The sequence below is a fragment of the Aythya ferina genome (genome assembly GCF_964211825.1).
Source record: "Aythya ferina genome assembly, chromosome: 5".
Classification (NCBI taxonomy): Eukaryota; Metazoa; Chordata; class Aves; order Anseriformes; family Anatidae; genus Aythya; species Aythya ferina.
The window spans coordinates 20,207,032-20,279,120 of record NC_140301.1 but is presented as its reverse complement, the minus strand read 5'-3'; the positions used below and the strand labels follow the sequence as shown (position 1 = coordinate 20,279,120).

General features: G+C 42.2%; 2 protein-coding genes across 12 annotated transcripts in view; one reads left to right on the top strand and one right to left on the bottom strand.

The window, feature by feature from the left end:
* NPAS3 (neuronal PAS domain protein 3) overlaps positions 1 to 8,667 on the top strand; it is a 615,258-nt gene extending 606,591 nt beyond the window's left edge. For all 11 annotated transcript variants that reach the window (XM_084521176.1, XM_084521173.1, XM_084521175.1 and 8 more), the window contains 2 exons: positions 1,485 to 1,600; positions 4,385 to 8,667. In XM_084521176.1, coding sequence (XP_084377302.1) covers positions 1,485 to 1,600; positions 4,385 to 5,694 — 1,426 coding nt within the window. In that variant the 3' untranslated portion in view covers positions 5,695 to 8,667. The remainder of the gene's footprint in view (positions 1 to 1,484; positions 1,601 to 4,384) is intronic.
* A 25,888-nt stretch (positions 8,668 to 34,555) lies between these two features.
* On the bottom strand, positions 34,556 to 59,783 carry EGLN3 (egl-9 family hypoxia inducible factor 3). The gene is made up of 5 exons (XM_084520484.1): positions 59,085 to 59,783; positions 39,110 to 39,229; positions 37,078 to 37,214; positions 36,325 to 36,398; positions 34,556 to 35,020 (listed from the first exon to the last, which is right to left on the bottom strand). Exons 1-5 carry the CDS (start codon positions 59,439 to 59,441, stop codon positions 34,983 to 34,985), a joined length of 726 nt encoding a protein of 241 aa, XP_084376610.1. The 5' UTR covers positions 59,442 to 59,783; the 3' UTR covers positions 34,556 to 34,982.
* Positions 59,784 to 72,089: the final 12,306 nt, after the last annotated feature.

Genomic DNA, 72,089 nt, shown 5'->3' with positions numbered 1-72,089 from the left:
CATGCATTAGAAAGTATGATTCAGCTGTCTGTAAAAGGATAGACTAATTATAGTGACAAGGAGGATTAATGCTGTTCTTGTTCTAGCAACTTGTTATTCACAGTGTGAAAGCCCTCAAACATCTTTTGCTTGGAGGGGGCAAATTTGGGGACTGCCCTGGGATGCAACAGAATAAAGTCACTTTGTCAGGACAAAACCATAAAGATGGTAATCGTAAGAATGGCATTTCAATGTGAACTGTGTGAACTCTGAATTTTCACAGTACACTGTAATAGGCTGAATATGGGCACAATGTCATTGTGATAGTGTGTCAGTCACCGCTAGTGCTGCCTCACATTGTTCTACACAGGACTGCAGATTTTCTGCTCTATCACAGGGCTGGAATTTGAGCTGCTTAGAAATGCTCACCTATTCAAAAATGGTTAAAGACTTTGTTTATTTTCAACATTCCTATGCCACTTATGTATAGCTGTCTGTGTTCCCCTATCTTTGCACTGGTTTGTGAAAGGAACATTTTAGAATGTGAAAACCAAGAAAAAGCTTAGGATTTTTTTCAGTTTGTCTGGTAATGTAGCTTTTTTACATTGCAGTCATGTTCATTGCTAACAAGTCACAGGTGAGCACCACATGAGCAGATGAAGATATGATTATAATGGGTGTGTTGACAGTTCTTTATCCCTAACATATGCATCTTAACATGCACATGTGCATCTGTCATACAGTCAGAGTGGTTGCTTTTGGTTTGTTGGTGATGTGGATGCGTGTGTGCAGTGTTTTAAAAATATATATCATTTTTACTTATTTCTTGGCCAAACTCTTCAGAGCAGTAGTCATTTCCTTTAGCTCTAACTGATCACTTTCTTACTAACTTTATGTATGGTCTGTTTGATTAAACTGTTGGGAGACAGGACATTTAGAAAAACAGGTATTGAAAGGGCTCTGGCAAGGTTGATAAAGAACATTGTTACAGAGATAACTCTAATAGGCATTGGTGGTGGAAGAGAAACAGATTGAAAAAGTTAAAACACACTCCCTGTCCTTCCAGGCACAGTAATGGGATTGAAATCGAGATATTCTCTTCTTGGATGATGACAGAGTGTAGTTCTACTAGATATCACACAAGCCATGGTGTCCCACTGTGGTGTTTAGCTGCCCAGCATGGTAAAACCACCACAGTCCTTTTTGAGTAAGAAATCTTTGTTAGCTCTAAAACTTCACTAGAATGAAACAGTTTTTAAACCTGGTCAATATAAATATTTGACAAGACTATTAAAATAAACCATCATAAAATCATTGCTGTAAAGCTCTGAGGAAACAAAAGTGTGTGTGGTGTTTTTTGTTTGTTTTTTGTTGGTTTGTTTGTTTGCTTGCTCTGCTATTCTTCCTATTTATGTTCTTTGTTCCTGAACTTTGATATGACAAGAGGATAAAAACATGAAACTGCAAATCATTCAACTTGTATATATTTGCTGTCTCTTCTTCAGTAACCCAGAATACAAGGACACTCCTATGGATATTGCACAACTTCCTCATCTGCCAGAGAAAACCTCAGAATCCTCAGAGACCTCTGACTCTGAATCGGACTCAAAGGACAACTCAGGTAACACACATGGTGCATCTTTACACCCACAAAAGATCCGTATCAAGAATGCCACATGGTTGCCTTTACAATTGCTTATACTTCTCAAAAGTATATAATCTTTTAATAGCTTCAGCATTTCCACAGTATCTCCATTTCTGCAGTTTTTCTATTCGTACAGTGGATACATTCTTGCTTACATTGCACTGAACTAAATAATTGGTTCCCCAGCTAAGCTTCTTGAACAGGTGTTGTGCCTTATGCAAGGGCCCAGAATTGTAACAGTTGAATATAATTCAAGTTCTTATCTTTCAAAAGTAGTCATACTTTCTGAATATAAATCTCTACTGTCAGTCTTTATGACACTTTTTGCTGTATAAATGCTTTTTTTTTTTTTTATTAGCCTCACTAGGGGGCAGTGAAGATTGCAAAATCTGTGGGTTTTCTTGGGTTAAAAGAATTAGATTTTATTAGAAGGTATGGGTTCAAGTACTTGTTTCTGAGCTCTTTAAGTGTGGGACTTCAGCTGTTTTTTAAAAGCTAAATGTAATTGTCAGGCTCAATGTATAAATTAGTCATACAGGTGGTCCAGTGCACAGATGGTTCACACATTCTCCATTAGTTTTAAAAATGATTACCTAGGCACAAACTGGCTTTTAAAGCTGGTTTTTAAAGAGTATGGTTGCCTGTGGCCCAAGAACTGAGGATGTTTCTTCACTTTGACATAGCATGCGTTATGTATCTGATTCATCTCTCATGTCTATGATAACACTCAAAAAATATTGGAGAAAATGGATTGCATTGACATAAATCAAGCAAAAGCAAGAGGAATGCATCATAGTGTTACATTATATGATATGGCTGTCCCCTTTTCATCTTTTGCATTTATTTGTTCTCCTTTGACAGCTTGGTTTGATGGTTTAAGTCAACCTTAGGCACCTATACAGGCTTGACACCTACCACAACTGAGAATCTCTTCACCCATTCTGAGTGCTTCTTTATACTGCCTTGTTCCTACATAGCCACATAACGCAGATATGGTTACAAGTTTGCATTTCCCATGTGCACTGTAAGTTTCTCCAGGTGAGAAGTGCACATACAGTCATGACTCCTAAGGCTGACAGTACAAGAGAGCATTCTTCAAAGGTGCACAGCTTCAAAGGTATACAGCTCAGAAGATGTCTGGAAGTTTGGTAGGCAGCAGGAGCAGAGGGTTTCTCCTTACAAAAAAATAAAAACAAAAAATAAACAGAAATAGCAAGGGACCTGAAATCAGAGCAGCGTCTTGGATGCAACCAAGTTCAGATCAAGCTCTGATAAAATCCCAGGCAAATTGTTTGCAGTTTTAGACTAATTCACCCTAAGCCCACACTTAACCAATCAGAAACCGTAGTTTTAAAAATCAGTATATTCCAAAAAACAATAAATAAATAAATAGAAATTGTAAGAGAAACTCGGCCCTAAATAGAACAAAAAGCTGGCTCCAATTTAGGGTTTTGTGGCTGTTAATTTGCTTCTGTGTGTTTTGTTTTTCAATATGAAAGGTCTTAGGTCTTTCTGTTGCTAAGGACTCAAGCAAAAGTCTCTTTAAGTAACTTAAATGAAATAAATGTAAAATCCATTGCTCTGAATCCTCAGGCAGCTTCCCTGTCAAGCCTACCTGCTCCACCATTTCTGGCAAACTGTTTTGTATTGACGTGGTTCCAAGGGGTAACCAATCTTTAAAGGAAAACTGGCCCTTCCCTTCTCCTCCTAAAACAAGTATACTGAAAAGGGTAGTACTTGGCCCTGATGAGTGAAAAAAAAAATCTTTTATTTCCCAACAAAAGATTTCTGGCTGTTCTGTAAAAGACAGGGTCTCCTGAAGCCTTTCATGACCCTTTCAAACACAGTATGATAATGGAGAGTATTCTTTCTCAGAGCTGCTTTGGCTGTCTGAGTCCAGTGGACTAGAGTGTTTATCTCATCTGTATTTGAATTAGGTAGAAATCTAAAACAACTAAAAGAATTCAGGCAAGAAGAGTGACAGTTTCTCAGTGCTGTAGCTGGGCAGTTTTCAATGGCCCTTAGATGATTTGGATCAATCAAAAACTTAATTCAGTGCCTGAATCTTTTTTCTTTTTTTTTTTTTTTTCTTGCCCTTCAAGGGAAAATGAAAAGACAGTCTAGCAACGTAACAAAATTGTTTTAACTGGTTTATTCATTAAGATTTAGGCATATATGACCTGCTTCTCCTCTCACACTGGAGGAGATCGGCAGTAATTCCACTGAAGTCAGAGACACTCTGCCGCTTCAGAAGTGGCAAAGGTGAAGGAAAATGAGATGAGAGGACTAAGAATCCTCATTAGTTAATAGTGCTACATCTTGTTGCCTTCCCACTTTAGGAGAACACAGAAGTGAAAGAACAATCATCAGAGCATAATGGTCATAATGGGATTGTTCACTGACTCCTCTTTGGATGAGGCAGCTCCAGGGCTGTTGTGCTCACAGTGGTCAAAATAGTTCCTGCTGAGACAGCAGATGGAAAAGCTCCCTCTGTCAAGGTGCCTGAGATCATATTCAAAGAAATTTCAGGCCATGTAGCATCAGCTTTTAGCGTGTTTGACGGTCCTGAGTCAGAGAGATTCCTGGTGATCAAAACTCTCCCAACACAATGTAGTACGCAAATGTGGATCTACAGAAGAGAACACCTGTTGCAGAAACGTTTACAGCAATCAGATCTCATTGGTAGGTCGAAACCTGGACTTGTGCTGTAATATTACGTTCTTGTTGCTAACGGTTTGTTTCACTTTCCTTTTGCTTCAGAGGACAATGAGAACTCAAAGTCAGATGAGAAAGGAAACCAGTCAGAAAACAGTGAAGACCCTGAATCCGACAGGAAAAAGTCAGGAAATCAGTCGGATAATGAAATGAACTGCAACGATGATGGGAACAGCTCCAGCAACCAGGACAGCAGGGACAGTGATGACAGCTTTGAAAACTCTGACTTTGAGAATCAAAAGGCCCCTGAGGACAGTTTTGGCACTCTTGGCTCTATGCAGATCAAGGTGGAGCGTTATGTTGAGAGTGAGTCAGACCTGCGGTTGCAGAACTGTGAATCACTGACTTCGGACAGTGCCAAGGACTCAGACAGTGCAGGGGAAGTAAATGCCCAGTCTTCCAGCAAACATCAAAAAAGGAAGAAGAGGAGAAAAAAGCAAAAGGGAGGCAGCATGACCCGGAGAAGGCTGTCAAGCACCTCAAGCCCAAATGGACTTGACTCAGCTTTGGTGGACCAGCCCCAGCTGCTCTCGTCGCCAAACAGTGCCTCAGTGCTCAAAATTAAAACAGAAATCTCAGAACCTATCAATTTTGATAATGATAGCAGTATTTGGAATTACCCACCCAACAGGGAAATCTCAAGGAATGAATCACCCTACAGTATGACCAAGCCCCCCAGCTCTGAGCACTTCCCTTCCCCTCAAGCCAGCAGTAGTTTACATGTCTCCATTCCAGACTCTGTTCTCACCCCACCAGGGACTGAAAATACTGCCAGCCGTAAAACTCAGTTCAGCACCTCATCCAACTCAGCCTTGGCTCCTGTGTCCTCTGACCCTTTGTCACCCCCGCTTTCAGCATCTCCACGGGACAAACATCCAGGAGGTCCCACAACTTCCAACTCTTTGTTGTACACTGGGGATCTGGAAGCCCTTCAGAGGTTACAAGCAGGCAATGTGGTGCTTCCTTTGGTTCACAGGGTAACAGGAACCCTTGCCGCGACCGGCACTGCTGCTCAGAGGGTCTACACCACTGGCACTATCCGGTATGCTCCAGCTGAAGTTACTTTAGCCATGCAGGGCAACCTCCTTCCCAACACCCATGCTGTTAACTTTGTTGATGTTAACAGCCCCAGCTTTGGGCTGGATCCTAAAACACCGATGGAAATGCTCTACCACCACGTTCACCGACTCAATATGTCGGGACCGTTTGGAAGTGCTGTGAGCGGGGCCAGTCTGACCCAAATGCCTGCAGGGAATGTGTTCACGACTGCCGAAGGACTTTTTTCCACTCTTCCATTTCCTGTGTACAGCAATGGCATTCATACTACACAGACTCTGGAACGGAAAGAGGATTGAAATATGACCACATACTGTGTTCAGTGTTATACTCTGAGGCATAGACTGTGTTTTAATTTAGACCTTTAATTCTAGCACTTTGAATTTGAGCAGGTCAGCTTATTCTCTCAATATGATGGTCCGCATTTCATTCCCTTTCTCTTTAACTTGACTTATTCTTTAATGTAAAGATATTTTTTTATTTTTGCCTTCAGAGAGTCAAAGTACCAGTTGCCTGCCATTTTGTCTTCTTCTAAGATGTGTGTTTTTTCCTTTGCATCTTTATTAAGATGCCTTTAATATGTGTATGCCTCTGCCATAGAATACTCAGTGTTGTGGTAAAGAGATTTTAAAGTGACAACCATTGGTTTTACTTCAAAATGATCTTGATATGATCAAGATTAAAAGAGACAAGCATAAACAATGTGCCCTGTTTGACTAAGTCAAATGAAAAGGGGTTTTTGTTCCTAATTCCTTTAAAATAGGGGATAGTATTTTAGAATTTTATGCAGAGTTTAATTCTCTTTTTATGGTTAAGATTTTCTTACTTGCACATAAAATAATTTGGGTTCTTAAAAAGTTAATTTCTGGCCTGTGACTAGAATGTTGAAAAGTTGGACTAAATGTTAATTACTGAAACTTTAACTTAATTTCTAAAACCATGGTGCTATCATTTATTAATCTGTAATGTCTTCATACAATATGCAGCTTGTGGGCTGGGTTTTTTGAAAAGAATGTGTTCCGTACTGGTCTATAGTCGGGTGCTGCAGTCTCCTTGGTTAGTTAAGACAAAAGCCCTCATTAACATTTGCTGCAGGACTTAAAATTTTTTACCTCCAAACTAACAAGCATAGCCTCATATCAAATTTAAATGGGTCAGGAAGCCTTTTTCAAAAAGTGCTTAAAAACAAAAAACTCAATTTAATTGACGCAAGGAGCAGTTTCTTAGGTGCATATTGTTTTGCTTTATTTTTTTTTCTCAGTGTAACTGAGGCTAATTTTGCAACGTCAAATAACACTTCGGATTAAAAAAAAAATGAAGAACTATTTAACATGTTTTGTTTTGTTTTTCATTTAATATTATAGAGGGAAGGTTGTAAATTTCTTTTTGTTCTTTGATTTGGGTATTTTTTGTTGTTTTTTCCTTATTTCTAGTGTTGAAACCAATATGTTTTAAAACTAAAGAATGGGTTAATAAGCTTGAAATAGATAACTACAACTGAAAACTGCACATTAAGTAAAAGAAAAGAAATCTCCTATTTTGTCTTTGTTGCCAGAAATCACAGTGTAGTGTCAAACACTCCAAATGACTGTCAAATATAAATTCTTCTTCCACTCCATCTTTGGCAGCTGTTTGTTAAGGCATCTAATAACAGATGTGAGAACTGTAATGTGTACAATGTGTAAGTGTCCTTGGCTGTCAGTCCCATTGCAGTTTCAATGTGTGTTACTATATGCAGTATATACTAAGCTAATGTAGTTGTTTTGTCCTTTGTCTTCTCTGTGCTTTATCTCTAGTCCGGAGTGGTAAAGTCCCATTCCTGCAGTCCTAGTGAACCAGTGATTCTTGGGGGTTAGTGGTTTTTGTGTGGTGGCCTTCCTCTGTAATGTCACCTTATGCTGCTTCCACTGTCTGTATACCTTTTAATTTCTGCTGTTGCTTTGCTGTTGTGTATTCTCCAATCTCTCTCTCCCCTCTTCTCTCTCCCTGTCCACACTTCCCGTCTCTTTCTCTTCCTCTCTCTCTCTTCTTCACCTCTCAGAGATAAAAGACTCTTAACTAGCTCAAGGTTAATGGAGCCATTTTTTCCCACAGAGGAATTCTGGGTGTGACTTACTCTTCCAGTGTACCACACAATGCACTACGGAGTAATGCTCAGATATATTAAACAAATTGATGCCATATAGCCTCAGTTGTTAACATTCCCAGAGTCCCTTGTGCTCTAACCATAAGCAGAGGGTGCATTTCTTTGGTTTTCTCCCAGGTAGGCTGAGGGAGCAATACACAGAGCAATCACCAGTGAGATAGGAAATGCTTTCAAAGGTCAACCAATGTCATTTAAAAAGGAAACTGAGCTTAGAATTGTCATATATATTTGCTTATGTGTGCAATGCTAATATATTAACTCAGCTGTCCTTTGAATTTTTGATCACTCACTGTGTTGAGTCAATTCCTCCAGTAGCTTTGAATTTGAGAAGTAGATCCAAGCCAGTGGAATAATAGCAAAAGGGAATTGGATGCCACAAATTTAATTAATGAGATTTTAAAGGTTACATTCGAAGGATTTATAGGACTAAAAGAGGTGAGAAAGTTGATTGGGAAATTCAAAGTTTAATTTTGGAAGCTCTACTCTAGCTATTGAACAATCAAAGGAGTGCACCTATCAGCTACAAAGAACAGCTAGACAGCTGTTGTTGTTTTGTTTTGTTTTGTTTTTTTTTTATAAATGTTTCTGTGTTGTGTCAAAATGATTTCTGGTGATTTAAACTAACAGATAATCACAGCTGCTGTCTAAATCCATAGTGTTTAAAATTACAAAATGAAAAAAAAACTTCATTACCTGTGAAGACTGTGTCTGTGTTTTTAACTATTTCTTGTACAAATATATGAAATCTTTTATGAGGAGACTGGTGCCAAGTAGCTGAATAATGGGGAAAGGGATTCTGTTCGTATAAATCTTAGCAGTGTTACCAACTCTACAATATAAAAAAAAAAAAATTAAAATGTTAAAAAGTGACAGCTATGGTACATTTATTTTGTGTTAAGCTAACCGAATCTAACTTCTCGAGTGCCTGGCTTATTTGAAACATTTTTTTCATTGATCATTGATAATGCTGCAAATCAGAAATGTACATACTTCATTTACAACAGGGTTCTTTTTATACTTTTGTAGATTCTCATACATGTCATACATGGTTGTCTTTATGTAACTTAATTTTTTTTCATCCCGCAGGTGCCATTTTCATAATAAACTTCTCTTGGATTTGTTACTATCTGGCATCATTTCTTTCACATATAACCATCCTGACTAATGAATGCTGGTAGTATTTGTTTGAGCAGGTACTTTTTAATTGTTTTGTTTAAATAAAATTTATAAAAGAAAAAAAAATAAAAATCAAACAGGATACAGCTAGATTTTATTAACTTTTGCAAAATGAAGAAAAGAAGCTGTCAAGATGTAGGCTAAGAATGCTAATCCAAATACTACAACAAACTTGCCACCATCCTAAATTCTCAGCTACCCCAACTCATTTTCATATTGAGCATTTTTATGCACATTATCAAAGCTAAATAATGGACCTGCAACATTAACCACTATAGACAGTGTGCATTTTTTCTTGATTAATGCACACTGGAAGAGGTCAGCTTTTGTACATTAATCATTTAAAATGCACTTTATATTTTCATTTTTGTACTCTACAATGTCACAGTGAAACTATTCAGTCACATTAAACCCTACCTATCTAGGCTGCTGATTCTTTTAAATATGTTCTTTCTTTCCCCAGACTGGCAACGTGTAAGTTGTTGGTGACACATGGCTAGGCTTCCTGCCTTACAAACTGAAACGTTACCAATGTAGGAAGGACAAGGCAAAAAGCCTTCACCTCACACCAGAAAAAAAAAAAAAAAAAAAAAAAAAAAAAAAGAGAGAGAGAGAGAAAAAAAAAAGAAGGAAAAAAAGAAAAGATTAAATACAGTTTTGATCACAACCATTAACACACTGGTTGAACCTCAGAAGTGATCAGTCATCAGCGATTACTCCTGTGTAAGCTCTGAAGGACAGAAATGCAGGGGGAAGATGCTGGGGCCTGAGGTGCTGGACGGAGGGGCCCCTGGCTGTGTGCTGTCAGTGGCTGCTGTGTGCGCAGTGCAGGGGCTGTGCTGTGGCTGGGGAGGGCAGCGCGATGCCCCGTTACCATGTCGAGCATTCTCGCCCACCACCCGCACAGTCTCTGCAGTACGCTGTCATTCATCAATTTTCTTTGTGGTGCCTGCTCCACCCGTGACAAAGAAAAACTTTCCATATTCCGTATTTTCTTTTGTTATCACTGAGTATGCACTATCTCCTCCTAAGAACACAAATCTGGGGTATGTAAAATCAAGGCGGTGCTGCACATAGCCAAAACCTGTATGCATCTTTGGGTGCCCAAAGCTTTTCTCCTCCATGTCTCTGCTTTGAAAGTAAACCATTGGGCTAGCCATTCTGAACAGGATTTTGGTTGCCTTATCAGTACTGAGTAAAACTCTACAATCAGTTGCACTGTTTTCAGCACACCTTTTCACAGCACAAGATAAATCCTCAGCCAAAGTAGGAGCATGTCCTTGCTGGAGTAATAATAATAATAATAGATGTATGCACAGCTATAGTTCAGTGAGTCAGACCAAGCGATTAATAGCCTGAAGTCTGGATCTTTGCGTTCCTGAGCAGTTCAGGACTCCCACTTCCCAGGCTCCAAACACTGAGTTTGATACATCTCCAGCTTGCAGGGGGTGGAAAGGAACAGAGGTTAGCAGTGCTGCTTTCAGTGCTGCTCTCAAGTTCCAGCTGGCAACGCATCTTGTTTATGAGGTAGCTATGGGTACAGATGCCAGCAGAGAGAGGAAAACAGAATTTAAATGGAGATTGGAAGAATGAGCAGGATAAAGCTTAATGGAAGAATAACATGCCTGTTCCAAATAAGTGTTAACCAATATTAACTAAAGCCACTAATCCCAAAAGGGGGCTTGAGGGGCTTTTCTGAGCTGTTACAAAGCCTTTTTAAACCTCAGCAGTGTTGTCTGTACATTGTATCAGAGCACAGAGTTGATGGTCAACAGGAATACACTGCTCTGAGATTCCAAGTTGAACGAGAAATATTTATTTTTATGTGGTTCTATTTTTATAGTGATGCAGTTGCCTTGATATACTTCTGGAGAATGGATTTGGTAAATTACTGTTTGCAGCAAGTTTAAGAAACATGTACTACTTGAACCCTTTGAAAAGGATTCTTTGAGGTTTGTTAAGTTATTTTTATTATAATATTCAGAAACAAAACATGCAGTAAGTTGGACAAATTTCATCAAGTCATTCCATCAAAGAACATTTCCTAAAGCAACGGATCCCACTAACAGCCATCTCTAGAAAGTTTGTTTCTGAACTGCTTGCTTTGCAAGGTAATATGTGCCTAAGAGCCTCTTAAGAATTGCAAGCAAAAAAGGGCTCTTTTGAAGCATCATGACTCTGAAAAGTTACAGTGATTGGAAAAAAAATAATTCAGGACTACTTAGATAACCAGCTCTGACAGCCTGCACTGGTGCTGTTGCAAGGTGGTCATGTCACTATGAGTAACTGTGATGGCCCTGACAGCACGTTTATTGTTATGATGCTATGAACTGCATTAGTTTAAATGTGTCAGTGCTTTCAGAGCTATTTGCATAGTATTTTTCCTTCTTGCCATTGCAATTTCTTTATTTCCATTTTAGGGCTGGGGGAGGAGGGTGGAAAGGCTGGATGTGCATTGTCAACTAATTTAATGAACTGTCATCTATCCAGTGAGTTCACTGAGGAGCCTACAGAAGTGTGAACAAATAGGATGTCACCAGAGCCACAGATACTCAGGTAAGATCAAACCATTTATAAAACATGCACATGCATGCACATAGACACATGATATGCTGCCTCTGAAAGCCAGTTGGATTTTCAGACTGGGCAGAGTAATACCTATACACATATGCATAAGAAAGGTCCTTTCTTCTTCTCTTCCACATATTTTCCTTCATCTTTTTTATCAGAAGGGGTGAACAGTAGAAGCTGTTATCCTCCCTCTTAGCCTGAATAGTGTTTACATAGCATATGAATAGCTATATATTAGTGGCTGAAGTAACACCCCAGTGATTACTCTAACAGCTTTGAAATTACCAAATAGCACTCAAGGCCCAATTTTCGTGAAACGTATCTATTCACATACAACACTTTGCTTCACCAGATTCAATGGCATCTTCCTGAAAGCAACAGGAGTCAAGATAAATATAGGCTGCAGAGTTCTGCTTTTAATTGGCCAAGATTAGGATGGGTATTCTGCACCACCATTTTGTTCAGAACGCTAAATTCAGCAGGGAGAGAGTGGGTAAATAATAATAATAATTACTACTAATAATAAAGCTTTAACTTCTGTAATCACAGTGATGTGTGTCTTTCAGCAAAACAAAAACTCTGAGTAGTTCAGAATTATTTCATACAAATTATCAAATTTCTGGAAGTATCCCACTCTAGAAGTAAAACCAGAAGTTAGCAACCCAGGTAAAATGCCATGCAAATGAAATCTATAATTATGAGTTTGACTACATCAGTAGGAAGTTGAAATCTTTTGTATCATGTAGGGATTGTGCAGTCTAGTTGCAATACGGAAAATAAGGGATTTTTTAATAGATATCAGTGTTACAATGAGCAATTACTGAATGCCAAGGCAAAAAAAAAGATCATCAGCACTCAACAAATGCTTGTGGGAGAAGGTTTACGTTGCTTTGCACATAGGAGACTTTATTGCCCAGTACTTTCTCTCTAATTACCTTTCACTGACTCTACAGACACGGAAAGTATTGATATTACCTTTCCCATTACAAGTTTTCCTGAGGAAAAGGACCCCTTTCTTGGTTGTAATAAAAGGGAACATAATATTTTCTTGAAAAAGGAAGGGAATCGGGTTTTCCTCTTGTTTTAAAAGCATTCACAGATTTATAGCGGAAATGACAGGAACAGGATGTATTAACCATCTGACCTCAGCAGAATGAGTCTACACCCTTGATTGATTTAAAAGTTTATCGGTGTCCTCTGAATAGTCACAAAGGGTCAAGTCTTGGTCCTGTTCAAATCAATGAGAGTTTGACTAATGACTTTAATGGCTTCAGGAATAGGACCAAACTTTTGAGCCAATACTCATAAGCAAATAACAAAGCACAGCCTATAGAATGAACCACAGACTGGTTAATTGGTACAATGCGTCAGATTTCCTCTTTAATCCTGTATCACACCACTCACATGCTAACAGGGCAGTTCTCTTTTGTTTAATTAAAAAGTATTTCCAAGTCTTCCTGAACTGCACGATCTGATCCTTCCAGAGGTTCCTGTCTTTAAAACAGGTGGGAAGTGAAGCAGAAGCATAGGTAGGTCTGAAAGATGCTGCTTTCTCATGCCTGTTCTGTGGAAGTGGGGATTGGTTGCCTGGGTCTTTAACAAGAAACCAAAGGAGTCTGAAGTGGAAACTCTGCTGGACATTGAAGCTTGTATTTTCTTGAACTACCAGCAGTGCGAACTCTGATGGCAACACCCATATCACCAGTATGGCCATCCCTGACTCTCTTGGAGTATCGTCCAAGCTGTGGGAAAGTTCAGCAGCTTGTAAGAAGGTGAGTATTTGCTGAAACTAATTTCCAATTTCCATTCAATACCATGAATCTCTGAGGTGTCTTAGCACCTTTTGCTGTCTCTTCTGTACTTCAGATAAAATTTCATTTCTTTCTTCTAGCCAGTTCTCTGCTTTATTGCAGCATGTAAGGTAGCATCTGGCAAGGTAGTGGCAAAAGCTAATTTCAATTCAGGAAGTTGAGCCTCCTTAGATGATAGTAAATGGAAAGAAGTAGGATTCTCCAAAGATTTACTTTGAGATGAAAAACACACATTAAATGCTGTGATACATTCCCACACCAAGGGCCAAGGGATCTTAGAATTTCCAAGGCAAGATTAGAATATGTTCCCCACTTACTGCATGCTGGCACTGTGAGCAAACTCTGCTTTTTTTTCCTCTTTCCTATTTACAGGGAAAGATCCTTGCTCTCTCTATACTTTTGCATCCACTGCAAGACCTGCGGCTGATGGGCCTGGCTTGGCCCCCATCAGTTCCTAAATAGTTTTCTTCACTTAGTGTTACCTGAAATTTCCAATTGCACATTTGTCCTGGTTTCAGTTGGGACAGAGTTAATTTTCCTCCTAGTAGCTGGTAGGGTGCTATGTTTTGGATTAGGATGAGAAGAGTGCTGATAACACGCCGATGTTTTAATTGTTGCAGAGCACTGCTTATATCAAGCCAAGGACTTTTCAGCTTTTCACTCTGTCCCGCCAGCGGGCAGGGTGGGGTTGCAGCAAGAGCTAGGAGGGGACAGACCCAGGACAGGTGATCCAAACTGGCCAAAGGGGTATTCCATCCCATCTGACGTCATGCTGAACAATATATAGGGGTGGCTAGCTGGGGTGGGGGTGCCAGCTGCTCGCAGTTAGGCTGGGCATTGGTCAGAGGGTGGTGAGCAGTTGTATTGTGCATCACTTGTTTTGTACACATTATTAGTAGTAGTACTATTATCATCATTATTGTTATTATTATTGTTGTTATTATTATTTTCCTGTCTTAATAAACTGTCTTTATCACAACTCACAGGCTTCACTTTCCCATTTCTCTCCCCCATCCCAGAGAGGGAGGGGGGAGGGTAAGCCAACGGCTGTGTGGTGTTTAGCTGCCAGCCGGGTTAAACCACAACATGCAATCATTTGTTTCCCATAAAGATGTAGCTCCATGCTTTCATGTTACCTGTATGGCATCATTTTTCTCTTCTTCCTACCACCTTTGATTTTGGCTTTGCCCATCCTTTTTAGCTTTGCAGTGCCTTCAAAACATCCTCCCTCCGGTGCATAACATTTCCAGTGTGATCTATTACCATTACTGCCACTTCCTGGCCCTTGTTACCAAGCCAATTTTATATCCAATCGAGTATTGTACCATCAGTCCCATACTTGCTAACCTATAAATTAATCTGTTATGTGGCACTGTATTGAGAGCCTTTTCAAGTCCAAGTAAATTATGTCTCCTTCTTCACCCCTGTCCACTCTCATTGTCACTTCCTCAGAGAAATGAATCAAGATTGTTAAGCATGACCTCCCTTTTGTAAATCCATGCTGACTATCTCTAACCAATCTATATTAGATTGGTATTAAATCAGGACACAGACTCAAAGGGGGCCTGCTATATAAATGCAACCTTAGGTTGCTTTTTGTGGAGATGAGACTTGGGAATCACTGATACACCAAAGGTAGCAGGTCCAATGGTTTGCCAATAACTTACTATTGATCAGGACCCTGCATGGAGTGGCAACCACAACTCATTTGAAAGAAAAAAAAAAAAAAAAAAAAAAAAAAAAAAAGCTTTTTACCTGCAATTATCTAGCACGTTTCTTTTGCAGAAGTGAATGCAATCACTGAGGATGTGGAGAGAACTGGGTTCTGCTTTTATTCATCTATGATGGAATCAAAATCACAAAGACATGGGAAAAAAAAATAATTTTCCCTTGAATACTTGGTCTCCCTTCCTGATTCTTGGCAGATAACCAAGTATGGGCTCTTCTACCTGAGCAAAAAGAAGGATCTGAAGTAGACTAATTCCTTCATGAAACAATCAGTATCAGTGTCTTTTCAACTGTGTATTGAACACTTTCCATTCCACTGAATAACAGCAACAAGTCTAATACAATAATACAATAAAAAAATGAGAGAGGTATGGGTCCTTTCAAGACACTTCGAATTTAAGGCCTTTGGCAAACAAGAGTGGCTGCACATCACAATTTTCACAGGGGAACAGAATATTGTCCCCCAGTTTCCAAAATCAGAAGTATATGCAGTATCTAAGGCCTATGTCAAAAGGCTGCATGGACATTTGTTTCTCGTACAAAAGTAAAGGACACCAAGACATGCAAGCCTCAGCCAAGGTGCTGGAGAACCCTAGTGCTGCATCAAATGCAAGTTTTCTCACTATTCTTTACAGAAGAATGAAAGAATTGTGTAAGGGAAGGTACAGAGGGAGAAAGAAAGGGATGAATAGCTGTTTAGTCCTGGTTCCTTGGGGAATAATCAGACTGCCATTAAGACAATTGGGATCTTGCTTCTCCTAAAGAGTGTGCTCGCTCTTATTACTTGGCCCTACTGACTGATGCCAGGGAAGCAACATTTTCCATGGAGATTTACAATACAAGTGGTGGGCTCAGGGTCTGCAAGGTGTTGAGTAAATCACACACCCTTGCTTGCTGACTGGGGTATGAAGACAACAGCCTACAGAAGCAGCATGAAGAAAGGCTCTCAGCAGTGAATCCTGGAAGCATTTTAGGTGTAAGCTAGATATAATTTATTAGCCTTTCTACCTCTGTGACTAGAAACATCTCCCTCAATGCTGTAAGCATAATTGCTGTCTCTTTGGTTTGTGTGGGGAAAAAAATTGATCCCAACAATCACTCTTGAGCTTGTTTGACAATATATACATCAAGCATGATGAGATCCAGATGGGTCAAAGACAAACCGTTAGGAAACTAACCTTCAGCCTCCTGCCTCATAGCACACCCTGCACAGGGGGAGCCATCTAATCTACATCCTGTGGAGGATTACTGCTATTATATACATGTGTTTTGTTCCCTTGTACCTTCAAATCAGAAATGCAGTAGTCAATGTATGTTGGAGAGATGCTGTTCTGGGAGAGTTCAGCCCACTCAGTGCTGCTGCAGGACATAGAGTTTCTGGCAAACATCCACTGAAACAAAGGAAAGAGGCCCCGAAATCAGTTTGGCTTGCTTCCAGGGCCTTGACCCTGTAACAGCCAGTACAGACATGCTCAGAAAAATAATGTGCAAAAACTGTAGGTCAATGTAGAGAGGCATAACTAAAAGATAAGGGTTATAAGGGTATAAAGAAATAGTTGGAGCATGTCTTCCCTGTTCAGAAGAAAAGATTGCTTACACACTTTATGATGATGGGAAGTTTTGAAGCGGAGGATAACCTATCATGTATTTATGTATTTCTTAAGGAAAAAAAAAAAAAAAAAAAAAAAAGTAGTTAAGTTAATAGACTTATCATATGTAATTTATTCAATGGCATAAAGATACATTACTTCTATATAGAATCCCACAGTCAAAGAAATATGGTTTAATAACAAGTGCATAATACTAACTTACACATAAAATCCAAGACACCAAATGTCTTTAAGAGATCAGCTATTGTCTAGGCATATGCCCTAGAAAGTTCCATCAGCCAGCAAGTGATATGCCATACTCTACAAGTAGAAATTGTACAGTTATTTTTCTGAACAAATCTGATCATGGGTGACAGATTAGATGATGTTAACAGCTCTTCTGGCCATAAGACCCCATGAAGCAGTGACCTTGCTGACACTAGTAAGGAATCTGCTCCATAAGTGTGCGTTTTATTTGATTTATTTGTGGAGCTAAGGACTAGACAAATTAGGAATCACAAGAAGTGAACAAAATATGTGGAACAAAAGCAGAAACAAATTTATCTATCGTGTCTATAAATTTCTGCCTATGCTTGCCATAATAATTTTGTGAGCAACAGTGAAGTTTTGTAAAGAATAGAAAGTATCTTTTCATTATTATATTAACTCCATGTTCTCATGCAGCACATAAGTTGTACTTGCAGGAATCTGCAGTCCACTGCAGAAAAGGTGTCAGTGGGAGTAGAGCAGGGGAACTGACATGTAAGACAGGCAGCACAGTACACACGACTCCAGCACAGACCTGCCTCACTGTCAACTGTCGTGCTCTGCACTCTGTCCCTCCAAGAAATCATTTCTGGCTGGTTGTGTTATGGGTACACTGATTCTGGTGTGTGTGGGCACAACACAGAATTACTAAAGATGTTTGTGGCCACCTAAATTGAAATTGAGATGCTTAGGATACTTAAATTCATATAACCAGAAAGTATCCCATGAAAACAATTTGCCCAATCCCCACAAACTCTAACTTGACTAATGTCACAATAATAGGCTCAAGAAAAAGAGTGCAGAGCTCAAAAATTCTTCCACTGCTTTAACAGTGTGGTGCTGAGGTGTGCATTGTCTCACACATACACCATTCTGTCTTTGCGGTGGTACAATGAGGCATAGACTTAGTCACCAAGCTATACGTTTAGTACATTTAGTTAAATTCATTTTAAAATACAGGCAAGAGATTTTTTTTCAAATTAAATGAAGTAACTATAACACCCTAGACCCTCAGTTAGATTATGCACACAAGCCTTCCTTCCTCACTGAGGATGTGTTACTGAGCCACTAATGCAAATGGAAAAGTAACTTCCTGGAGTCCATAGGTGCCACGGAAAAGTGCGAAATCCCATATTCCTTCTTTGAGAGATTCATGCTTCATCTTAAGACCTCCCATGTTGTTTTGGCCAGGTTCAAAAGAAAGAAAATGGTGGAGAGAGTGATATGTAAATGTAAGAAAACAGTTGCTTCTAATTAGGTAAAACTGTGTAGCGACGCTACTTAGTAATGAGACTGCTACTGTTAGCTGTAGAAGTTGTGTTAGAATCATTAGTATTGATGGCATACTGTAGGAGGAGGAGCAGTAGTATCACTCTGATTATCCCATAGCAGTAGTGGAGATTAACTATTTGAAATATTATCAAGATTAGCTCAAAGTACTTCTGGATTTCCTTGTGCTCATAAGATTTTGCTTAACTAGGAACATTTACTTTCAACTTCTTTTTCCCTATGCTTGCTTCTACCCTTTCTGGTCATTGATAGACTCTTTTTTTTTTTTTTTTTTTTTTTTTTTTTTTTTTCACTTTACACAAGATTATACACTGTCAGAGGTCAGAAAAGTGGGCAACTTGGAAGCTTCATTTTGAAATATTATTTGTCTGTTGACCTTGTAATACTGTCATTTTATAACTGTATATGATAGCAGCATTTAATACTCTGTCTGAACTGACAGATAAAATTCAAGGCACAAATCAGTAAATATCCAAGGACTTGATCACCATGAAGACAGCCTGCCTCTTCAAGAAGTGCCCAAACTAATACTTCCAAAAGAAATCTGCATGGGCAATTAGGAGGGTTTCATCATGGTAGGTCACCAGCTCTCAGACCGATTCCATTTATAATTTGCCACTGTGGGAACTTGGGAACCTTGAAAGGAGCTTTTCTTTGTCTAAAATGCCTGGTAAATTGTATAATGTTATACATCAGAAATAAAATTTTATTTGATGATATGGGTTGCTTTGGGGGCCTGCAAGGCAATTTCTGCTCCATACTATAAGAATCTGTTACAGACAAGAACTCCACAAATATCAAAATGCTGATTATTGTCTCAAAACAGGTTAATAATAATAGTAATAATAAACAGGCTTATTCACAAATATTAGTTAGAAGTGAAATCTGATTACATCTTCATGCACATCCCATCTATATACTGTACAGCTCTTTGCTGAAAAATAAAGGTGAGTGGCATGTGCTCAGTGAAGCTGACCCATACAATGAAATGGTTTATGAGAAATGACGATATATGATGAGAATACAAAACTTGATAATAGGTTTATTTATTGATTGAAAATAAAATTCATGAACTGTGAAGCTGAAAACTGCACCAGAGGGAATTGTTCCAAGAGGACATTAGGAACAGAGAGAGATGGAGTGTGTGTGTGCGCGCACGCGTGTATTACACATAAACTAAGTTAAAGGTTGCCTAAAGGCTTCTGATTCCACAAGCAGAGCCTCTGAGGATAGGATCTGAAAGCCTTTAATGCTACTAAGGCTTTGTCAGTAAGATATTTGCATATTTTGCCTACAAACCCAAAATGCTATATTAATACGTTTTTATTTACCTTTCTGCTGCTTCCAAAAGAAACCTCGCAGGAAGCCATTAATGACACAGCTTCATAAGAGATAATTTTCAGAGAGGCTTTGCAGGTAGTGACCGAGGGGGAAAAAAATGTGTGTCAAATTTAGGTTATTAACAACATAATCCTTAAACAGACAGTATCTCAAAGACTAATTCATCTTCAAATTTGACAGTAAAAACTGCATGATCCTTTGCTCTGTGTGCATGTGAATTTATATGGTATGTCTTTTTTTTTTTTTTCTTCATGTTTACTAGGGGAATGTGCTTAGAAAGTGAAGCAGGAGAGTTTTGAAGCACTGGGCTGGAGGTTAGAAAACACAATTTCATCTTCATGCTACCCATTCAAATTTGGGTCCTGTTCTTAGGCTTGCAGACCACCAGCAAAACTGCTGGGCACAGTGCTTTATCTCACAGTACATGTGCAAAGCCATGTGTCCTGCTCAAAGCAGCATCTGCCTGCAGAGAACTATCTGGGCAGGCAAGACTGCTGGGGAGCTCTCTGCAGGGATCTCCAGCAAGTCACAGCCCAAAGACTTTGCTCGCTCAGGGTGCATGGAGGGGAGTATTTGCCTTCCCTGGTATCACATGTAGGAAAGCTGGATTTCCATAACAACTCTCTGTAAACAAAATCATGCTGGAGTCTATTTCATCTGGGTTTCTTCACATAGAATTGGACCCGGAGTCCCTACTTTGTCCATGTTTCACAGCAGTAGGTATTTGGAACAAGGCTGCTGTATTAACTTAAATAATAGTTTTCATTTAGTTTAGTGCCTGGGTCTCAGTGGACAAGCCTTTGGACAAGCTGAATGAGAAGCAATTGCTCTGAAAACTGTGGCAGCAAGAAGGCAGGAGTCCCATTTAATACAATTTTAACAGCATGATTTGTTAATCACAATACAGCAAAAGCAGTCATGGACTATTCTCAGTCTCAACCTTTTCCCCACATAAGCATGATGTACCAAAACCTTTGTGTCCTTCCACACTGAGAGAAAGGAAAAAAAAAAAAAAAAAAAAAAAAAAAAAAAAAAAAAAAAAAGTAATTTTTCTCATGTGGATTTATAATATTCAGTATAAATTTCTTTTAAATTTTCCTGTTGTTTGCAATATTTTTTTTCCTCCCTCTACTTGGATCCTTTTAAGATCTATAATTTATTAGAGGTTTCCTCTTCCTTTCTGTACTTTTCTGCTTTGGATGCTCTATTTATAGTTTTTGTAATGTCAAAATTAGACATTCAATCTCTACTGAATTGCAGTTTTAGTTTTCTTATCAACTGTTGTGTTGTTCTGGTTCTTTTCTTCATAAATGGAGCAAATGTTGCATCTGAAAAATCCCAAAGTCAGTGGTGTTGAATCCAATACCCCCAAAGTGTCCTGCCTCCAGGGACTGTCAGGAGCAGGAAGTTTATTTGGATACAAAGATCTTGGCATGCAATACACCTAGGCACCTGCTGCTTGAGAAATAACCAAGTCTTTGATGCTAGTGAGTTGCCTATTGCTCATAGGCATTTTAATCATAGAATGAATCACAGAATGGTTTGCGTTGAAAGGGACTTTTAAAGGCATTCTAGTGCAACCCCCTTGCCCTGGGCAGGACTCCTTCCACCAGACCAGGTTGCTCAAAGCCCCATCCAATGTGAACACTTTCAGGGATAAGGTTTCTTAATTTGGGTCAATTGCCTCCAGATTTGTTCTCATGCCAAAACAGCCCTATAAAGTTTGGTCCACCATTTTTCCATTTCACTCAACAGAATACACATGCTCTGCTTAACCAAGATTACTTAGGTTTTTGTTTGTTTGTTTGTTTGTTTGTATTTTCTGTGTTCGGTATTGCTTGCTTTTTTCTTTTTGTTTTTCTTTTTTTTTTTTTTTTTTTTCTTTTTTTTTTTTTTTAATCAGAGATATAGCACAGTATTCACTTCACTGATTTAACACCTTCACTGAAGGCATTTGCCCATAAGCAAATATGGGTAACAACTAGAAAGCTTCCTGGCCCTTGTAAAGTCTGAATAAAAACAAGGTGGTTCTAAGCAGTTGCCAAGATTTTATTGTTTCCTTTAAACTGTTCTTTGTCAATGGATACAGTTTTAGTTGAAGTCACAGAAAGTTCTCCAGTGACTCCTTGTAGTTCTGTAGTTCTCTAAATTTGTGTTTCATTTTAACATGGATTTATGGTATTTTCTATTTATGTTTAAATCTCTTCAGCATGAGAAATAATTTAATAGAGAAGGAAAAAAAAAAGTGCATATTCTGCTTACAAATGCAGGTACCACAGATATACAGATACACAACAGATATAGTTGTATAGTTGTGTACAAACAGACAGCTGTCATAAAAATTTGGCCTCTTCCACATGCAAAACCCCACTGGTAAAATAAAGAGAACCTCAATTTGCTATAATAATGTCCAAAATAATTACTTCTTCTGCTTGTGAATTCATTGTAATAAATTGTTCATTTGATTTATCTGTGTTAATTATTCTTTAAAGGGCCACTAGTAATAATAATAATAAAAAAGAATGGATGAGTCATATGCAAATGCAATGTCTAAAAAGTAGTCATCATATTAGGAAAGTATTAGCTATTCATAAATGGTCAAGTTAAATATACTCTGTATAATAGACTGAAACATAAGCCATTTCAGGCAAGTTGCTCTGCTCCTAATAAGACATATTTTAAGTAGATCTGATATCCTAATTGCAATATTTTCCTTCAGGGTGACAATGTGTTGTTTAGGTTAACATCCCCCTTTATACTTATTTTCTTTCTCATTATAATGTGGAAAAAAATAAAATTGAAATGTATTCACAGTTGCACTTGTAAAAGCTTTGGAAGTTATGCAGAAAGATTTTGGAGACCTTCTCTCCCATCAGGTTTCACTAACACACACATTTACCATTTGTCTTCTAGTGGTTCCTTTCAGATGATCAGCTGCATTAATTTAACTCCTCTGCTGTGATTTGTACTTAACTAAACCTGGGATAAAAGGAGCTTGGTGACTGCTTCTGCCTTCTGATATCATTTTCTTGGTCTGAAGATAATGGTGGCAACACTGACAACATTAAAAAAAATAAAATAAAATAAATAAAATGAGAGTACTTCAAGCTTTCACTCTAAGAAACAAAAGGCAATTATCCAAAGATAGAGAGAAAAGGAGAGGTTGTTGAAAGAAAGCTGAGAAGTGTAGTCTGCTGAGAAAATATGTCAATTATAGAAAGCATCTTTTTAACCTATTTTTTTTTTATTGGGTTCGTATTGCCATTCAGTTTATTGATGTGGCTGAGACAGCACCATGCCGTGCCCAGTGTACAAGGGTCACCATGATTTTCAGTTCTCCAAGCATGCTGGACCACCAGAACCAGCACCTTTCTGGTGACCAAAGGGAAAACCTGGAGACCTCCTGCACTGCTCCAGGTGTGGATGATTTCAATGTGCAAGCCCAGAGGTGGGACTTCATGTGCTTATGCATGCACGTGTGAGAGAGTGCACAAGAAAGGTTTTGCCTGCTTACAGTTGACTACTATAAAAATGAAATATGTCATTAAATTCATGACAGTTACACCCACACAAACCCTGGCTAGGTCAGAAGTACCTCAGACCCTGGCAATCCCTCTGCATTGCCCTCAGGTCCTTTTACCTGAGCAGCTCTTGGGAGCCCAGTCCTCATGGGAGAGGCTCCTCTCAAGGGTCTCATCTCCACAAAATGCTTCCTTTGTTGTTTTTTGTTTTGTTTTGTTTTGTTTGTTTGTTTGTTTGTTTTACATCTGAGTTTTCTAAACAGCAGGCAAAAGGCATTATTCAGTTCCTGCACACCAAAGAAAAACGTGGCTAAAGTACAGTGTACTTCATAAATTGGCTTAAAAACAAAACACCTTAGTGCGTACATAAGTGCCATTAAAAAAAAAAACACATAAACACGGAAATTATTTCAGAGGTGTCAAAGTCACTCAGGAGGGACTGTGTTGGAAATGACAGGGGCAGACTGGGGCATTGCCTGGCCAGTCTCCAGAGCCTGGGGGCACAGTCCCCTCTGGGACTGCTCACACTTGAGGTTAAGAGGGAGGGATACACCGCATCCCGATGAGACAGAGGACTGTATCGGGGCAGCCTGAACTGTCGTGGACACCCTGGGGACCTTTCATATTTGCCTCCCCAGTGCCTGAAGCGCCACAAGAAGCAGGAAGAGGCACTCTCCACATGACTATGTGGAGATGGGTGCTGGTATGACTGTTTAACATTGTGGGAAATAAAAGGCATCACAAAAGGAAAAGATAACTTTTATAGTCTTTTTATAAATACATCAGAGCATCTCAGATTCATCACTGTGATCTATAAATTAAGAGGCACTGCCTAACACAGCTTGTACCACTTGGTGGCAACACTTCCATGTTTGATTTATTGAACCTTCTTATAATCATTCCTCTGATACTTGAAAGAACAAGGGTAGGCACTGATTTGTGCAATTAGTTACTCTTGAGAACAAAAATAAAAGTTTTGAATGACTTTCCTACTATTGTCTGTCCAGGAGTCATACTAAATAAATTACAAGAGCATGTTGCTTTAGGTCCTACACATTTCTAATAGGAAACTTTTGCATGCCATGGAAACATCTCTGCACAGCCTTATACAGCAAGGTCATCTTAATACCAGCAGAAAATAATTTCTTCCAATGTGCAACCAGAGTCATGAAAAAAATAAATGACTAGTAGCTTGCAGAGCATCAGGTGTTCTGGAATGACAGTGTAGCTGGCTATGACTGCACAAAGTTCTCCATTTCAACAGTGTTTTAAGATTGCAGGTACTATGCAAATGTCATTCAAGCTGTTGGTCCTGAAAGCTGCAATCTTGCATGTTGCCCACACAACAGCTATGCCACAGCCCTTTCTTGCAATCTAAGTTCGGTCTGCAAGACTCATTTTTCAAGCAAAGGTCATTCAGTGTCCCTGCCCATGCATCTCTGGGCCCCTCTTGCTAAACCTGATGTAATGTCAATAACATCAATAATTGCCAGAATTGCTGGATGTGCAAGAGAAAACTTCTGATTGCTATAAGGGAAGAGTCAGCAAACTTGCGTTGCTGACCAATATACAGCATTAGACCCATACATGCAGTTTGAGGTGACCACTTCTGCTTCTTAGAACTGGCATGTGCTGCCCCAAGGCTATCAAGGGGCAGGCAGGGTAGTTTGGGGAAAAGCAGCCCAAAACCGCACAGCGGCCCCGTGTGATACCAGATGGAAAGACGATGGGTTTCCATCCCATCCAAAGAGATAACCCAGCCTGGAGAGAATATACCCTCTCCTGATGCTGGAGAAGCCCCCCACTTCCTCCAAAATGGCCCCATCTACATCTTCTGGCCATGATTTGCTGACAAGGGGAATGAAAGGAAGCTGAGACGCCAGCAATTTTCGTGTGTTCCCTGAGTACATTCACAAAGACTAAGCAAAGGAAATACAGTAACAATAAAGGGGGAAATGTTTGCCTTATGATATTAAAATATTTATAGCAGCAAGAAAACTATAGGTCTGAACCTTATATAAAATTTTGATGGACTGCCAGTTCTAAACGTCAAAGAAAAGTTTGCAGGAATGATCCATGGTATTTAATATTAATTATGAACACATCCAGGCTCAACACTGGTATTCCGACTGCTTGAATTTACGATCACCTTAGTCAATGCATGGTCATTCAGATGTGTTGAAAGAATTAATGACTCAAGTGAGAATTTACTTGCAATATACTTGGAAATTAACATAGCATTGCAATGGGGAGTAAAATGTTTAACAGAGGTAGCAAATGCTGACTTTCATATGGCTACAGGCATTTTCTCTTTAATCATGACACTAACTTGGGCAGAGAGTGAAGTTTCCCACCTTCAAAACCTCACATGTTCTCAAAGGATAAAGTTTGATAATCCACTGTATATATTTTCACACACGCACACACACCAGGATTATTTCCATTCATAAAGAATGATTGAAGATGACCTAAAATTCAACAGTTCCTGGAAAACAGAGAGCCCACCCAGCTGCACAGCTGCTCTGGGAAGGAAAACGGGATGTTTTCAAAAATCTGCTCTCAGCTCGACCTCGAGGCTAGATCAGAAAGGGGTGATTGGGAAGCTCTAAATGTAGGTGTTTAGCATGCGGTGTGACCCTTGGACACCCAGAGCCATGTGTATGCTGGTTAGCTTAACAAGGAGTGTGCATTAGCTGGGCTGTGTGACCGATGGTGGCTATGTTGCCATCCCCCATCCCAGGGGGATTCACACCCCAGGCTTGGCCAGGATGTGCTCCCAGAGGAGCCCCATTCATAGGACTGCACCCTAGCTCACAGTTCTGTCTTGGATTCAGCCCTACCACATCCATGCAATGGGATTGCAGAGCAGGGGACTAAAAATAAAGCAATCAGCTTTTCCCAAATCAAGGAAAGAGACTGCAGGTGAGGGCCAACAGTGGGAGCCAAGTACAAGGGGAAATAAAACATTTAAAGAAAGAGAAATCAAAATAACTTTCTGTATTGATATTTGTTTTTAAACTAACGACATAATTATCCTGTTGCAAGCCTTGGCTGCAGAGAAAAACATGTTGTTGGGAGCTAATTAAAGAATTAGCCAGTGTTTAGCTTCTCATAGATAAAGGAGCATAAGCTTTGAAACAGAAGTGTTTGCAGTGAGCTTTTGAAAACTCTCTGAAGACAGCTGAGCTTAAGTCTGTTAAGCCTGTTCCCTCTCCTATTAAATGTCTGTTCAGACATCTTATTTTTTTTCTTCCTTTCTTTTTTTCTTTCATATGAGAGAAGCCACTGGTATGTCTTAAGAACAGACATTTCCTCCCTCATTTAGAGCACTGCTATGCATGGAGTGATGCTATACCTCACAGGGATGAACACAGAGCACCCAGTGAACCATTAGAAAGGTGGGACAAGTGTCAGCTTGCGTGATGTACAGTGTTTAGTAAATAAAAAGCAATCCACAGTCACTGCTTGCCGCAACACTAAGCTGAGGTTACAGTCTGACCAGACCTGGTGGCCTTTTGCAGACGCAGTCACCCCACGTGTCCTGCCTGGTTTGGCACTATGTCCCTGGCTGAGACAAACTCTGGCTGCTATCAAGGATGCCCATGCCCTTTTAAGATGATGACCAACCTCTTGGTCATGTGTAGGTTGATCGTTAATCCAGGTTTCCCTGCCTGTGAACTCCTTTTCCTTGCTGGGATATCTTATATCTGTGAAAATGAAAACTGTGCTTATTATGTGAGTGGACAATCTGAATGGTTTCCAGCTGCTGGTGCTTTTCTGACAAGGCTGCTGGACAGCTGGTGAGCTTGGCTGCATCCCCAGCACGTGTACATCAGGTGCAATGCTGCATGCAGTGCACCCATGTTTAATAATAATAAGGGAAATAAAAATAAAAAGTGGTCCTCCCACAGATGCCCTCAGTGCAGCCCCAGCTCTACACACAAGGGTCCTACAAAATGCCGTGACAGCCCACCACACTGGATTTTAAACACAGAAGGGCAAACAGCAAGGATGTTGCCACTTCATCCCCTCGGTATACTGCATATAATTATCTTGTATAAAAACAGTCTGCTCTGCACGTGGACTACCCACCTAGGCAGTGTGCTTAAATGCAGCGTGGGAGCTCCAATTCTTGCCATGCTTCAAGGAGCCAGTTTTTCTCCTTGCCGGAAAAATGTCTCTAATTCCTTTTTTCTTTTTACTTTTCTGGAAATGCCCTTGATTCAAGTTCAAGGAGGAAACCAAACCTTGATTGCTTTCTCTTTAGCTCCCATGAATGCAACGTGTATTGAGATAACATAAAATGTGAATAATATTCTCTCCTTTGGAGTAAAAAACAACACCTTTGGTGATTTGCACATCATTAGAAATAGCACAATTATCAGTCCAATATGATGCCTTTTTTTTTTCCTTTCAGCCTAAATATGGAACCATTATGCAGTTTTCCTGGATCTCAAAAGTTTTTAAGCTTCTTTGCAGCTTTGCACTCTGATGGTCCTTTCTCATCAGTGCCACGAGGTCAGGTCAGACACCTTGCTGACAGTTTTCCTGAGCAGGACAGGGGAAGCATGCCATCCCACTGCCACATTCTTCTGAAGCGAACAGCCCTGAGATGCCAGGTATGAGCACTAAAATCTTTGGAAAGAGGACTTCAGAGGTGTATTTTCCAGAGCTGTAGGGTCCAGCACAGGCAGCCTCCTGTAAAAGAGACCAGGGCTGTGCTTTGCACCAGAGACATTTGGTGAGCAATGAGCGGCAGCTGAGTTAAATCCACAGACTGCAACCAAGTGGACATAGCACCCATTTTATTTCCCAGTTTGCTCCTAGGCGACAGGCAGTAATGCCATGCTGTAAAACAGCTGGCAGAGAACTGGGCAGGAGGGTGAAACACAGCTGGGAAGGCCTAGAAGCACTACTGTGTCTTATTGCAGCACTGCACACCAGCTCACCCCTGGTCCCTCGTGAGAACAGCTCTAGTAAGTTTTAGTTACATCCTGAGCAGATGCTATGCTTCTGTATTTTTCTAACTGCCTCGCCTTTGGTTTACCTAAGGAAAAGAAAAAAAAAAAAAAAAAAAGACTACAAAGATGTGCCTTTCTGGAGCAGTAAATGCTTTTAGCTATAGATCAGTTCCTATGTCAGCCCTGGCAGAGGGAATTAATCCCTTCTGTGCACTGAAAATGTAGCATATTTTTCTTCTAGTAGCAGTAGCAAGGCAAAGAACCAGGAAGGTTATGTGAGCCATAACAAAGGCTTGATGGAAAAATTACTACTGTCTAAATTATTCTTCTTTCAAAAAATGTGCTCTGTGGTTTTATTTTGCAGTCCTTTTAGGAAAAAGAACTGCTTATTATTATCAACATTAGTTGCTAGCAGAGGAGCGACTTTCAGTTTTCTCAAATTAATTCCCCCTGGAAATCACGCTTCCCTCTGGCTGCACAGAGAAACAAACACTCGCTCACACACGCACATGCACACACAGCCCTCTGAGACTGGCGGAGCCTTGGATGCTTTCATCTTCCCACTTCCCCCAAGCAGTGGCTGCTGAGTCTCTGTTACAGCACCATGGAGATGTGGCTGGCTCCTTGTGCTGATATTAGAGCAAGCAAGAGGGAACAATGACAGCAATGTCATCTTTCATAAACTTTAAGAGCTCAGCATCCTCTGCCAGGGAAGGATCCACAAGCTCTCCGCCAGGAGGACAGCTCGACATACTTGGGGCTTGGCTTCAGTAGCAGCTTTTCTCCACTGCAAAAGCCAGTTCATGGCTACAGCAGGCAGCTGGCTGCAGGGACAGCATCACTCTGCTGCAAAGGGAGGAAGGAAGTGAAAATAAAATTGAAAAAAAAAACAGATTTTTGTCATAAGAAGATAGGACATGAATCCCAGAGGGATGTTGGCCTCTTCTGTGAGAGGTGTGAAGTGTCTGCCTACACAGACTGGTACACAAGGAGAATTTTCCTCACCCAATAAGGCACTCATGGGAACCAGCGATGCTGCTGCCGCCCCACACAGTGCATGCAGGGTGCAGGATGTGTCTGTGCTCACAGGCAGAAATTTGGGGGGGGCTGCTAGACATGTGAGTGACTGACCTGCACCCAGAAGTGAGATCCCACTCCTCTGACTGCAAGGAATGCAGTAAAAGAGAAAACAAACTGGCCTCTGCCAGTTTCCATGGCCAGCAGCATGGGTGAACTTTCCCCAGCTGCCCCAGGCTCTCCCACAACCCTAGGATGACTTTCCCAGCCAGGGCACATTGGTAGAGGGTGGCTCAGTGCTGGTAGCTGCTGTTCCCAGGGTGCTGGGCAATCTTCTCCATCATGCTAGGGAGCCCATGTTATTAATTCTTGCATGTTAGTTAATTCTTGCATCTGCCCTCACCTATTGCTGTCATATGTCCCATTAACGGACAAGCACAACCAAACCAGCCTGTCACAGCACTACCACTAGCACTATAGGGCAAAGGCAGGGGGCTCAAGCGGTTCCTCCAAGTGCTTTTGAAGAGTGCTGTCCCCTCAACTGCTTATTTGCTAGTTGAGGAGCTGCAGGTTTCTGAGCTGAGATTCCTCAGGGGTGCAGGCAGCATCACAGACTTTGACAGATCATGCAGCAGCAATGTTTCATAGCTCATGGGGCATAAGAGACCAGTCCACTATTCTGGAAGTAAGTTATTAAATAGTAAGAGTAACATCAGAGGGGCAAGGCTTGTAAGGTGGGATAGTGATTTTTATTTATCAAAGTGACACAGTTGGGAAAAAAGGGGACATGTTCAGGTCCAAAAGCCTGTTTAAATACATTGGCTCTGTTGTTTGGAGATCTTTCTCCCCCAAGTGCTCTAGTTTAGAGCTCAGTTCTGGTTTTGCTGCTCTGATGTGTTACAGCACAAGACTCTCAACAGGTACGAGCTGAGAAACTGTTAAAATTAAAGGAACTAAGAATGGCTGTGTGCAATCACAAGTGATATTCAGAGCTCTGTTAGCTCAGACTAATCCGTTCTGCCTGGTCTTTCTCAACCATCTTCTCACGAGCCACCCATACAGCAAGCCAGCCAGATCACCCCTTGCCCCAAACCCAGGGACGGGGTAGCTACGCTCTCACCTGCCTTCCTTCCTGGTAAATCAGTCTCTGAGCTGTTGGCCAAGACTGGAGAACCACAATATGCCTCCTCCTGCAGGAGAAGATTTACCCCGTAGGACATCCAATGAGCAGAAGAGCATGCTGGCACTGGATGGGTTTGTCACCCAGCTTGCTGTTGGGACACCCCTTCACCCCTTCTAGCATCTCCAGCATTGCTTAAAATAAGCAGACACATAAGCAGACTCTTTTCTGATAGACAGGAAAAAAGTTTCTATTTGTGCTTTGTGATGGGAGTTTTTCTAACTCCCTGAAGAGGAAATATTCCACAGAGATAAAAGTACATGGGAAAGCAGAAACCATTTTATTAATTCCTCTTCCACTATCATACTGCTTTGTAATTTTCACTGCAGCCTCCCATGCAAGATGCATTCTCAGGAGGCATGGGAATTCTCCGTGCAAGTATATTTAGCCATATCCCTTTGGGTAGGTGGGGGAGGAAAGAGACCCCTAAATAGCTGTAAGATAACAATTTACTATAAACATATTCGTTTGGTCCAAGTTCAGAGAAAAGACAACGAAGTCCTTGGCAGCTGGATGGCCAAGGGCCAGCTTCATCAAGTAAAGAGCAAGCTCAGAAGAGAAACCCCTCTGCTTTACCCAGGTCATCTCCATATGCTTTAAGTACTCCTCAGTGGAAGTGAAACATTTAAAGGAAGTGACAAGTTTTCTTCAATTCTCTCCCCTCTTTAGCAAAATAAATAAATAAGTCAAAACCAAGCTCTCCACCAAAGAAAGCCTGCTTTTACTTGGGGTGTGTGAAGTCCCACCTTCCACGATATTGCAAAGGCACCAGAAAAGTCCACCACACTTGAACAGTTGAGTGAAGATGTCTTGGCTTTCACTCAACTGCAACACCAGTGGAAGTGGTGAAAAGGCTCCCCCATGGCTGCAGGAGAAAACTGTGGGATTCCACCTGAAGAAGTAGTAGGGAGAATAAAACCTATCAGCTGACAGGAGAATAAAACCTATCATACGACAAATGAACCATGAGAATGTTGTCTTGTTCAACAGGACTGTGAAAACAAATAGGCATTTCAAGAATAGGGTCACTAGAGCAAGGTAAATAACTTCAGAATAGCAGGCAGTGACCAAGGGAATGTACCAAACTGATTGTAGCAAATGGAGCTCTGCCTTATCAGCTGGGGACAGTGGCAGCTCTGTGCAGTGTCACCATGCTTCACCCAGCTACATGCCACCACCTGTGCCCACCACAACCCTGGCCACAGTAAGACAAGACCAAAAAGATTTACACAGGACCACATTTAACACAACCCAGTGTTTATTGACTCCTGCCACCTTTTTTTTTTTTTTTTTTTTTTTAAAAGAGTAACAGGAACACAAAATGTGATGCATGATAAAATACTACTACAGGTTTCCATATCAATCCAATGCAAAGTGCCAGCATTGTTGACCAGCATACAACCTGACAAGAGAAGATGTAGTTATAACTCACTCTCAGATATCTGCTGGGAGTACATCACAGTCAAAATAAAACTAGTTATTTGCCTGCAAATAGATACATTTTCTTCTAGATGCAAGTGGTGTTAGAGCCAGCTATTTTGCAACAACAAATATATATATTATATATAATATTCCAACAATTTTAAAAAAACTCAATAGTAAAGGACTAGAACTGTTTAAAGAGAGATAGGGCAGAAAACAGAGTGAATCTTTTTAAAAACTACTTTGTTGAGGCCATTCATCACAGAACCATAAGTAATCTAGAGAAAATGAGATTAGAGACTACCGTGCCCAAAAGGCCAGCAAGTTTGGTTATAGGTTTAATACAAATAGTCTCTTGATTTTTAAGTACTGTCTCCTGGCCTTTTTCCTCACTGCACAACAAACCCCACCTGTTGGAAATTGTGGCTTGGTGGCTTCGTGTATTTTCCACAGCTCCTTAGTTTGAATGCATTTGGAAAGGCAACCATAGTTCTTAAAGAGCCACGAGAAATTCAAATGTCATGGACATGACATGTAACATCTTACAAGATAGGAATGTTGAAGGCACATTACCAAAAGGACTAGAAATTAAATGCCTTAGAGGAAAATACTCTTTCACAACTGGATGACAAGTGCTGTTTAACCACAGATGTTTCAGCCACCTCACCATGAAGACAAAACCCAAAGGAAAGAGCCTCCTTGAAATACCCTCTGTACCACAGCACGCTGCTGCTGGCCCCACAATTCTCCAGGCAATTACATTCTTGCAGAGCAGTTTGCAACAATTTCAGAGACAGGTAAGAGAAATCTACCTAAAAAACATCACAACTGGATTCCTACATGACCAACTCCCTACCACCACCACCACCCAGTTAAGCATCTTCAAGGACATCGTGCTACTGATCTGGAAATGGGGCAGAGGTCTGGAATGGAGGACAGGAACTGGTTTCAGAGCTCTGTGCCTTCAACTTTTTCCGTGTCATTATACATGTTAAATATAAAGGCAATGCTCTCTGCCATGGGATAATTATTTTCTCTCCTCTATCTAGGCCAGGAAGACATAGGCTAATAATGAAAACATGTAATTTATTTACAATAAATGCACCTATACTGTTCCATCCTCCATCCACTACACACACTGCTGCCCACTGCTGAAGACAGATGGTAGCTACAGTGGTAACCAAAGTACCTTTCTTTCTCAAACTTCATACAAGTCCCCTCCCCTTCTGACCCATCATTTTTCCATTGTTCTAGGCTCCAATGAAATTTTTGTTAACATCTCTTTATAGTGCACTGTTTTAAAGTTTCTAAATACAAAGCAAGACTTGCTTTGCTCTGTTTTAGCTGTCTTTGCCCCCTTTAAAATCATACAGGTGCTTAAAACTTATGTGCCATTATTAATTTTGCATAGTAATACAACAGGCAGGGATTTTTTTTTCTCCTGCCTTTTGAATAGTAACTCCCTGACTGCCCCTGTCAGAGAATTTGACTCCTACCATCTTTCAGAGGGCTACCTCTCACTTTTGGGGAAGAGACCTAACTTTCTCCACAACACAAACATTGCAGAATGAGAGTTTCAAGTTATGGTCAAATTTCCTTCAAGTCTATGATGTGTTATTTAGTTGCAAGCATAGCAGAATACCTTTTCAACATTAAAGAACATTTATTAAACTATGTCTTTTTCTAGTCTTGAGTTATAAGAGTGTTTGTCACAAGTTCCCTCATATTCCTCTCTTAAGGTGCACAGTGGTCAGGCTGAATGAAGTCCAGTCCATACAACTACAGCTGGATCTCTGGGAGAAGCCAGAGAGGATGAGGAGTTTCTTAGCACTACTGTATTTACATTCAAAATTCAAGAACAGGTTGAAGGATGTCCAGCTTCTTCTAAGACAGAACTGCTTAAGAAATACTCCATTTCTATTACTTTTTTTTTTTTTTTTTTAATGTCCAGGAATTTATTTCTTTTCTGTCCTATGTAGCTGTTACCCTTCTGTCAGTACAGGTTAATAGCAGCCATTGCATGCTTACTGCTCATTCCCTAGCTGAGGTGCAACAGACTCAGGCCCATTACCAGCACGGTGTGGTGGACTGGTTCAGGGACTGGCAGCTTGGGCAGACCACCTCTGCCACCGTGGGCAGTTGGCACAAAAATAGAGGACACCAAAGAAGGGATCTGGAATAGTAGGGCCTGATGTACACTGACAACCTGAGACAAATAAATGCAAGTGCATGTGTATCAGTGAGCATATTAGGCTGAGAACAATTAGTGTGAGTGATAAATACATCCACAGCTAGCTCTCAGCTTCATTAAGAGCTGTTCTGAACTGCATAGTAAGTGCTGGTTGTAGAAGCTTAGGCAGATAGGAGATGGACTCGATGAGTAACTGCTAAGTTAATAAGTTCTGAAAAATAATGGAGGAAACAAAGTGCTCTGCCAATTGAATAACTCTAGTCTGTTGTATCTCTCATGGCTTGAGCATAACAGAAATAGTTACCTGGCATAAAAGACCAATTGAAACTGAATCACTGTTTCATTGCAATTACATACACATGCAAAGACAAACAAATGTGTTAACTAAGGATAAGCAGCATAGAAATCAAGTCTAAGTCAACCATTATTCATGTTTGTCAGACTGCCAGACACATCTTTTCATTTCAGATTCACATCTGTGTCATACTAGATATAGTAGATGGAGAAATCATTAAAATGACAAACTCCGCATACTGTTGGCCTTTAGTGCCAACACATTGTGTGCCATCAGCCTTCCAAGTTCAGACTTTTGGGAGGTAATAGCTGCTTTACAAAACAGTGAAAATAGACAACATAAAACCAAGCCAGCTCAGAACAGAAAGGAAATGGTTTTGCAAAGCTGTGGACAGATGCATAGGCACTTCATCTTCCAGCCTGGGACAGAAAGGGCAGTGCAACTGCACAGCTCTAACACGACTTTTGAAAAGTGATCAAACTCCAGGAAGTGCAATGACTGAATACAAAAGTCTGTTTGTAAAGTCATGCTACAGGAGAGCTGAGCCAATGTTCTGCACAGCAAAGCAATGAGCAGTCCATCGATAGGTTCAGCTAGGACATACCATAAATGACACTCCACAAAAATCCACTTTAGTATCACATTTCCAATATCTCTCCTTGCCATCAGCAGTCTGCCACAGATTTTAAACTTGTAAAGCTCCTTCCCATTGAGCTAGATTTTTTTTTTTCCTATAAAGTGCAAATAAGACTCAGGTTTTTCCCACTAGTTCCAATGATTGTTGTCTTGCTTACAAAGTGATCAAAAGACAGTTGGCTGAGCCACTACCTTTTTTTTTTTTTTTTTTAAATTAATACCCTGGTTATTTTTTCCAGCAAAAGGTAAACAGAAAACAAGGGTTCCTTCTGCCAGACGCAGGGCATGACAGGAGGCTGCCTTAAGTACCGTCAATGTAAGATGCACAGACTAGACAGAGACACAACCAGTGCATTCTTGTGCTTAACAAGAACATGCCATGGTCCACTGGAAACGGAAGTCATCTTTGGGGTCTTATTTCTTCACAAAGTTCAGAAACAGTTGATTAATCTTCATTAAGAGCCGCTTCTCTTTTCCTTGCATCTACATCAAAAAGATAAAAAAAAAAAAAAAAGGTTAAGTCAGAGTTCTGGTAGGGTTCATCCAAAAATGAAACATAATAAAGTTGGTTTATTGTCAATGGATAGCACTTCCCATTTCAGACTCTTGAAATAAGTTCATTACATGGACTGAATTGTTGTATGAATCAACATGTTAACAAGTTAGTCACACTGAGGTTTTGTACATTTACCCCGCTGAAGCTGAATACAAATCATACAGTATGCAAGTAGCCAATAAACTTTCAGATTCTGGATTTGCAATAATTTCCCTCACCTGCCCTCAGCCCCTTGCTCATGATGGGTGAAGCCTCTATTTGCTCTGCCTGCCAGCTAGAGAAATGACAGCAGTCTACTCTGAAAAGCATTTGACTAATTATGATTTTGCCAGCTGTGTAGTACACATTTGAAAGGGGAGCAACACTGCGTTTTGAGGAACTGCCTGCAGCAGTCCCTGAAGACTTAGCCAGCATACCTTTGAGTGTGAACATAGGGTGTCAGAGCACATCTAGACACTCGTCCATTACTTGCATGTGAGTAGTGCAGTACCAGGCACTGCAGCTTGGAAAGCTGGGATCACCTTGTCCTGGGCTTCTGCACAAATGTCTCTGGGCTGTGAAACACAGCTGAAAGTAGGCAGTTCGTATCACGATCACAGTTATGCTAGCAACTGCCTGCCAAAAGGTGCACCTATATGTATGTCTGAACTTAGTTTCTTTCCAACTCATAATCTATACGTTCCAGGGTTGTTATGAATGTGCCCACACAGAAATTACTTGTAAGTAAAAGACAAAACCCTTTTTGCATTACTGCAGTCCACAGATGCCCTTCATTAATACAGAAGACAGGCCCTATTCAGCTCGAACATTTAGAGAACATGATTATGAAATTGTTTATGCAAGTTTCATGACTGTGCTAAGCAATGTTTGGAGGAGATTAAATATGCTTCCAAATAACCAAAGAGCTTGGAGATTCCCAGTGATTGGAGCAGCTACCTAAGGTAAGACAATCTCAGCTGCACGTTTGGGAGAAAAAAAAAATCAAGAGCCACCTCTCCCACATTCCTCACCATGGATGCTGAGGCCAGGCCTTAATTTTCTTCTTTCACAACTTTCCCACTTCACATAAAATCACTGACTGTTGATTAGAGACGAAAAAGCTTTCTGAAAAATGAATGCCATACCCATCTAGCTACAGAGTTATTCCCAGTCTGTCTCTGCCTTCGGGGGGAAATGAAAAAAAAATTCAATGCAATTTGATATTTCAGGTGAACATTTTTAAGAGTCATACCAGTTAAGTTCCTGAACTTTTTTTTGGCTTCTGCTCTTTCTTCAGCATCAAAATACCACACAGTCATGGCATACCTGTAAAAGAAAAATCGTACGTTTGTTTCAACTTTCGCTAATAAAATAGAGCACCATTCTAAAGTTTAATTTTCAAAGAGAAATCTAACAATAAAACAACTGGATTAGTAAATAAAAAGTATGATACACATGTCACATATTTGAAGACAAATATAGACAGCATTTTAAATGTCTACTTTATCAAGCACAGAAATATAGGTGAGAATTTCTGCTTGGAAGCACATAAGAGTGCACAGCCCCTGGTAACAGAGGGCAAAAGTAGCTTACAGACCTCTGCATGTTTTTCTGTTCTGGGATGCCTTTAGGCAGCTTGGGGGCTGCCCTACGTCACATCAGCTTTTCATAGCCTGCTGACAGATGGTAGCCCCAAGAATCCCTGTAGTGTTACAAGGGCAAAAGTGTAACCCAGCATCTCCCAGCTAAATAGCTATGCCTGGCTTGCAAGACTTCTCCTGTCACTGGCAGAGGGCTTCCCCCCCGCCCATCACATAAGGAACCTTATCATTCATGCCTGCTATTCCTCAACTGATATTTCCAGTGACTGAAATACAAAATCTAACAATCTTTTTATGCACATGTGTGTTTAAACATGATAGCACAATTTTAGGTACAAACAACATAATATTGGTCAAAGAAATGCTTTGCTTTTTCCTGGCCAAGTCTCAAATATACTACTTACCTGGTTGCATAAGAAGGCTGGACTTCATGTGGGTTCCTTCGATCTGACCAAAAAAAAAGCAACCTGTCAAAAATTGGCTCAACATCTGCTACATAGGACTTCCCCTCTGGGAATATCCGAAGAATTCCACCATGCAGCTGAAAGAGAAGGAAAAGGTTACTTTATACACATATAAACACCCACATATTCATGTGAACAATGACTTATTTTTCCCTCCTCAGCACCCAACAAACACAGAACAAACATTTAATGATAACCAAGACAGTTACATGACAACACTGGAACTGTACACTACATCTCCTGGCCACCTCAACAGTTTGTAATGTTTCAGCATAAACATCTGGCTAAAGTAAATGATTCAAGATAAAGAAAACACTGGCCCTGTCACAAATGCCCATAAACTTCTGAGTTCCCAGTCACATCTCTAGAAGCAGTGGATACCACAGGGGAGGTAAGGATGTTCCATTTCACCACTGTGAGATCAGACTGTCACCCCCAACAAGTGCAAGATGCTGCTCATGGTATTTCAGAGTCCATATCCAATCATATGAGTTAACTTTTACACCCTAGGAAGAATGAAGTCTTTATTGTTGTATTTGTAATTCACTGTAATATGTTCCCTGAATCTTCCAGCCATTCTTTCCCCTGCTTATGAAATAGCCTGGTTTCCCTACCACATTTCTCACCTTCCATTTGCCACCGGTTTCATGGAAAAAGTCTAGAGATCTGTACTCACTGTAGAAATTGTAGATGAGCCCTGCTGCTGTTAGAGGACTCTTTGGAGGCTTTTATGCTGCACCACAAAGTGCAGGGAAGATGCTGTCAACCCAGCACTGACCTGACTTAATACCTCCACACGGCATGCAAACCTCAGTAAGAAACTATTAGGTTGGGTTTAAAGCCACACAGCTGCTTTCACATGCCAACATAGTTATAGAGCATCTTATAGCGCATCTCCTCCAGCACACATTTGCACAGTATTCAGGTCACAACCGTGACCTACTCTCCACCTGCATCGTGGGTTTCAGAGAGGTTTCTTATTGTCCACTCAGGTGCTTCCTCACTATTGCAGTAAGCATGCAATGCAAAAAATCAGATATTTGCATTTTCTTCCACATCTCCTTTCTTCATTTCATTGTATTGGGATGTTTCCTAATCACACTCCCTGTAAAAGAATGTGTTTTCATCCAGCTCAGAGTTTTTAGTGGCACTGTCTCTAAATCTGAGCTCACTTTTGGGAGTTCATAATATTTATGTTTCTTTAAAGAGAAGCCACCTAATACTGGGCAAAACAGGTCAGAGAGAAAACAGGGCAATTCGCAAAAAGAACAATGAAAATGATTCTTTTTGGTAGTGGTAAATGGTTGCACAGCATTGCAACAACAGAAATGTAAAAAGACATCTTGCAGTTCTACAAACCCTTATTTTGTTTCTAACTTCAAGGTACAGTAAATTCCAGTCTGACTTCATTGTTTTATAATACAAGCAGAAACAAGCACACTGCTCTGCCAGGAGACCCACTGGTGGAGTCAAAGATGCAGAGAACAAACCAAGCCACGTGCTTTTTCCCATCACATCATAAGGATGAAAACCACAAGTGCAGCTGACTGAAGATCCTCTGTAGGTCAGCTTAAAGGAACAGCATGAAGAATACTTCAGTCACAAATTCAGGCTGTCATCTTATTCTGCTCCCAGAATCCACTTACTCCTTAGTGGATTATGGTTCTTTCTAGTGCTTCGTTACTCTCTTCTCTAAACAAAGTATAAGTGCCAGCAGCCCAGTGCTTAGGTCGTTATTCTATTACAACAAAACAGTATGTGTGTGGGATGGGAGAGAGAATGATAAGGAAACAGTTCAGATTCTTACTTCCAAGGGGTTGCTATAAACACCACGAAAATAAATGTAAAGCGATGAAGAATGGACCAGCTGTTCAAGTTCACCACAGTTCACAGAAACAGCCAACAGTTCCAAAGCTCTGTTTCTGAAGTAATCATCCTTTCATGGTCTGGCTCAGCCCTGTGGCTCACTCACCTTGGAGTCCCAGTTCTTATTCAGGTAATAAATACAGGTGATGCAGCGCCCGTCACCATTTGGGTTGTCCACGTGACGAACGTACCCGGTTCCATTTCCAGGATAACAAGCGACCATGGCCTGAAAGATAAAGGTTGTAGGAAATACATTTTCAGAGATTTGTTTTTTTTTTCCTTTTCTGATCATCCCACCACCAATTTAGCTCAGCATTTTTCAGATGGTCAATCCAAACGCTGCAGCAGACCCTACCAGAAGGGATTCTCACACAAGTTTCTCTTGCTGGGTGGATCAGCCAGCGCGAAATTCCAAGCAGGAAATACATACCTTTCGTATTTCACGGTATAAAAAAATGAATGAAACTAAAATACTGTTATGCATGGTGCAAGCTTTTTGATCTTTACAAGCTACGTGACTTTGAAACAGTTTGAGCTGAAGCTTGCTTAGGTTTCTAAAACCAAGCAGTCATTGCAAAACTGATTTGCCAGTCAAAATGAAAACAGAAAGTGATCCCAGGACATCACATCTTATACCTCCATCCTTTATTAATAATCTTCCAATTTCTGTCATATATGTCCCCATGGTCCAACACAAAGTGAGGTTCCCCAGGAGGTGTGGGTAAAAGTCCACCGAACAAAGTCTGTAAAAACCTGCAACTCTTGTGCTGTTTGCACAGGGCAGCACATGTTTGCTTTCACAGACTGAGCCACAGAACTAACCAAACAGCTTTCAGAAGAATAGTCCTCTTTGATCATCTCCAGAGCTGCTGATATAATCGCGTAATTCACTGTTTAAATTTCACCTTGAATGGTGAGATAAGCTTAATATGAATTATTCCAAACCACATGACCAAATTAAAAACAACAGGTCTTAAAAGGGTTTTTACAGCGAAAACATTAAACTTGAGTTGACTCCATTATTACCTTAAGCAGGCTGTGGGATAAGAGCAGGAGAAACTGCTGGTTAGATACCAGATCTTTGACTCAGCATTGCTCCTTCATAACAGGCACTACTTGGTAGTGACACCAGTCGCCTTCCTTGGCGTTTGCTCCACTAAAAATGTGGCAGTAGAAGTCTTGTTCCCACCCCTCCAACATCTCCATCCAGTACTAACAGAAAGAATGATGGGAGACAAGAGGCTAACTCTGGTTAGAAAACTGGGCACAGCATTCAGATGTGGTCTCTCAGGGCTGAGTAGGGGGAGGATGATCACTCCCCTTCGTCTACTGGCTGGGCTCTGAGAATATTGCCCTGGATGCTGCTGTGCAGGGGCATGCTCTGGACTCCCTTTCAGCCTGCTGCCTACCAAGACCCCCAAGGTCCCCAGGGAGCAGAACTGCCTGGAAACCCCCAGCCTGCACTCTTGCAAGGTGCTCCTTCCTTCTCAAGGGCATGACTTTGCATATGTCCATGTTGAATTTCATAAAGTTCCTGTTGGCCTGTTCCTCCAGAACATCTAGGTCCCTGTGAGTAGCAGCCCTGCCCTCGAGCACATTAACTGATCCACCCAGCTAGATGTTATCTCACATTTGATAAGATTGCACTCTCCCATCTGCTTCAGGTCATTGATAAGGAGGTTAACAGGACTGGTCCCATGACAGACCCCTGCAGTGCTGCATTTGTTACCAGTCTCTGGATACACTATGACTGACTAACCACTATCCTCCATCCCCAACCACATCTTTTACCCATTGTTTTCCAGCCATCCAGACCATAATATCCTAACTTTAGATACTGAAGTATTGTACGTGCCTGTCCCATGGAAGAAGATGTGATTGTGCACCACTTGCACAACCTTCCCTAATAATCCACCAAGCACAGTTAATAACAGCATTGAAGATGTGGCAATATAGGCTTTACCAAGAACAATTTAGATTTACATCTAAGAATCCTAGGGTTTTGGCTTTTTGCTTCCTAGCACATGCTAAAGCCATGATGGGACAGGGACAGAAGTCACCGTCAGCCAGCACAGTGGATCCATGGACTCTGCTATAGGAGCAAAAGGAGCTGGCCAATTAGGATGTGTGCACACCTACAAGTGCAAAAATATGGCTTTGCATTTCAAGTGATGTAGGAATTGGCTTTGCTTCTTCCCCACAGCCACCAGCAGAGCGGTATCTGCAGGTAACCATAAGACAGAGCTCGCTCCTCACCCAGGCACCTCAGGCCACAGCTGCTTTGGTGCTGGTGCCCTGCAGGGGCGGGAGATCATGTTGAACAACAGCAAAGGCATCTAATTCTCAGTAATAAACCCTCTTCCATCACGCCTGGCTGTTGGCAAGGTGCCTTGCCATAGGCCCCGTCTGCTCTATCGTCCTTCTGTTGCTATAAACGGCTCCGTAGCTGAGCTTACACTTCACTGTCAGCCTGAGAACAGCTGTAAGGGCCAGTCTACAGCCTAGCACTAGAAACAAGTTTGTTATAGGGACAAGCCTGGTGGAAGCCATAAGCCAGCTGTACCTGCAACGAAGAAGGGGTCTGAGGGGGCTATACCCTCAGAGAGCGGCACAACCCCCCTCATACATCCCCCCGTCCCAGCTGCCAGCACAGCAGCTCACGCAGGCCCACACCTCACCAATCTCATGCCAAGCAAGCTGGATTATATTGAATAATTAAGCCAGTAACCCTTTGCTGGATCGGGTCCCTGCACACCAGGGAACGTGACCCTGGCAGCTGAGAGGGCAGGGAGAGAGGCAGTGGTTTTGGGCAGCTGGAGAGTGGGGTGCCAGCCTCCACCTGCAGCCAGCACAGCCACCCACTGTGAGAACGTGCACCCATGCCACCAGTGCACAGGCTGGCTCCACAGAGCTGCACTGATCCCACCAGAGAGGTGATGCACAGGGGGAATAAAACCCCATTGTTGACTGATGCACATTAAACAAGGTGTTAACACAAAGTTAGAGAGACCTTAAGGAAGCCTTTGTTTGGAGAGCAAACATCACTGCAAGATTACTGAACTGCTCCCCAAACTATCCAATATTGCTACTATTTCTTAAACACCATAATCAAAAAGATGCTGAAAAATAATAGACTTCAGGCTAGATCCTTAAAGTGATTTAGGTGCTTGGCTTGCCACTGAAATCTGGCCAGAGTTTTCCCTGGCCTCCCCTACGCATGTTCTGTTAGCAGAACTTGTGCTTTGACTCTGAGACATTGATGCATTATTTATTTATTTACCACATGCACCTTTTGCAACCACAACATGCAGAGCCCCCGGGGATGAACCAGTAGAGCAATTCCCACAGAAATCAAACGCTCTGGCCACACTTTAACTTAACTTTAAGAAGAGAAAAAGTTTTTAGTATTAGCAGCAGCAAACGGAGAAAAGCAGAGTTGAAATATCCTTCTTCCTGGCATGACGAATATTTAAACGAAACCTTAAACAATGAGGGGAAATCATTCTGGTCCTCCTAGAGCCTGTTGAAACGATATCAAGCTTTATCAGAGTATTGTCTGGAGCAGCTCCAGAGCAGATCAAGCTGGCCTCAGCAGGGACTCCAGCTGTTAGCACTACTTTTGGATTCATTCAAAGCAAACAAGAAACAGGAGATGAGATGCGTGACCCAGACTTAATTTAGGTAATTGGTGAACATCAGCATCTGCCAGTTTAGTGCATGGGCTAGCTGCAAAAGCTGGAGGCTGGATCATGCTAATCAAATATCCACCTCTCTCAGGTGAGGGAGTGTCAATGAAAACCTCTCCCTATCCTTTTTCACTGTCATACCCAGACAAGCACACTCCTTTTTGGGGAGTACCTCTTTTCATCAACCATCTCCAATCCTAAACTAACTACAGCAAACACCAGTGAGAAATGTGCCCAGCGTCTTTTACTTGGCAATACAATCCGCAGCAATTTCTGTTAGTCGGGTTAACATCCCATTGTACACACTCAGAGGAAGTTCCAGCAATCCACCTTATTTTGAGTTGAAACAGATGAGTGTCTTACACAACAGCTGAACAGTTAAAAACTTTGATATGCAGATGTCCGTGTTTGCAGTCACACACACCACAGTTTGAAGACCAATGCTCTAGTGGTTTAGCTGACAGTCAGAAATTAAAGCCTACAAAACCTGGAAAATTAAAAGCAAATCATCAACACTGCAGTTTCTGCATTGTCATTATCAGAGATGTTAGCTTTCCCAAGAGGGTGCAAATCAACCACCAGTTAAACAAGCAGCAATTACCAGCTTTAGTAAGGAGCCAGAAATCATCAGTAAACTCCATGCTGCACAGAAGCTTTCAAAAATAAGTTATTCATCATTCAGTTTTAAGTATTACGCTCAAGTCAGCCAGAGAAATCTGCAAGTCAAACAGCAAGACACCAACGAAGTTTGGAGATGGATAAAAAACAACAGTTCCATAGAGAAGCTTTTTTCCCCCCTGCCTTCCAATGCTTTTAGGAAGGCGAAAACAAGTTCTCTTAGCCGATAGCCAGGACCATGCTGTGAGGCATCATTCTGCTACATTTCATAAAACAAGCAGCGCTGGAGTGGACTGATACTTGGAACAAAATGCTTCAGAGAATATCCCAGCTAGAAGATGCTCATAAGACGAAACAACCACACACTGCTGAACAGGAAGCCATGATGGCAGCAGGTATACCTGCCTCCTTGCCTGCCTGCACTAAGCCAGCGCCCTGACACGCTCACAGGGCAGGCTGTGCAGGTGGTGGTGTAACCCCACACCGATCCCAGCCTCTCCTCTCCAAACTACATCTTGTACAACCAGAGAAAGCTGACCTGTGCAACTCTACCTGGGCAACACAAGCCACCTCTACCCATTAACTGAGCACTCTAAAATATGCTTCTTCCATTATCTGCACCAGACTCTTCCTGGACATTGCTGAATAGCTGCCATTGTTGATCCCTAGCATAGATGACACCTGCATACAGCTTGTACATCGAACAGTTAAGTTCAGAATCACTTGTAAATTCTGTTAGTTGAAAGACACTCTATAGACACAAAGCAACTTTGACTCACAATATCACTTATTGTGGCTGTCTGGAAAACCAAGATATTAGTAAGAATTAATGGTGCTACAACCACTGCAGCTTTCAGATATGTTTATTTGGCTGCATACTTCCAAGTTTACCAAATTCCAGTCCAGTAAGTGGTATTCAATCCTGAACTCAAGAGCAAACAAAAATCACATGAGCAGATTTTAGGAAATGAGGACTACTGGAGTTCACTTGATTGACTTAGGTCTGAGTGCATATTGTACTCAAGCCGGTTTTAGTTTGCAGACTCGCACAGCATACAGCCAGAAAGCGAAAGGCACACAGCATGCTCTACATTAAAAGAACATGAGTAGTCTGACATTTCAAGATCAAAGACAAGAGATTCTCAGTTGAGGCTTGCCTGACACACAGGCACAACGGGGTGTTTCTTAAGTACTTGCTTGTTGCACCCAATTGCGCCCAAGTGTTTTCTACTGTGTAGCATATAATGGTTAAGTATAAAATATTCATGAACATTATTAAATATTAGTTTGCTTGAATTTATGAAAGTTAAAACACTCAGCTGCTATGCTGAAACAATAACTAGGAAAATTGGTCTAATTTGATAGTCTGTAGAGATGGGAGTGAACAAAGGGAAGAAAATTATGTTAAAACAGAGTCAGAGACAGCCTCATGCCTATTGCAGAGGGAATCACCAGTTCCAAGAGGAGGGTGGGAGGGTGAAATCCTGCTCACTTCAGTCATGCAAGACATGAAATGGGCTTCAGTGGCAGTATTGCATGAAGTACCTCATTTCCTCACCTGTAACTTGATTTTCAGTCTTCAGTAAACAAGCTGTTGGATTTACAGAGCTAAGCTTAGCCTTATCTGTTTGATCAGCATCCTGCTCAGGGGAGGCAAGAGAGGGGGAAGGGTGTGAGGAAGGAGCTTGTTTTCAGAAATTAAAAAACACTGGGGAAAGAACTATAATTCGTCAGGGAAAGCCATCTGTATGTTTTCCACTTCAACTTTCATCTTCATACTGATGCTTAAACCCAAACAGTATGGAAAGCATCTAAAAAAGTAAAAACAGCCATCAGAGATAACAATAAAAACCCCAGGGCAGATACCTTCTTTCATGAAGCACAAAGCAGATCAAACTCCACAAATTCACCTTCAAGCACTGTCTGCCAAAGACTTTCTTCATTAGCTTGTGGAAGCAGCCCTACAACATGAAGGTACCTGGGATGCTGGTGGCAATAGTCTACTTAATGGTCAGATGATGCTGAGCAAACTTGATATGAAAGACTGACAGGACCCTGTACTGGTAGGCAGCTAATTTATGGAAGTCTGGAGCACTGTATGTTGGACTTCTTTAATAGTACCTTAATGCTGTGCAAGAACTTACAACTACACAAAAAATCCTGTTGCTATGGTTAGCACTTCAGCCAATTGGTCTCATACTTGCTCCTCCCTGCATGCCTGTGACTTTGATCATCAGACTGAGATCTCCCAAGAACCAAAAAGTTCATCGCTCCCTTCTTACTCCATTTTGGTCATACACATACACCAATGTAGCTCAATTACTGTTTCCAGGTGTACAGAGACATATTTTGGAGAATTTTTTGAGCACCAGCAAGAGATTGGGAATTGTGAGGGAGAGTATTGCTCTCATCTTCAGGGAAAAAGATGCAGAGGTACTCAGGTTATTCTTGTTTATTGTTCAGTTTTCTATAAAACAGAAGATTACTGAATTTCTTCTGGGTGGAAGCAAACAGAAACAAAGAACTACCCATGAAAGTTCTGTTCATGGATTTTCACCATACCACACAGCTGTTGACAACTGGCACGCTACCCAGTGGTAGCTGAAGGAGTGAGTCCCTTTCAGATCTTGTGGAGTTTATCTGTAAGGAAGCTAGGTCATAGATTGACACTGCTTTAAAAATGAACTCACCATTATATGAATCTGTAGTGGGACTTAGGAAGCTTTTCTAATGATTGACAACAAAATTCAGTTCTTCATGAACTGAAGAGTCCTATTAATGTGAAGGACAGCTTCAGCTTGTGCCTATTTTATTTCTTTTCTCAGCAGAACATCCACTTAGAGACAAATTTGGATGTCCTTCAATTTCAAGCTGGATGCCAGCGTAATGCTGCTGTGAAGTGGGAAGGCACAGAGCAGCCATGCCTTGCATTGACCATGGCTGTCTGTAGCTGCCAAGAGAGAGGGGAGCATTTGCAAACCAAGCTTTGGAGACAGCAGTGAGATTCACTGGGATCCCGGGAAGTATCCAGCAACAAGGGGAATTCAAAGTTGGACAGGCTATTCAGGAAATGGCAAAGGACCTGACACAGACAGAAGCTCTCCAGGCTCCAGAGGAGAGAAATCAGATTTTTAGTTCTCTGGGTGAAAGGGTTGCAGGCATTCACTTTCTTCCAACACCTCTTGCTTTCAGACCACTACCTAGATTCTGTCCTCAGCCTTCTGGCATGGCCAGGAGAAAACAAAATAGTGAGGTTTAAGGAAACAAATCCAAAACTGCCATAGGATCCCAACTATACTTGCAGTGAGCAGCTTTGCCTCTTCTAATCATTAAAAGGATTAACCTCCTTCCTTGTATGTTTAATTAATCTACATACTGCTGCATGCTTATCAATTTACACTTTCCTCCAGCTCCCCAGCACTCCTGTCTCACATTCTGCAAGGTGAAAATCAGGTTAAGATTTTTATTTCACATCATCTTCTGACCTAAAACTACATTTTAGGCTGAAACATTAGCCAGCCATTGTGCCTTGCACGCACACAGTGACAATACAGCTTCCGAAGAGATTATCGTGCTGTGAAGAGCAGACATGCCATCATGGTAGGACCTGAAATTTAAAAGGCTATTGCCAGTGAATTAGTTCACTCAAGGATATTCAGATTAAGCCTCCAATTAGCAGCCGTAAACATGCGCAGTGCTGCGATGTATCAATAAAGGCTGCTTCAGTTTGGAAGGACCGCCCGCCCCTCAGCTGCTGAGCCCTGGCTGCCGGCCAGCGAGATGATGGCTTAATGACAGTGCTACGTGCAGAGCGTGAGGCTATCAGCAATCAAACGCAAACTTTACTCCAGAGTGCACTTCATGGAGAAGCTGTGGAGGGAAGAGGAAAAAACCCACGCTCACTGCACACACCATCGAGGAGGCACTTCTCTTTTCTGGTTCCTACTGGCCCCGCAGCACATCCGCGCCCTCCCTTCTTACACACACGGTGCCATATCTGTGCTTTAAAAACACCCTGTGTGATTGCACTTGAGGATCATTTAAGCCTGCGCTTGAAGGTCTTTCATCACCCAGAAAACCACTCTGCTCCCCTTTCTCCCCCAGGAGGCAAACCTGGACGACCAGAGCTAATGAGAAAGCACCCCGCACATCCGATGCAGATGGAGAAAGCATCCTCTGTAACGGGTCCCCGGAGACAGGGGACAATCCCCACCCACACAGAAAGGGGAATTGTCACTGCAGGCTCATTAAGGAAATCTGTAAGGATGTCCCTGGATGTTCAGGCTCTCAGTGGGGAATAAATGCAAGGTAACCGGCAAATGCATTCTCTGCAGGGTATTCACACCTATTTGGTAGGAAGGTCATCACTCCTTAAATCCTCTCTCCTTTCATCTGTTGTCAGCATTGAAGACTTTTTCAGTTCTACTACTAATCACCCAGCAGATTACACCACACCACGTTTTTTCCTGTAAATTTAAAGACTTCTGTGTATTTTGAGACTCTTCCATGTGCATTAATAGAGGCCACGAAAGATGGCCACCAGACAGGCAAGCCTACATGGGAGTCTTGCTGCTATTAGGACTGCCTGAGCTGGCTGAAGTCCCTTTTTTCATCATTATTCATTTACTTTTAAATCTGCAGGCCCAGGGCAAGTGAACAACGCTGCCCACAAGGCTTTATCTGTCAACACGTGGTTGGTGGCACCCACAGTGCTTTCTGCGAGCATCACGCCCCAGAGAATTGCCAACGGGCAGAGGTGGCTGTGAGCCATCACCACCTTCAGGAGGACGTCGCTGGAGAGAGGCATTCTCCTTTGCCCTTTTCCCAGAAGTACATGTCCCTCCCTGCTGCCAGGGAGGGAGGCAGGGTCCAGACCTGGGTCGTCACATGAGGCAAGTACCCCAAATGTGCCTCAAGGGTTCTCCCAAAGTTGACAGCTTCTGAAGCTGCTGAGACATTCCCACAGTACATAAACAGGGATAAATGGTTCTCAAGCATTTGTTTTCATGGCAGTATCACTGAATTAAGATTAATTGATTAAACTTGTTGTCTCCTATATTAATTTTGCAGTGAAGCTGTCTCACTTGCCCCCCTCCCATCTCCTGCTCAACCCCCAGCACCTTCCTGGAGGACATTGCCGAGCTAGCAGTACACTTATCCCTGCACAGGATTTTGTGGAAATGAATATTTATAGGCAAAACTCATTAAAGTTACCTATAATAAATTACTATCAGAAATCATTTATGTTGTGTTTAAACAACATGTGTAGTCTTTAAGGCTTTGCCTGCCCATAAAGTTGTGGGGCCGTGACTACACTTGTACCTCGCAACAGCACAACCTATCGAGTGCGGGTGCAATTAAAGGGGGTGAACGTGTGCATAATGACACAGCACTTTCCCCACAGAAATGGAAAGAAGCTGTTCAAATTCAAGGTCATTTTGTAATGATATAACTACATACCTGTTCTAAGGTTAGGCAATAAAAGCCATTAGTAAATAAGTACAGTTCAAGTGTTGTAGTGCCTGCCCTCCCCATCTACATAGTTGATACTTGTACCAGCAAAACATGTGTCAACACAAACAGCAAATCTGAGAAAAGAAAACAAATACACACAGTGATGCACACAGAAAATCACAGTCCATCTTTATAATTGCAAACCCTCACAGTTGCACATCTTAAAGCTGTTGCCAAAAGCCCTTGACCCCTAGACGAGGAAGCCTGGCCCTAAACACAGCTGCCAGGCATCATCAGAGCCCAGGTTTCAGCTCAGGCAGATGAATTCCCACTTTTTTCCACTGGTCAGAGCTCTCCCACAGATTTATGCTGCCACCACCTGACAGAAGAGCCCAACCCCACAGGCCAGCTGTGCAGCAGCAGCTACCACCCACTGTGACCTGCTGGCCAGGGCAGTGGCCCCGTGCAGGGACACAGCAGCCATGGGCCACTGGTTTTCTCCCCTGCTCCATTTGTTCTGCTCCCTGCTATCCCTCTGCAGCCTTACCCAGTAATTCCCACTGCAACAGCCCTTGGGAGGCTTCTCAAAACAGAAATTGGGGCTGGGTCCCAAAGTAATGATGATGGTCTTCAGCATGAAAGGTGGTTTTTGCAGGAAGGACAGCAATGGTTGAGGAGGGAGGTGGTCAGTCTGGTGTGAGTTCAGGATATTTCCTGAGGATGCAGAAAGCCTGGAGAGGTCTTTCTGGCTCTGTTCCCTCCTTTTTCCTCTTCCTCTCTGGCAGCCAGCACAAGGGGAGCGGTAATGCAGGGGCAGCCGGCGGAGGCTGTTTTGCAAGGGTGCAGCTGGTTGGGCAGCCAGGAGAAGCAGCCCTCGTCCCCGTCCCACAAGAGGTGGGGCAACAGGCAGGGTGGGTAGGAAACCCTCTGGTGAAGGGCTCAGCTGGCTTTGCTGGAGCTGTGGGGTACAAGTGCTCCTCTGTGATAGAAAGGGCAAAGGGGGAAGGAGATACAGAGGCAGAGATGGAGGGGTACATCGGCATCATTAGTTGTGGGGGTGCAGTAGGCACTGGGTCTACCTATAGCTCTGGTCACCGTCAGCACAACTGGTGCTTTTCCTAAGCACAGCCAAGGCATCACACTAACATAGCTCATCATTAGCAGCAATTCCTTCTACAGATGGTGAGCAGTGAAACAGGCTTTTAACCGAGACCCAGCAAAAACCACGTGGAAACTAAGAAAAAAATATGTATTTCTTTCAGTTGCAGTCATCTTAAATAAAAAAATAAATTTTTTTAAAAAAAAAAAGAACAAAAGACAGGTCAACATTTTCATCTCACCCAGAACTTATCAGTCAGGTAGGCACTGAGCCTTCAAATCACAAGCTAGATGCCAGGTTGGGCATTTAAGAATATAACAGCAAAATGCACAACCCAATACTTCAGCCTTTGACCACTATCATATGCTGAATTATAATAAATTTGGCAGTGAGAACTGGCATTCGCAAATCCTCTCACTGCTCCTCTGTGAAGAGGAAGTCTGTAAAATACTTAACCAGGCAGTGACCCTTCCTGTTGGCCGGCCTCAGAGACACCATGCACATGCTGCACAGACAGGGGAAATCAGAGTACACGTTCATTTCGGGAAATGGAAGCATTGGTGAATACTGTAAAGAACAGAGTTATCAATACATCTTGGGGGACCCTAGATGTATTGATAACTGTGTACGCACAGCTAGTCGTATACCATGATTTACATGCCTCAATGGCAGGATGTGCTACAGCATTTACAGTGAAGCTCCTCCTTTTTCCACCTTCAAACCACTTCTACCAGACTCCCGATGGGAACTCAGAAGGGAAAGGTGCAGTTACACTTTATATAGTCCAGCAGCAAACAGAACATCTTAAGACTTCACCTCAGAATAGTCAAGGACTAAGACATTTAAAAAAATAAAGAAAAAGCCCACTCCTACCAAATTCTCCTAGTTCTGCATGTTTTCCCTCCCTGAAGCCTATAGCAGTCAGCAGGCCCCATGCCAGCACCTGCTGTCTGACACTGCTTTGCAGCCCAGCACCATTTCCCCATATGCATTAGTGCAATAACTGCTGCTGTTACTGGCATGAGGCAGGTTTGCCACGAGATAGTCAATTGCAAAGGTCAGAAACAAATCATAACTGGCATCTATAACATGAACAGTGCTAGTACTAGACCTTTCATCAAAAAGGGCTCTTTGCTCCCTTCCAACGCACCATATAAGTAAAAGATGTTCCACATTGCAAATCTAAAACAAAACATAGACAAAAACTTAGGGCAGCACAAGAGATCACTGCAACTTTTCCTGAAGTATTCTAAACATTCTAGTACAGTCCAAGCCAAGCGCCAAAGGATGTACTTCAGACCCATTGATTTCCAAGAGTCTTTAAAAAAAAAAAAAAAAAAGTACTTAAGTGAGTTGCTGAAGCAGAGCCAAAGCTTTAAAAACATTTGTCTTATCAAATTGTATTAAAAAATGACAGTGCAAGAAATGAGGTCTACACAAAGATTAATTATTAGCATGACTTAGACAGGAAAAATGCAAACATTTCTTGTTTGGACAGTCAGATCTAAGAAGAAAGCAAAGAAAGACAACTCTGACCAAAGGATTCATATGAACTAGATACATATTAGATTCAAAATAATGATAAAAAAAAGTTATCTATTTGCTACAAAGTAGGCTGCAATTCCCTGGTGTTTGTCAAAAGTTGTGGTTACCCTGTGCTTTCCAGCTGACAAAGCTTTGGACAAACTGTTTCCAGTCTGTGCAGACAGCATGCTATACTCTACTCCTCTAATTTACACTGTTCATTTCAGACTGGGTGGCTAGTGGCATGAACATTTACTAAGCCTTCACTGAACCATTAAGTTCAGTAAAATCTCTTGCACTTTTTCATTTGTGAGAAATCAGAGCAACAAGCAGCTTGTTCAGTAAAGTGCTTTCCATTAAGTGCTTTTCATGGTGGCACTAAGTTTCTTTGTCTATGTTATCTTGCCAAAGCACAATGACAAGAGAAAAAACAACTGCAGGGAAAAGCTCCCCTGTCAGAGAGGCAGGAGACGCATATGTGAGTGGGCGATGGAGGGGAAATGGGGCATAGTGCTCTGTCCAGATCACAGCAGGAGCAGTAGGGAACTGCACGCCTGCAAATAGTTAAGCAGTAGGAGACAGTGTGTTTGGCAGGAGCCTCCATCATTTTTCTTCCTCCACCTCACTGTCTGAACAGCCATAGAAACCTTCCTGCTTCTCTGACCAACTCCCTGTCATCTCTTTTCAGAGCAATGAAAGGTCTAAAACAAATTGCTGTGTAACGTCATGAGTAAATCAAAACCTTTTGTCAAGCCACCCCATGTTCTGTGCTAACACAGCAGTTATTTATCATCCTGAGCCCACCAAGGGGGCCATCAGCTGCCCGCAACACAGATAGCAAGAGCAGATCTTGAAACACCTCTGCCCTAGAGCTGCTCTAGTAATCCAATAAAACCTTTCCAGAAGCTGAGAAACTTGTGTTGCTGGCAGCCTTCTGAAAACATTGTTTCAGTCTTCAGCTTTGTGACAAGGATTAGTTATGATAAATCCAATCCACTGTTCCAAATTCCCTCAAGTTGCTATGCACATAGATAGCCTCCTTCTCCCTAAGTCTAAAACCAGCAACACTTACTCACCAGCTTCCCCTCCTGACCTCCTAATTCTCACAAGCCACCCACCGCAAAATGGATGAGCACTATGTGGCCTGCTGATGCCGAAGGACAAGTTGCCATTGACCTGTTTCACAACAGGAAAAGGCAATCCAGTTGAAACAGAAGCAGGAAAATATAAAACCTTTTTTAAAATGAGTATCAGAAAAAAAGTACTTTGACTTCATAAGAATCATCTTGAAAAGTTTGGTAAAAGTATTGATCTTTTCCAAGCGTGTCCAGTCTGCTCAGCAAACATCGAGATTTCATCTGATTCAGAATGCCTTCATTGTCATTGTGACTTTTATCTTCTCCCTCTGCCCCACACCTTCCACATATGAAAGGAACTGCTGAGGAAGTTGCTGAACCCCACCACCAGCGCCATCACTGCAGGAAAAAAGTCTGTCTGGAAAGACAAAATGGTGCAGTGGAGGAGACAAGGGAAGGAGAAGAGACTTCTAGGGATTAAGTCAAGAATTGCTTGGGATAAGGCTGTATTACTTCAAGCTCTTTTCCAAGTAAGTCTGGAAGTCAAGGAGCCAAGTGTTTACTGTGTAATCGAGTAAAGACACTGGGTTAACACAGACAGCTTGAGTTCTTAATGGAAAGGAAGAAGTTCACTTTTATTGTGCACATGTTGTCCTTCATCAGTGTTACAAGCACCAATGCATCTTCATTTAAGCATGTACTGTTATTAGCACTGAGCTGTAATGAACTCAATTATTAATAACCACCTTGGAAAAAGGCTGTGTACAGATTCTAATAGCAGGGACCTGCTCCCCTCCTTCCTGAAGTGCAAGCTCAGCCCGCTTGGTGAGGCGGGGCGGGGGGCACTGAACTCTGAATCTTGCAGCTTTCCCCAGCAACTCTCCCAAGGACACTTTGCCTTGCAATGCTGCACACACCCCTGGGAGTCCAAAGGACAAACATGCTGTGTGCTGAGAGGCACTAATGCCACCTGTGTTACCCAGCTGTGTGGGGAGGAACAGGGTAAGGTTTACATTGACATGTAATGAGCAATGAGCCCTTATACAAAAACAAACCAAAAGTCACCTATTTACTTAGAGCTTGCAATAGGGATGTTGACAGGCATGCCAGTACAGCTCCCGCAGCAGGTCTCCAGCTTTACAAGCTGACATAGTGGCACTGGGATGAACCGGTACCAGCACAGTTATCGCAGTGGATGGGAAAGGTGCTGAGGAAGATGTCCTACTGGTATGGGACCAACTGTGGAAAACCTCACTGCTTTGCCATCATTACATAGCTCAGGAGTCCAATTAAGACCCATCAAGCACTGCATGACTGCAAAGCTACAGACAAAAGGAAAAAAGTCAAGTAATCTGCCCTGACACTATAAATGTGCACAAACTAAGGATAAACAGACCACTTTGCACTCTACACAGTCTAGCCCACGCTTACCTCCCTTTTCTTACCAGATTAGCCATCTTCTGCCTTCCTCTGCAACTGTGACTATGAAGCACACAGGCACGCTCCTCAAGGAAGGCTGCTGGGTGGTGGGGGAGAACACTGCAACAAGAGGAGGACAAGAGGACCAAGGGCAGCCACTCAGCTGGCAAAGCCTCTGGCACAACATGCAGGTGAGATTTTTCCCAAAAATGTTTTTAATTTCTTATTTTTATTTAAAAAACAAGAACAAAAAAAGGCACCAAACCTAAGATGCTTCTAAGCCACTTCACTTGAGTATGAGCTCACATACCACCCCACAGAGGCCACCCATGCTCCTGAGCTTGCTTGTGGGCATGTGCATCACTGATTGTAAAATATTGACCCATTTTGCCAATACCCTATCCCTGCTGAGTGAAGAAGCAATCTGAAAGATTCTCTATATAACTATTACCAGAAAGAAAAAGCATCTTTTGAAAGTTTTAAAAAGTGATTGAGAATAATTTGATGACGAACAAAAACAAGAGCTAATATACCCAGGTTTATACTCATTTATTGCTCTGACTGTCAAGTAAAAATTATACATTCCTGTGTATAATTAACCAGGCTAACTAATCTTGCTTGACAAACACAGATATAAACATCAGTTTTGACACAGAGCCAAAGCAACCACTCCAGGATCCCTGCCAATGCTGAATTCCTCAGTCTGATATCATAAAATGACTTGTCTGTTGTATTTACAGTTCCAGTGGCTCTGGACTCTGCCGGCAGCCAGCCAGAAGAACAGATTTGAACTTACCCATTATGCCAGAACATGTGCATTTGATTAGAAAAAAGAAAGAAAAATTATGCATATTTCTTCTGGATGGTGGTATTCATCAGACATCCCATTGTAAACTAATTGCAAGGCATGCTGCTACGCAAGTATCAAAAATCCTTTGTGAAGTATAATGAACCCGTATATTTCTATAAGCAGTACTGCTCTTCAGCTCTGCTACCCTGCTCCTTACCTCCACACCTCAAGTCAGAAAAAGCAGTGTGTTTCACATTATTTTAATTGCAATGGACAGAATTTGAATTCTGAAGAGTATAGAGAATAGAAGCTTTCTTCTTTCATACATAAATACAACAATATTTTACCTTATTACCTGAGTTATGAGGAATGTGGTAAAAGCCACTCTAGCCCAGCCTGTGACATTTCACGTTTCTTAAATCCTCATGAACAGAAATCTTGGTAAAAACCTGCTAGGCAGGCCATGTGTTAAAACCTGCCTAAGAACACCCTATCTCATGGCAGGCAAAAGGAGACACCCCATTTTTCAGCTGTCACTCACAAGCCACCAAGTGCCACCACCACAAAGTGCCAGCTTCTCCTGTGACATTTAGCAAGCCCATCAGTGTGCTGGTGAGCAGGAAAAGTGTCACAACTACAAGTGGAAGATGTGAAAAGTGTCCCAGAAAAAGCAAAAGGCCTACATGAAGATTCTGAAGCATGTGTTTCAGAAGAGTTCACATCCCACAGGGACTTCTAAGCAAATGAATCACATATTGGAAACATATTTTTTAAACTTCAGGCCATATACTTGATACTGAACAGGAGCAGTTGGATTATGAGCTAAAAACAGTCACAGGCTTTCCTCAGAAAAGATCAGCTCCTGAAAATAAGGCAAGGAGCCTTAATCCCATTTCTAGCCAGCAGGACTCATCAGCACCCAGCACACGCAAGGTGAGCTCGAGGTCCCCAAAGGCAGCCCTTATGTGGATTTCAAACCCCAACAGCACCCGAGAGGGTACCAGTGACACAGGGTGGGACAGGCCGCAGCCAGGACCAGAGTGCAGAGTCCAAGCCGAGTGCCGCCACGCCGGTTCGAAGTCCCTTCCACCCCTCACCGCAGGCACCAGCGCCTCCAGCGCTGACTGGGACCAGGCTGTCACGCGGCTTCTTTCCTGGAATATTTTCCCACCTCTCTCTCTCTCTTTTTTTTTTTTTTTTTTTTTTTAAAATGTTGCTGCTTTCAGTTATACATTTATAATACAGGGATTATTCTCCAGGACTGACATCTCACCTCCTACAAAACTTTATAAATGCCCCTTCCCCCGGAAGTTTTACACAACATGGCAGGCCCCCGTGCCACCTCTGCACCTGAGCAGCACTCAAGTGGGCCCAAGCTTTACTCAGACAGGGCCATTTCCACTGCCCCAAAAGCCCCTGGGGAGCCCAGCTAGCACCAAGAAGGGACTCTGGGAGAAGGGACTTTGGGACAGGAGGAGCTCATCAGCACTTCACAGGCAGCCCCCGGGGGCACTTCAGGTGACTGGCCTGGCAGGGCAAGCTGCAAGCTCACTTCCCAGCCCCGTCCCCTCCACCAAGCACCAGAGCTCCTGCAGCATGGAGACCGGTCCCTAGGACCAGGCTGACCTCCTCCTCAGGTCACAGCATCCCTCTGTACGAGGATGTGAATCCTCTTGCACCAAGAAGGCTGACCCCAGGTCAACTACACCTTGGTGAGGTCCTCATCCATTTAATTTCTGTAAGTGGGCAACCCTTGTATTATTTTACTAGAAAACGGGAAGTCTAGGGGAATGCAGAAGCCAACAGGCACTATGTTGGGTCTGCAACAGAGTAGCACTCTGGAAGGATGTTGTCTAGTTATTTTTATCTTTTAACCATGTCAGCTAATATTTTTAAATATGGCTCGTTCCAAAGATAAATTTGGATCACTGCTCTGCAAAGATGAAAGGTTACATTTCATTATCAGCCCTCAAATACCAACCAACAGCTCTTAAGTGTATCCGGTGCTGTTGTAAAAACATATCTTCCACCCATTCTCTTTGACGCAATCTTAACTTTCTTGTAATGGTGTTGAAAGTCATATGGAAATAGCAAAGTCCTAACTGACTGATTTCTCATATGTAGATGCAAGGAAAGCTTCCTTCAGTGTATGAAAGTCTTTCTTGCCTCTTTTGTTTTTCTTGGTAGTTACAAAAAGCAAAAGCATGAAGCACATTACACTAAGCAGACAATAAGCTCACAGAAGTTCATTTGCTAAGCAAACCTCCCCCCTCTTCCAGTACTTAGGCTGAAAATTAAAGACATACTTTTGTTTTAAAAAGGCTCACACTTTCAACATACTGCTCTGGACACTTAGTCCCATCTGTCTAATACCCCCACATCCCAAACCAATAAATTAAAGTGCTGATCCAGTGGCTCAGAAACAACTCCCTTTCCCAAACATGTGGCAGTTTTTTGGGCATCCAATTCTGCTTCTAGTCTAACTGGTAAAATAAAAGACAAATACATTGAATTTAAAACTGATTTTTTATTTTTAGCATATGCACTCACAATTCTTCAAAAAGATAAACAACATGGGCTGGTTTAATGGCAGAAGGGAAATGTCCATAGGCGACGTGGGAGCCTGCATGCACTGCAGTAGTCATTTGGTTAGTCACAGGAAAAATCTTCCTGCTGAAGATGTCCCACATGCCAGCTACAGATGACAGCTACTACTCCCATATCCATGGCATTTATTATTATTATTATAAAGGGATTGGTTACTATTAATTTCAGATGGAAATTCATCTGCACACAGCTTTACAAATTATATTGAGTCCCTTTCAATCCTGGAGTATAGTATAGCATTACCATTTGTTTGGAGTCTGATACCTTTCCTGCTAAAGAACAAGGGCCAAAAAAATCACTTTACAGCAAGTAACTTCATAATTATTTATAAAACAAGCTCTGTCCTGCATTGTTATTATTGGTACAAAAATGACTGCAAGAACACAACTCAGTTTTAAAGTCATCTCTACAATCCAAATTCACTCCCCAAAAGACCTTTATCTCCAGCCAGTGCCAACAGCTCTCATGCACACAGTTGAGTTTTCCCCATAAAAACCTGACAAAACAGCACTGCACTTTCAGCAGTACTCAGGCACACAGAAGAACAAACTAGGATGTTCTTACAGGCATGCCAGAGACGACTGGTTATTTATACCTCCCTGCACCAAACAGGCTCCTACCACAACTAAGTCAACTTCAGTCAGTTTCCATTTAAAAGTAAATCTACTCAAGCTCTAACTGATCAGTACTTCAGTGGGGCTAAGCACTAGATCAATGCTCCAGCCTTATTCTCATCACTGCATGTAGGTGTGCAGGGGCAGAGAGGTGCATGCACACACAGGTCTTAAGGTGTTCCCAAGCAACTGGTAAGCATACTTTTTTTTTTTAATATTATTTTCTGTTAAAAAATTACATACATACTTATAAGAACAAAACAAACACAGCACCTGTCACGTATCCCTGTAGTTTAGTGCAAGTTAGGATGAAAAGAAATGCCTAACTTCACTTTTGTCATGTTTCTTTGTTGGTTTGTTTTTTTAAAGCTTTATCATTTCTATTTCTCACGCATCTCAAAAAGATGTGAATGTTTTGGAAGCATGCTATTACAGAATTCAAGTCAGAAGAAAAAAGAAACCTGGACATTTTGAGCATTCAGGACAACGAAACAAAGTTGGTTCCAAGCCAGTCCAATTTGCCACTGCAAGACGAGGTACAAAAAATGAAGTTAGCCCAAACTAAAGTAACTACATGGCAAGGGCAATGAAATTTTATTGGGAAAGACACCTATGATGGTGATATACAAGTGCCCTCTCCACTCCTGAGCAAGAAAGCCTACAAGAAAAATAATTCTCCCCTTCCAAAAAGAAAGTTTGCCACACTCAAACAGAGCATCCCTTATTTTGTACCACATCCCCGATGCTGCAAGGACAGCCTCTTCAGCTGCAGGGCACTGGCAGAACACTGAAACTAGTTCGGAAAACACCACCGCATGGGCGCCAGCAGCCAAGCAAGGCGATGCCAGCCGCGTACGTGCACACAGAGGGGTAGGGAGCTCTCCCGCCCACCTCAAACAGCCCTCCAAGGGAAAACCACGATCAAGGCCAGGCTTTTTCTGCCAGGGTGCTCCCAGCCCCGGCGGTGCCGGCTGCCCGCAGCTGGGAAGCACCCGGGGTGCCGCCGGCAGCAGCCCCGCTCCTTGGCGGTGCCCGGCGGCACCGGGTTCGCCCTGACCAGAGTCGACAGCGACACAGGAACTGTAGGGGGAGGCGAGAGGGCTCCTACCCGTTTCCCGGCCCCCGGGCACGGCGCGGCTTCCCCGGGACGGGCACGGAAAGTTTGTGCGACCGCGGGGCTCCGCAGCCCCTTACCTTGGAGCGCTCCTTCACGTAGTACTTGCCGAGCCGGCTCCCGCAGTACATCACCAGGCGGTCTATCAGTGTGAGGAGGAAGTTGATGGCCTCGCAGCCCTCCTCCGTGCCCCCGATCCACTTGATCTGGTCGCCACGGAGGTGCCGCTTGGCGACGCCGCGGCTGGGGCCGGCCAGCTGCCCGTCGGCCAGCTCCCCGTCGCGGTGCATCCGCTTCACCCGCTCCAGCACGCAGTCCCCCACCACCTCCCCCAGGAAGTTGTCCAGGTAGCAGAAGCCGATGTCGTGCAGGCAGGGCACGACGTACTCCAGGGCGATCCTCTCCAGGTCCAGCCGCATGATGTGCCCCAGCGGCATGGCGCGGCGGGGACGCCTCGGGAGGCGACACCCGCCGGCGCCAGGCCGAGCACCGCGGGGGCTCCGCCGCCGCTCTGTGCCGGGTCAGGCCGGGACAAAACTTTCCCGGCGGCGGCCGCCCGGGCTGCGCTCAGCACCGCGGCCGGGCACCGCGGGGACAGCAGCGCCGACGGAGCCCCGCGCTACCGCTGCTGCAGCTACCGCTGTGCGAGCAGCGTGCGCTGCTGGGGAGCCGTGCGGGAGCGGCGGCGGGCGGCAACCCCCGCCCGCTTTAAGGAGCGGGGCGGCAGATGGCCCCGCGCTGATTAATACGCCTGCTACGTGCGGGATGTGTGCTCGCCCGCCCGCCCGATCCCGCGGCGCCGCCGCCGCACGTGGGTGGAGCCCGCCCGGCGCGCCGCGCCACGCCCGCGCCACGCCCCCCGCCGCCCTGGTAGCCAATCGGTTACCAGGGGGCGGGGCCAGCCCGCGGGGAACAAGCTGCGGGGCTTTCCACACGTGCGCGCGGGGGGCGGGGCCTGGTAGGTGTACGCCCCGCCCACCTGTGGACTGGGCGTGGCCAGCGCCATTGAGGAATTCCCCCGGGGACCCTGGTGCGGGGCGGGGGCTGCAGGCGCTGGGGGGGTGCCGGGGGGCTGCCCTGCCCTGGTGGGAGCACCGCTGCTGTGCGCCTGTTCATGCGTTTGTACCGTGTAAAACCCTCTATGTGACAAAATCTACATCTTCCTGGCTGCTTTCCCCCTCAAGTTCCTTGATCACACGCATAGAATCACAGAATCATGACGGTTGGAAAAGCCATCCAAGATCATCTGGTCCAACCATCACCCTACCACCATTGTCACCCACTGAACCACGTCCCCAGGCACCAGGTCCAACCTTTCCTTGAACACCCCCAGGGACGGTGACTCCACCACCTCCCTGGGCAACCCATCCCAGTGCCTGACTGCTCTTTCTGAGCAGAAATGTCTCCTTATTTCCTACCTGAACCTCCCCTGGCACAACTTGAAGCCATTCCCTCTAGTCATCTGCAAGAAGAGGCCGACCCCCAGCTCCCCACACCTATGTGTGGAGAGTGGTGTGCCAGAATCAAGTACGGGTAAAGGCCAGACACCTAGCCTTTCTGTCAGGTGCCATGCTAACACTTTGACAAGTCAATGGCTCAGAGATATATCTTTTGGCTGTAGCTGAAGTCTGTCATTACAGCTCCGTTCTTATCCTTGTGAGAGTTTGAAGTGGTTAGGCATCTACCTGAAAAAGCCGTCCTAGAAGATCTAGAGATGAGTCTTAAAGTCTGAGCCCACAGCCCCACTTGCACAGTGATGTTCACAGAGTTGTAAATATTTTTATTCCACAGGTGCCAATAAGTCGTGGCTTCCTTGTAAAGGAAGTTGTGGATTCCCTCATAAAGGCATAAAACAGGTGTGAAGTAAGGCAATCTGCAGTGTCACCCACACCTTTGGGTATCATACCATAGAATTGTAGAATGGCTTGGGTTGGAAGGGACCTCAATGATTGTCTAGTTCCACTCCCCTGCCATAGACAGCAATATGTACAAGCTTTATTTACAGTGCCATGTATCATGGGCACAAAGGCATCACCACGTCTTAATTAAAATTTTACATCTTAGGCTTATATATGAGCTATTCCTCTGCCATGTGAAGTTCTGTTTGCCCTTATGCTGTAGAAGCTTACATTTTCCCCTCTAAAATTAATTCTGTATTTTGTTACTTTCCTTTCTAGGATCTCATTTTTAAAACTGTTCCAAGTCGTGCGCATCTGTTGCTTGCCCCTACAGTATGTTCTGGGAGAGCTCGGGAGATTGTGACAGGGCGTTATCATTTCAGCAGGGTGTTTCTAAGTTTTGTTTTAGGGGACAGGAACAATTGGTAAGTGTCAGTAAAGCCTGGGTACCTTGTTGCACGGTAATGTATTTTTTTGACAGTAGTTCACAGATGCACTTTTTTTAGAGCAGAGAGTTGTAAACACTGAGAGTATTGTTTGCAGATTCTTCTCCAGAAGCCAGACCACTTCAGTGCCAAAAGCTGAATAGCCAAGGCCCCAGAGAAGTGGGAAAGGGGAAGAGTATTCTTTGTATTGGTTAGAAACTGAAAAATAGGTTTCTCATACCTCACAGTATGATTTGAAGAGCTGAGGCCTTGCCATCTAGTTAGACAACATTTGAGCCCCTGCCTACAAAAGGAGGTTTTCTGATCATTTTAGGGTGGCTGTACCCACCCCTCCTGTAGAGGCAAGCTGTGGTTGTACGGGACCAACACCCCAGCACTAGCCAGCCTTGCTATGCCAGCTCGAGGGGTCGCTATTCCCATCTGCCCTTCCCAATCCTCTGCTGGAAGCTTCAACCTCCCCACCATGGGGCTGACAGAAAGGACCGTGTGTTTCTGCCTCTGCCACTTCAACAGGGCAAAATCCAGAACCTTAGCACCTCCTTCACTGGTGGTTTAGTTTTATGCAGCAGCTGCCGAGCCATCAGCACTCACAGCCACTTTGCAGCCAGCAGCTCCTGGCAGAGGGGCACAGCAGCTCCTTTTGGTGCGCTGTTTCCTTCAGCTGCAACACCAAGATTTGCCAGGGCTCCTTTGTCAGCACCCTTAATATTATGTCACCCTCAAAGCAAATGTGAGGGCAAAGGCACATGTCATGGCTTGAGCTGATTCAGGAACTTGCTCAGCGCCTTTTCCCCCACAGCTCCTGCTGCACTTCTCTGGCACGCTTTGGGCTCATCCACAGCCGGTCCCACTTGCTAAGGTGGCAGAAAAGCGATCCTGAGCAGCACAATTAAATGTAAGGTAATTTTCTGCCAGGTCCATGAGTTGAGTTGTCTGGGGCCAGACCCTATAAGAACCATGCGAAGAATGGGGCAGAGACCTGGGGAGACCACCAGGACCGGCTGATTTGGGGCAGGCATGGACAGTTTGACAGCTCAGCCCCAGCTGGCACCTACCCTTCATGGCCACCCTCCTGCAGCCAGCATTCGGGCTCCAGGTGGATCCTGTGTTCTGGATTTGGGGTTAGTTACGCAGGATAAAGTCCAGGCTAGGCTTTGGCTTGATCAGCTTTACATCTCCCAAATATTGCCTGTCTGTGGGAGGCTGTTAACATGTGTTAACGGATGCACCAGTAAGGATCTTCCAAATCCTCATCTTGGGAAATACAGCACTATAAATACCACAAGCTCCTGATATTGTTAGCACTAAAGGAGCTCAGCTAGCACCAGGGAAATTGTATCAAAGCTGTAAACATTGCTAATACAATATTTTTGTAAGCCAAAATTCAGTGGTTCTTAAATTGCTGGCTTCTTTTAGGAATCTGACTATGCCAACATCCACATATGTATTTTCCTGCTTTAGAGAGGTTTCTTACCTTTGTGATTTCTAGTGATAAGAACTTCATTCAGGGCAACTACTAAGATTTGAAAGGAAATAATAAACTACCATACATAACATTCTGATTGTCTAAAAAATGATTCCTTTTTAAAATAGATATTTCTGTCCAGAGACCATATCCCATGCTACCAAGGATAGCAACATTTTTCTGGGATTGAATCCCAGTGACAGAGAAGTCTGCATAAAATGATGCATTGTAATAACACAGAGGATCCAACTAGGGTAATATCGCTCCACCAACCAGAAGACTGAAGCTGGAGCTGAGTTAAGATGCATTGTCTGGGATTTCAAGTCAGAAAACCCTCACAAATGTAGAGTTTACCACACCAGAAAGCAAAGTTCTTAGCAATAAAGGGATTTTTACTGAAATAATCAGCTTTGAAATCTTTACTGTGTCTTTTCTTTCTCAAAGACATTAAACGGTCACTTAACATAGGTGATGATGGAGAAGAAGAAAGTCATAGATAAAGTGTTCAAAACAATTCTCACCCTCTCCATCTTGCATGCTGGTTTGCAGTTGAGTTTTCACACTTCTAGTTCTGCCATAGCTTCCAAAGAAAATTAGAATTGAGTGTGATTAGAATTGTGTGATTTCCTTTCTTTATTTTCTTGTCCATTCTGTTTTTTGTTTGTTTGTTTGTTTGTTTTGTAAGTTGCTGAAGCAGTAAATGGCAAAAGTCCTTATAATTGAGGAAAAAAAAATCACAATTCTGATTCTTTTTCCACCTTTCTGACCCAAATGGCTACAAAACATTGTGTTCAGAATGGTGAGCAGTGATACTGCTCAAGTTTGTTCCATCTGCTCGCCTTTTATTTAGAAAGTTCCTATCTACCACTAGAAAATTTGGAGGGGCTCAACAAATATACGTTTTAACTGTCATGCCTTACTTGAAGTATTATGGTGCTGAAGAATCATGGCTTTGTCTTTACAGTACTGTATCAACCAAGTTAAATACATGCTAAAAAACAAATAAAAAGAAGGTTTTTCAAATCGAATGAGCAAGAAGTCAAAATGTCTTCCACTGAATTACTTAAGATAATAAAAGCAGTCTATTTCTGCCCTTTTTCTTTTTATCCCACAAGTATTGGTGAATTTATATAGCTAGTATGTACATTTCTTTGAATTAGAAAGGGAATAAATTCTATCAAATGCAACGCATATTTGGACTGTTGTAATTACATCCACACCAGTAGTTGTACCAATATAATTATTTTGTCAAAAAAAAAAATAATAAAAAAATAAAGATTATAAATGTTGTGCATAGCCAGGTCATGAATAATGTGTTACCTCTGCCTACCTAAGTGCTTATGTGTTTCACAAAGATTTTCTCAGTTATGTTGATGAAAATATTGTATGTACTTTGCTATTTTTTATTTTATAAAAAAAATAAATGTTTGACACTTTTGTATAAAGATCACCATAAAAAGTTCTAGATATGTTTTTTTTGTGATACAAAATGAATATAAACGTAAGCTTTTTCTATATTCTGGGTTTGATGATTAGGAACAGATGTTCATGGACTTGGACATCTTACAGTATGTGTAATTACTAGAGCTGTCCTCCTAATCATAGCACGCAGAATTGATCACATACTATATCTAATTAAAGCAATTTCTCTTCCCGAGGCAGAACCATGAAAGTACTGTTCCCTAAATTCTCTTCTGAATGGCTTGCTAATAAAACTTACATCAAAGATTTTTTTTTCCTTTCTTAAAATTTTTCTAATAAAATTCTTCACAAAATTAAAGTAGTATTTGGCATCTATTTTGTAAGATGTTTGCCAGATGTTATTCTGAGTAAGTACTGTCTGAGTATTACTTTGGCTGCTTAAAATGTAAAATATGTGTTCATATCAAGTTATAAAATTAACAATTTACACATACAAACAGTTGCAGAGTCAGCCTTAAGACCAAACTGCAGCCAGTCTCTCCTGGGCCCAGTTCCAAACACCCTCATGGAAGGACATATGCTTTATTCAATTTAAAATCTGAATTGCTTTTTTGTAAGCAAAGTTTAATTAAGATCTCAACACTAAAGTGCTTCTGAGGATCTTGGTGGCTGCCTCTCATTCATACATTTGATCCTCTGATAGACAGTTGTTGTTTTTTTCTTTTAATCCTTTCCTGCTTCAGGGGCTGATAGCAACCTTCTCAGCCCCATATTAGCAACAAAAATTGATGTTATTAGGTGATCATCGTGAGCTAAAAGTTTAACAGTTAGAATTCACACCAGCTTCCAAATTTGCACTGCTCACATCTGGCAAATCCTATGCCCACTATTCCTCTTCACCTCCTAGCCCCATCCTGGTGCCTGAATAGTGTGAAGGTAGCTTTGCAGTCTCCAACACAGGGCACCCACTCTCGTGTCGAGCCAAATGATGGCACCTTTTGGCAGTGAACAACCCACCTGCAGCTCAGCAACAGATACCAAGTGTAATTAAAAACTGACTTTTCAAATGTACTTAGTTGTTTCCACTTAGCCAGTAGTGTCTTTCCCCAGTGAACCTTTCAAAAAGCAATGCAGAAAAGAAAAGCAAAAGCAAAAGAAATGCAAAATGCTACAACCAATGGAAGCCACCATTTATTTAAAATTCTGATTTTATTTATGATTTCATTCATATACTTTTAAAGCATTAAAGCATTAATTTGGTAGACAAGACAGTATTCACACAGCTAATCTCGTGGCCAAAGAAAGTTGCAGTTACTCCTAAATCATTCTTACAATGGATTAATTGTCCTTAATTCATGTAATTCATGTTTTCCATCATCTTTCCATAGAGACCAGTTGTAAATTATCAGCTTTTTTTTTTTTTTTTTTTTTTACCGGCTGCTTGACAATGGAACATTAGCATGTTTCAGTGCTGCAGTGTGTCGAAATAAAACCACTAGACCTGGTGAACACAACCTGCACCTTTCCTGCACAAAAATTGCCATAATTAAACTCAGTTCAAAATGTTATTATTATTGACTGTCAACAAACACATCAATCCCACTTTGCAGTTCTTTCATTGCCTTTCGGGGGTGTTGCAGTTCAGAGGGTAAGTAGCTATTTTCTGACAAAAGCCCAATGGAGGTTCAATAGCATCCTCAAGGCAGCAGCTCAAGCCCAGACAACACACAGGAACATCACTTTCGGGCTCTGGGTGCCCAAAGCAGATAGCAGCAGTTAATGTCTTCAGTGAGCACTTACTGTCTTCAATTAAGGCTTTCCTTGACTTAAGACAATATGAGCAGACACTGGGTAATAGCCATATGCAGAGACTGGAGCAGACAGGCACATGTTCAAGGCTGTAGGACTACGGTGAGCTACTAGATAAATCATTCCTTAGCAATTTTGAGAGAAAATATCTATTTTTCTCGGTGTATGGAAGGAAGGAAAAAACACTGGAAGAATGCTCATGACTAAGCTTGTCTCCCCATTGTGTGGTGGTGTATAGAAACTTTATCTGAGTTCTTATCTGTCCTGCTAAGCTCTGAATGGTCTGATGTTATGAACTGAATAAGAAAAAAAAAAAAAAAAAAAAAAAAAAGTCTGAAAATTGTTCCTTTTCTCTCTTCCTTAACGAAGAAAAACTTGTTTATGTTTTGCAAACAAAGATTTTAGCAGATGACCGCGCCCTTGCTTAACTAGGAATTATTACGTGATTATGCCTCTGGCTTGAGGGTGAGGAATCAGGGAGATCTGTGCCACATTGTGCTGTAATTTGAGAGGCTGATTGCACTGATTTCTTGCGGCTTGCTCTAGGTACGAGTCTATCCCGGGGGCCCTGTCCTTAGGACCACAATATATTCCAGGAGCTACTCTGCTTCTTAAAAGAACAAACTGCCTGATGAAAATCCCATTAAGGTCTTGCATGTGACCTCAATAAAGTCTCAGTGAGGAAAAGCACGCATATTTCTTCTGGAAGAGTTACTGCTTTTCCTAGAGGCCAGAATCTCAATAGATTATAATACATTGGTCACAGAGTGGATCGATTCATGTTCATTATTTTTTTCTTTTCCTCAGAGATTCTGTTCAAAATTCCCATGCCTTTACCCATGAAAGACAGAAAAGATAAATCGACACTTTAAAGATCATCTTACACAGTAAGTTGCTATTTCAGCAACAAGCTGTCTGATTGCATGTGTATTAAATATGTGACCAGGAATAGTTACAGCATCAATGATAAGAGTAGGCTGGTTTTACAGGGAAAAGTGGATCATCCCATTAACCTGCCTCATTTAACAACACATTTTAGTGCAGATGAAAGTAAACTCATGCACTAAGAAGCAAAGAGCATAGGTAAGATCAGGGGGCTGCATGTGCACAGATTTTTTTAATGCATAAAAGTTAGATTATATATATTATGTTGTCTTTTAGGATCTATATATCCCAGCAATTTTTAAAAGGCCTTAAAGGTTGGGAAAAGTAAGTTTGCTTTGCAGGGTCACAGCTGAGAAAGGGATACAATCATGGCAGAGCTGTTGGTCTAAGCCCGGGAATTACACCATGAGTATTTACTTTGCTCTGTTAGGGACACATGTACACTATGCTTGCTACTTGCTGCTGACACATCCTGCTGACAACATGGCAAGCTCCTTTCTAGGAGCTGTGCAAACCCTTACCAGTGGGTCACATCAGAGCAGCAGAAATGGAGACTTACACCAATACAGCCTGCCGAACACAGGTCTTCTCACGTTCAACAGGCAGGTGTCTGGTAACCTTCTGGAGCACTACTACCCAAAATCCAAAAGCCATGATGATACTGAAAGAGCTGCTGTGCTCCCATGTCTATTCCCTGACAGTGAATAGGCGCAGCATGGCTGGTAGGGTGCAAAGAGGAAGCTGTGGCTTGGCTTTGTCTGAGAGGCAAAGAAAAAGTACAATGACTTGTTTGAAAGTCCAGCATTGGTCCAGGCCAAATGCTAACTTAGGGACAGAGTCCAAAGTCAGGTGCCTGAATATTCATTACTCCACTAGAATGGAAACTCAGCTAAACATTTGACATGCACATAAGTCTCTGTCAATTTCCTGGGCAAAAACCTTAAATTCAAAGTAATATTTACTTACTTAGACATCGAGTGAGCATCTCTGAGCCCTACCTTCACAGCTGGTGAAGGTAGTTACGAGCAAAAATGTGGGAATTCCGTCTTTCCCCCAGCTCATTAGCATGCTTCCAAATCATCTTCCATTCCTCTCTGGCAAGTTTTTTTCTCTGATTCACTGCCTAAAAAAAAAAAAAAAGTTTCCCAAAAGTGGATCACAAGGTTCCTCAAATTCACATCAGGTGGTTGCACACTGGAACAGGCTCCCCAGGGAAGTGGTCACTGCACCGAGCCTGTCTGAATTTAAGAAGAGATTGGACTGTGCACTTAGTCACATGGTCTGAACTTTTGGGTAGACCTGTGCGGTGTCAAGAGTTGGACTTGATGATCCTTAAGGGTCCCTTCCAACTCAGGATATTCTATGATTCTATGATTCTATAAACTTCAATAAGATCTAGCAAATGGCCTCCTCCCTCCTCACATAAGCCAATAAGTCACCTTTATTATTGCCAAAAGCATAGGTTGAGTGCAAGAGCAAAAGACAGCACTCATGGCAGCATTTTCATTTCAGTGATACAGCAAATGATAGATTGTTGATCTCTGTAAAGCTCACAATTCAATTAATGAAACATATTAAACCCATATGTAGCATATTATGCAGTATTTGTAATGCAGTCAGTATGACAAAACTAATTTACTGTAATGCCATCATATAGAAAAGTAGAAGAGTAAATTATAAGTGCACACAAAACACATTCATTCGCTCATGAATGAACGTGTGGTATGAAATGTGATACACATATATAGTAACTAAGAGAAAACGCATGTAGGATGGCTTACAGAAATTGAAATACATTATTTTCCAGATAATATATGTAATTTTGAAATACAGCAGGATTTTTTTCTGCCACAAACTCAGCCTCAGTTGCATAAACTTGTCTTGTACTTGTGCACGTTGTCAGAAGCCTACCTTTTTTGTTCAGAAAGAGATTTGAGTACGTGATTGTGCCCCACAGATTTCAGGTTATCACTCTGTCTGTATTGCCATGTGATGGAACAAGAACATATAACAGTATTATTTATTTAGGGATGGGAAAGAGCAGAAACGAGGTAGCTTGGTAGAAGCCTGTAAAAGCTCATGGGAAGTAGCCACACTCCATCCCGTGGCTTACAACCACTGAAGCCTGTTATCACACATACTTAAAGGCAGTATTTCACAGGCTGCTTAACACTTTGCTCATATGGCACAGAGGAAGAAAATTCATTGTGCCAAGAAAACACTCCTTCATAATTTCACGAGCACTTCTCAGAAGGCTGTAAACAATATTGGCTGCATATTTTCCCAGCTTGTGTCCCACCACTCAGGGATTCCTCTTGAAAGATATTCCCTCAAGGATTCTGTCTGGAACAGCTTAACTTCCTTCAGTAAATGTTTCGTCTGCTTTCCCTTTTCTAACCCTTTAATTCAGTGTTCCCAGGAGAAGTTTTACAAGATGCTGATCTTGCACAGTAAAGAGAAAAAATACTCAGCACCCAAGGCCTTAAATGGAGTGTTTGCTTCAAGACTTTAATTAAGGCTTAAATATATGTTCTTAAGTGAGGAAGTAAAAGGGCTAGGAACAATTATCTGTTCTTTGCTTTATTTTTATTATATTTTTTTCAGCTCATTTGTAACCTCAAGGAACAAATTTCTGCAACCTCTCTCCACACCCCTGCAAAATTTCTGGTGAGAGTTTGAATTATGGGGTAAAAAAAGAGTGGTGAGTGTGTATTTTGGAAGCTTAAATCCAGAGGCCAACAAAACACCAAAAGAAGCAGAAAATCCTATGGTGTTGACTGTGCCAAGTTAAGATGGTATACCTGGGAAAGGATCCCTCCACATATGTCCTGTTATTGTGCACCTTCCCAAAACATCTACTGCTGCCACAAGGACAACGAGAAACTGGTCTTCTGCTCCCATCTAGGAGCATCATTATGGGAATGGCAAAGTACTGAAAGAGAAGGGGAAAGGCAGAGATATTCTGAATGCAATCCAGGCAATGAAACACACAACAGAACTACTGGAAAAAATGGTAGGGAATGTGCTGGCAACCCCAGGAAATACAACCTTTGAGCTACAAAGCTGAAGGAATGCAAGCCATTGCCACCAGCCAATATGTACATCTTGCTCCACTGGGTTGCCTTTTTCTGCTATGGAGCTCTCAGTACACTTCTTCATCCCACAACAATTCCTCATTAATAAATTTCAATTGTTTTGTAAATCAGTGTCCTTTTACTGTAAGTGATAACCATAACACTAGACAGGAGATGAACAACAGAGACAGTACAGACAGATACCAGCATGCAGCTTTACAATCACTGCGCCAAGGAAATCCTGTATCGCTATCACCTACTGCCAAAAGAAGTCAGTGCTGCACTCCCCATCCCCATGTGAAATGCGGTATACCCCTTCACTATAGAAGTGAACAGACAGTCTCTTTAGGACACTTCCATGGGTTAGTGACAGCACTTTTGGTTTCACAAACTTTTTGTACCAAAACCCAGGTAGTCTAGTAATGTTCTTGCTGAGCTTAAACCATGTTAGAAGATGCTTCCACTTGCCCGACAACTTTCCCCAGACCTACTCCACACCCTCTGCAACTACTTGTCACCTGTGGACTCTGAGCAGGAAGAGAGCACTGCATTGCATCAGCCTGCAAATGACAGGACGGGCAAGGACAGCTAGCACCTTGCTCAGCGTCATGAGTATCAGCGAGGTGACTGGGGATGGGAGGCGTCCTTGCTAACAGCTTTGCCAAATGTTTCCTGAATGCTCTGCTGCCAGGCACTTCTCCAGCCCAGGCGGATGGCATGGAGGCATCCCCTGTGACCTGCTGCAGCATCTGAGATACCAGCTCACAGTTATCTTCCTGGCAGGTGGGTGAGGATGACACAAAAATTAGCACTCATGATCAATTAGGAACTTGGAATGAGTCCTAATGGGACCTATGTTCTCCATGCACATTTTCTCAATGGAAGTCCATAGCTTCAAGGACATGATTCACCACGAGGTTTCAATCTCCTTGCTGGCCAGTATAACAACCACACTCACCAAATGTACATCTGTCCTGCCAACACAGCACTCACAAGCAGCCACACTGCTTCCTCTCACCCGTGTTCTCTGCCTTCCCCTGGGCACAGACACCAGCATCCTTCCGACTGCAGCGGGATAGGTCCTGACCTAACAGGTGGAAAGGGCTTAACTGCTCCATCCTCATCCACACAGATGATGATAGGCTCAGGAATGAAACAGGCAAATAAATCAATGGATTTAACAAAGCAGAAGATGGTGTTTGAACCTCCAGCTCCCACTATGGTGATGAGAGCTGGTATGCATTTTTAGCTAATTTTTGAGTAGATACAGAAAGACAGAAGCATTAGCATCTGGCATGAGTTAACACAGGTATGTCTGAAGCCATGCACAGCAGAAGACAAACCTTGGCTGGAATAGTACAGTCAGGCATCCATAGTTTCAGAAGAAAATGTAAAAATAAATAAATAAAATTGAAAGATTTCTGAAGAGATGACAAAAATGGCAGAAAACCTGCTTTACAGGGAATCTGAGCACACTGTATTACTTCACAGTGAGAAGTCTTTGATTTGGCATACGAATTATATATATATATAATATATAATTCGTATGCCAAATCAAAAAAAATTATATATATATATAATATATAATTTTTAAAATTATATATATATATATAATATATAATTTTCTAACATATATTTATATTAGAAAAATGGCTAGAAGCCAAGACTTCAGTTTCAGGTTAGCAATAAGGGGACACAGCAAGGGGGAAAACTTACAAATGCAGAAACAAATCTTCCACAATTTGAAGCACATAAATGAGGGTTAGAAACTTTCCAGGTAATGTCCTGTCTTGGCCCAAGCTAAGGACTAAGCCATGAAGCACCACTGTGAAAGTTTGATGGCTTCTGCTACACCTGTGGGCAGACAAGATACTCCCAGTGGGCTGGCCCAGCTGTGTAAAGCTATTAAGTCATTTCCTTCCAGAGTTTGATAAGATTATTTTATCCTCTTATAAGAGTAAATATCTTTAACCAAATGGGGATAAATATGTTGGGAAGTACAATGCCCTTGACCCTGGTTTGAGGAAGAAAACAGAAGAGAAAGGCAATGGAGAACAGATGAGTTTGGGTGGGTCATAACACGGGG

What these genes read in the sequence shown, in the direction of transcription:
- EGLN3 (XM_084520484.1), bottom strand. Translation starts at nt 59,441, where the DNA reads ATGCCGCTGGGGCACATCATGCGGCTGGACCTGGAGAGGATCGCCCTG. An exon ending in ACGTGAAGGAGCGCTCCAAG is followed by an intron (nt 39,230 to 59,084) that starts GTAAGGGGCTGC and finishes TTTATCTTTCAG; the next exon opens with GCCATGGTCGCTTGTTATCC. An exon ending in ATAAGAACTGGGACTCCAAG is followed by an intron (nt 37,215 to 39,109) that starts GTGAGTGAGCCA and finishes CTTCTCTTTCAG; the next exon opens with CTGCATGGTGGAATTCTTCG.